The sequence below is a fragment of the Alosa sapidissima genome, chromosome 1 (assembly GCF_018492685.1).
Source record: "Alosa sapidissima isolate fAloSap1 chromosome 1, fAloSap1.pri, whole genome shotgun sequence".
Lineage (NCBI taxonomy): Eukaryota > Metazoa > Chordata > Actinopteri > Clupeiformes > Clupeidae > Alosa > Alosa sapidissima.
Window position 1 is genome coordinate 47,265,143 of NC_055957.1, and position 57,674 is coordinate 47,322,816.

The 57,674-nt window shown below is 38.0% G+C and overlaps 4 protein-coding genes across 7 annotated transcripts in view; 1 reads left to right on the plus strand and 3 right to left on the minus strand.

The window, feature by feature from the left end:
- Positions 1-2,518: 2,518 nt before the first annotated feature.
- LOC121708129 (phospholipid scramblase 2-like) lies at positions 2,519-5,767 on the minus strand. 4 transcript variants are annotated; one of them, XM_042090968.1, is made up of 11 exons: positions 5,679-5,767; positions 5,549-5,598; positions 5,081-5,191; positions 4,870-4,941; positions 4,591-4,730; positions 4,376-4,418; positions 3,836-4,056; positions 3,286-3,447; positions 2,925-3,086; positions 2,686-2,734; positions 2,519-2,596 (listed from the first exon to the last, which is right to left on the minus strand). In XM_042090968.1, exons 3-10 carry the CDS (start codon positions 5,151-5,153, stop codon positions 2,690-2,692), a joined length of 918 nt encoding a protein of 305 aa, XP_041946902.1. In that variant the 5' UTR covers positions 5,154-5,191; positions 5,549-5,598; positions 5,679-5,767; the 3' UTR covers positions 2,519-2,596; positions 2,686-2,689. The 4 variants fall into 4 exon arrangements, 3 of the variants coding, with proteins under 3 accessions (XP_041946902.1, XP_041946901.1, XP_041946903.1); XR_006031625.1 differs by having other exon boundaries at positions 2,519-2,734; positions 3,263-3,447; XM_042090967.1 differs by having other exon boundaries at positions 2,519-2,734.
- Positions 5,768-17,543: 11,776 nt separating this feature from the next.
- LOC121706716 (phospholipid scramblase 1-like) lies at positions 17,544-21,778 on the minus strand. The gene is made up of 7 exons (XM_042088722.1): positions 21,766-21,778; positions 20,760-20,888; positions 20,564-20,612; positions 20,239-20,444; positions 19,329-19,490; positions 18,994-19,116; positions 17,544-17,630 (listed from the first exon to the last, which is right to left on the minus strand). The coding sequence occupies exons 2-7, from the start codon at positions 20,886-20,888 to the stop codon at positions 17,544-17,546; spliced, it is 756 nt and encodes a 251-aa protein (XP_041944656.1). The 5' UTR covers positions 21,766-21,778.
- A 3,679-nt stretch (positions 21,779-25,457) lies between these two features.
- Positions 25,458-40,561, minus strand: LOC121708245 (phospholipid scramblase 2-like). Its single transcript, XM_042090975.1, has 9 exons — positions 40,383-40,561; positions 39,317-39,383; positions 38,959-39,056; positions 36,297-36,345; positions 35,961-36,166; positions 35,459-35,623; positions 26,167-26,298; positions 26,003-26,038; positions 25,458-25,638 (listed from the first exon to the last, which is right to left on the minus strand). Exons 1-9 carry the CDS (start codon positions 40,443-40,445, stop codon positions 25,609-25,611), a joined length of 846 nt encoding a protein of 281 aa, XP_041946909.1. The 5' UTR covers positions 40,446-40,561; the 3' UTR covers positions 25,458-25,608.
- Positions 40,562-50,818: 10,257 nt separating this feature from the next.
- atp6v0b (ATPase H+ transporting V0 subunit b) overlaps positions 50,819-57,674 on the plus strand; it is a 13,587-nt gene continuing 6,731 nt past the window's right edge. Inside the window, exons 1-7 of the mRNA XM_042090998.1 lie at positions 50,819-51,081; positions 51,737-51,785; positions 51,935-52,018; positions 55,063-55,140; positions 55,260-55,329; positions 55,863-55,914; positions 56,007-56,197. Coding sequence (XP_041946932.1) covers positions 51,015-51,081; positions 51,737-51,785; positions 51,935-52,018; positions 55,063-55,140; positions 55,260-55,329; positions 55,863-55,914; positions 56,007-56,197 — 591 coding nt within the window. The 5' untranslated portion in view covers positions 50,819-51,014. The remainder of the gene's footprint in view (positions 51,082-51,736; positions 51,786-51,934; positions 52,019-55,062; positions 55,141-55,259; positions 55,330-55,862; positions 55,915-56,006; positions 56,198-57,674) is intronic.

Sequence of the window (57,674 nt, forward strand, 5' to 3'; positions counted from 1 at the left end):
TGTCATGATCACACGGTACACACATAGCAACACACAACACATAGCAAATCAACTCACTCTCTAATCTGCATGTGTTCATGTGTGCCACATTAATGCCATTTGCAATGCACTACCTTAGCTTGCAAAAGACCCTAAAACATTCTTCGGTCACATGTTGGGCATGCTGTACATGATTATTTGTACTGTAGTTGTATATCACTGAAGTGCCTGCAGCTTTGTCAGAACCCACTAGGCCTACCTGTGCCTACTGTTGTACTTTGACAAGGAAGCCATTCAAGTAGTTGTATTTGTATTTTCTTGATAACATTACGGTAAGTAAAAATGAATAGAAATACATTTGCACAAGCTCACAATTGTACTATTTTCTAGGCTGTGCATTATTTTATTATTGTGGACTGGTGAAATAATAAAACATTTCACCGTCAATGATACAAAAACGTGCAGCCATGGATATTTCTTTTCAACCTGAGAAATGTCCCATCTTAGAGTTCAACAAAGATTGAAATGATAGACCATCTAGACCACTCCCCAGCTCATGAACACAAGGGCTGGCAATGTGATGCAATGTAATTCATAATGTGATAAATGGCATGTACCAATATGTCACATAATGACATCAGAGGTAACCTTTTTTTTTTTTTTTTTTTTTTCAGAAATGAATTTGGAGAAAACAAAAGAAATACAACAATCGAAAAAAAGACATCCAAACACAATTTTATGTCTTCCGTAAGAAATTATCCAGTTGAAACTTATGTTAACCTACTCTCCTAGTGAAAAATAAGTACATGTCTATCTGGCTATATGGATCTCAACCCTTTCTTGTTTTCCTTGTTTGGCTTTCAAATCTATTTCAGTTAATTAACTCCCTGTTCCCTTCAGCATTAAGTATGATTGACCGGTGAGACCCACTGCTAGATGTGTATGATAAAAAAATAATTAATAAATAAAATTATGGTTTTCTTTTATTAGCCAAAGCATGACTGAAATAAAAAACATGGCATATGAAATCAACTCTTCAGGCAGATTGCTTCATACAGTATATCGGAGATTATTCTGAATCCCTATCATAGTATCATGCTCTTGAGCAAACTCAAGTATTCACAATGCATCAATTGTGCCACACCTGTTAAACATAGAGTCCCTTAAGGCGTTGGGACATTTGCATTCCCTTATGGGGTTTTTAGTATTATTCCATTACAATAGTTTTATGTTCCCTCACATTAGGTTTTTTCATAGTATAATACAAACTAATAAACAGGATCTCTCCTTTTTTCACAGTTTCTGATCCAGTTCCTAATCTACACACAACACCAACAACTTGAATTTGCTCATTCAAAGGAAATGATTTCACACTGTGGACCACCATTCATGATTTGAGCTCGTGGCAGGCACATCAGAGAAGAACACCACATCAGCCCTTCATTTTAGTCACTGTATCAATCTCCTGATGGCAACGTAAGCAGATGAGTCTTTCATTATTGATCAAACCAAACATTTCCAGCAGTCTCACCACCACGGCCCTCCACACCCAGCAGTTATCTGGGGGTTCAAAGGAGTGAAGAGGCTCAAAGGGACCTGAGCCAAGCTGCTGTATTTATGTATTTAGGCCAAAAAGACCCATGTCACCATATAGCTCCTGTCCAAACTATCTCTTTGTGGAGACTAATGAGTCGGAAAACAACACTCCATACTTTTTTACAGAGCACACCAGATTGACCATACACACAGCCTGAGTCCTGGTCCAGACGGGTATGCCTTAGGCTGCTGACTCACAAACTATCTTTTTAAAGTGAAGACTTGCACTCTTTATTTATGTGAAAACCAAGATTGGTTCTCTGGCTGAGCAAGGCCACATTTGGCATGATGTCAAACAGAACATGCTGGACTTATTTACAGACTGGGTTGTTTACAGCACTGCATAGTACATTACATAGTTTAAACAAGCAGGTGATGGCCTTCATTTATTGCGCAGCAAGAAGCCCTGCTGAGGACCACAGACCTTACCATAAGCAAAGCAAAGCAAACAAAGCAAAGATGTGTTAAAGCTGATGACCACATATTATATTTAGATCAATGTACAAACCAACCTATATCAAAGTAGCAACACAATACGTTCATTGATCAACCATTGATTAACCTTTAACTATAAACAACCAACAAGTAAGTACTCCATTTTTTGATGTGAAAAATTGTGAGAAGTCTGTCTTGTAGTGTGTTAATTACCTATCATTTGACTTCATGAGGTAGATTTATTTTTGAGTCATGAAACAGGTCTACCAATAAATGATGCTCTCTGAGGTTGAGCTCATGCAATTGAAAGCTCACTGCAGCCATCTAGTGGAGTCATTATATTATAACAACAGCAGCAGATTCACAGAACAGAACAACATATCTTATCACAAAACTTATCTAAAAAAAACAGTCAAAAGATTTTTACCTGTCATCATGATTCCCACATTGTTCAGTGGTTCCAAGATTAGTGTTTCATTTTTTTATCCAACATCATACACATTTCAGATTGTTAGTCTGCTGGCTTCTTTTTATTGTCAGGTTGAAAACACAATGACCGAGACATTCAGAGTAGCTGACTACAAGACTAAACCAAGGAAAGAGGACCTTATAGAAGTGGCAGTATTAGCACATAACGGCATCTCCAATTTGAAAATATCCCCATCACTGACGTACCATTCTAATGATGATCTTGCTGCTTTGAATGTTCAAAAAACATAAAGTCCTGAAAGGCAAAACAGGAAATATTTAAAACTGAAAGCAACAAATGCAAGTAACAAAATATATGCACGCTATGTTCATATGTAATTAATGAAACATACAGTGTGTGTTTGTCCATGTTTGCTTGCTTCGTGTTTGTGAAGACTACCATATATACTCAATGATAAACTGTTTAGGAATGGTCATCTACTTACTATGAGAAAACAAGCTCCCAATATGGTGGCTTTCATTTTCACATCCATATCCATTGGAAACTTCACCCCAAAGTTGTCAGCATCTGTATACATCTCATTCCCAAAGCCAGACCACTGCTTAGAAATATGACCAACGACTGAAGTCTCATCCAGTGATTTGATCTGATTTTTTTTTTTTTTACAAGATAGAAAATTATTAGTATGAACTACTAAGGTGTATAAAACAGCATTGTATTTACTAAGCTATATAGAAACAGCTTCCAATGTGAGTTACAAGAAGTCAACATGATTTGTGTGAGGATATATTGTGTTTCTAAGTGTTTGCTTTCCTCAGTCACCTTGCTGATGAGCAGTGTTTTACCTCAAAGTTCACATCAGAGAAACACTTGCAGTCACAGAAAGGCCCAGTAATTCTCAGCACAGAATTTCTTCGCTCATCCTGAATGGTGAACTTGGGAATATACGGGTGCCAATTCTGTGTGACATATCCAATAGGGTTTCCTGGGGGAGACTGTACTTCCAGCTAAATAACACAACAGTGAAAGCAAGAGATTAATTCCAACAATTCATGTTAATTCATACTTAAAGTGAAAATAAACCGCCAGGCTCAAAACAGCCTTCTTAGGTAGCTGAATTAAGTTAATGTAAGTACTGTAGTGTGATACTATTCTTCACTTGTCACACATTAGTATAGAAACATTGTGTACCTACAGTGGACTGCTGTGCTTTGTACACTGGACAGCTGTGCTTTGTCCTACCCAGAGCAATCATTTACATACATATACATACTTATCTTACTTATCATACGTATCTTGCCGTAAATTTATTTGCTGACTGCAACAATTTTAAACAGCACCACCACCAACAACAACAACAACAACAACAACAACAAAAGCATGGAATCAGCTTACCTCTTGGAGGCAGCAAGGGAAGCAGCAGGCGCTGCATTTGAGAGGCCTTGTCACAGACATGACAGTCTGGCCCATGTTGTCCTGAATGTGGATGGCGAATGATCGCATCGGCCCGCAGCACTGCAGGGTGAGGCAGTCGTTTTCCTCAGCAGCAAAAAACACCTGCTGTCCCAGACTATTCTTCACCAAGTACTTGTTGTTTGTTTCAAAACCCATCATCACTGTAATTATAATGTGCAATTTGTATAACAGCTTGGGAACACCTTAATTTAACCTTGTGCATGGTCCGTTGTAATAAGTAGCATGCAATTCATGTCTACTTTGGAAATACATATCTTGTTTTTACCACACATAGGCCTGCAAATGATTTCAGTCCTGCACCATACTTGATTAATATTTTAGAGACTTGCATAATTGATAAACCTTTACTTGAATTTTGTTTTTGATTTGACAATGTCCCACATGCCATCCTAAAAACACAACTTCAGCCTCATGTTTAGTTCAATGTTTTCGTGTCTACAGTACTTTCAGTAAACATACCTTCCATCAGCTCCATCTGCTGGTGAACAAGAAGCTGGTCAATCTGTGAGATGGAGGAACACAGTACTGCCAATTACATCAGTTGCTTTTTAGTTGTTAGTCAGTGATGGTACAAAGAATGGATGAACTCTTACTTCGTCTTATGGACTAATACCACTGTGGTTGGTGCTGTACAATATGGTGATTTTTAAACATTGTCTAAGCAGCCATCTTACTTGAATGAGATACTCTAACCCTGGTGGGCAGTCTGGTGGTCTCCCAGGAGCAGGCATTGGCATTTCCACTGGCATCTGAGGAGGGTACTGTGGGTGCACTGGAGATGGCATGTGAACTGGCATTTGAAATGGCATATACCCTAAAAGAAAGGCATAAGTATGGCTCATGAATATACATCCACAACAGTTACACAACAGTAAGACTGAGACAGCCAGTTATACATGTGACGGGTCATACTGACAATAACTCTGTCTACAAATGTTGTCACTGGCAACTACCTGGTGGCATTGGGACTTGACCATATGGAGGAGAAGGGTAGACAGCACCAGGTGGAAGGTTGATGGCGTAAGCTAGACAAACAACCATGAAAAAATATATCCTGGACAATTCAGCCAAATGAGCAAAACTATTTGTGGAAAGTGGACTAGCAAAGGTATGGCATGTAATGTTTGACAGTCTATTCAAGTCACTTTTATAGGGGAGGCTCACCTGGGGGCTGAGATGGGAAGGGTGCACTACCTGCAGGCACACCCTGCTGGTCTGGGGTTACAGCAGACTTCATTAAAGATGAATGCAGATGGAAACAGCTGACAGTTGTGCCTGTGTGAATATATCAAAACAGTGCTAATCTGAAACAACTTGGAGCATCAAGGGTTCTGTGCTAAAAACTAGTTATTGAAATGATAACTGCTGAGTAAGTACTGAAAGCAACAGTTTTGTATATCTATCCTGGATTAATAAGAAAAGACAAAAAACAACCTGCACATACACAAGCTGCACAGCCACAGTAGACAGTTTTTATCTAGCGTTGAAGTCTTTAACAATGCTGAGAGAACTAGAACTTCAGATTAATTCATTAAGTATTGTTTTTGAGTGAACGCTAATAACATATCCCTTCTTATTTATGGTTGATAATATCAAAGAATGAACCTGCAAAGAGTCAGGAATGACACTTACTTTAATGATGCTTTTGCTGTCTGCCTCTTAGACCATAGCACTTGGTTCTTCTGCAATGTTACACAAATATCCTATTTTAAACAAGATTATATAATGCAGTATAACAATATAAAACATTCACAAGACTTACAGCCATTGCTGAAATATCTCCCCACGTGCTCTCTATCGAAACATCTGATCATATTTAGAGTCCATTTGTTTTTCAAACGTAAACTCTAGCCCCTAGAATCTAGGACAAGGTTGCCTGGTAGCAAAGTGTAAACATAGGATGCTCTGAGAAACTGATACCTCCAGTCACCTGTTTTTGTAGGCAGCTGACCTCTACTTGGAACTGAAACCCAGCTGTAAGGCCTTCAACCATTGTTTTGAACTAGTATGTCATATGAAACTATAGAAATGATTGGTTGACTAGGCTTATTATTGACCTATGGCTCCCCAGAATGGTGCAGAAAGTTCCGCTGTACATTAAGGTCCTATTCATCTTGTTGGGATTCATTTTTTTAAGGGCCGATCACACCAAGAACGATAACTATAACGATAACAGCAAAAAAATATAATTCTAGCTAATATGAATGACGACGTCCAGACATAAACTACAACGATAACGACATGAAGATCAATATTGTTGGGGATCTCCTTCAGAGCGATTTTGAGAACAATAAAAAGCTGACAGCCAATCAGAATCCATCATTTTTTTAGCCATCACATTCATCAACACATTCAACCTTTATTTTCATTCTCAGGTGTACAATGGCCCTTTATACAGAAAGACACACTAAACATTATACAATAAAATAGTCCATTCTCAGCACTATACCAAAGTTCTTTTAGGCAAGTCCCTCCACTCGGCAGCCATGTTGCAACACTTTTTGGGCACTTATCAGGCATCTATTTCGGGTACAACTACGCGTGTGCAATGCTTCACGAATCACAACACACCAACCTCACTCCAGCTGTGAGATCACAACACATGATTGGCACGATGTATTCACAACACAGAAGGGGCGGAATATGTGTAGATGACTGCCATGTTTGCGTTACAAACTAACCTCATACATTTCTATGAGAGATTCTTTGAGTGCTGTAAAGCTAGAAAGTCTCTGACTTTACTCAATGCCATGCCTTTAAAGGTCCTCAATCCAAGTAAAAGGTTGATGACGCTTAATGTTCTTTCTGTTATACACAGGGAATATATCCAATTCCTTGAGCTATTGGTTGGGGACTTTCCACCATGGCCTTAGTGTAACCAGCTCAAAAAATTGAGAACACATTCTCATTTTTAACGATGACCCCTGCTGCTACTACAGAAAAGATATATATATATACATACACACATACTGTATATATTAACAATAAGTGTATCTATTTTTTAGTTCAATCATTTTTATCATTTTGGAGCAATGATGACCTGGCAGGCATCTGCAAGTGTGTAAATAGCCTAAACACTGTCCACACCTTATGCTAAATGACACATACAGTATGACATACAGTAGATCACTACACAATACTACACAAAAGGACGCAGGATACAACAGCAATGCACACAATTGCTCAAAACAGCACACACCGCAGGCTGTTCTCTTTCAGTTTTTTCAATTTTAAACAAATTCCTTTCATTCCTTCTATTTACTGAATTTCTATGGATCAGTTTTCTCCTCTGATGTTGCATTAATGTATCTCAACAAGATCATCATGCCCAATTATTACTATGAAAATGTTTATGCAGCTCAATATTAGCCTACTTAATTTGTTTCTCTTTCAAAACAACCTTGATGTTCAGAGATGTTCGGACAAATTCACATTAGATATACATTTCAAACCCTCGAGAAACAGGTAGCTAGTAGGCCTAGGCCTAATAGCCTAAGTTCTCTCTGAAACTCTGTCCAGATATTTTTCAATAAGCACACTAATTTGGATTATAGTTTTCAATTTCATGAAACACTACTTAACTATTCTCTACCTAACACACACAAATATATCAGAAAGTAACTTGATTTCCTTTTCCAAAGCTATCAAAAAGCCACTCTTATTCACACCATGCGTCACTCTCTCTCCTCACATAAACAATCATTGCATTGCATGTAAATGCAATGGACTATTATCACTGTTCTTATTATAGTGCATGAAAATGCACTATACTGTTCTTCCAAGTCTTCTTATTACAGTGCATGAAAATGCACTGTACTGTTCTTCCTAGGCTTCTTCTTCTTACGGAATCAATGCAGCTTCAACCGTTTAACGTAGAAACTTCATTCAAACTATGTTACGTAGGTCTTACTTAGGACATCTGGGCAATATATTTCATATTTGTAACTTTTTAAACTATTTATTAAGAACTACTCAATTTCCCCATAGACTTAACATTAGGCTGATTAAAACACAATGGACTAACGCAATTCCAGGGAATTACCAGTGCATGAAAATGCAAAACATATGGTGTGAAATATATTGTTAAAACAGATGATGTGCTAATTGGCAACCAACATGATGAGGTTTTGTCACGGACAGAAGACGACCCAAGAGCGCAAGTTCAAATTCAGAGTCTTTTTATTGAAGGGTTCGGGGGGGGGGGGAAGAGGAGTGAGAGAATTGTGAGGTCTTGGAGGTTCCGGTTCCAGGGGTGCTAGGGGTGCTAGGAGTGCCAGGGGTCCTTTTTCAGGGTCCTGTGGGTTACCTGGGCTCCGGGGGTCACCAAGTTTCCGGGGGGTTCCAGTCCAAGGTGCTGAGTGTGTGTGTGTCCCAGTGATCGAGCGGCGTCTCGGGCTGAGGGTGGTGACGCGTCTGGGCTCGCTCGTCTGGTGGTCGGAGGCCTGGGGGAACACACACACACAACAGCAAGATGAACAGCAGGCAGTAGTACAGACCAGGGCTAGGCACTAAACGTGGTGAGAGACAGAAGGCAGATTCGAGTTACCAGGGGGGCTGAAGATCGGAGAGTAATCGAGAAGATCCGGAAGGCAGGTCGGGATAACCGGGGCAGTAGAACAGGGAGGCAGTCAAGAATGGATCCGAATCACAGGTAGGAGTCAGCGAGTAGATAGGCAGGCAGGTTACTGGTCCAGGCTTGAAGACGATCTGACAGGGCTTGGCTGAAAAACAGGGCTTTATATACTGGGAGAGGTTAGTGGAGAAATGCAGTGCAGCTGGCAGAGTAATTAGAGCAGAGTGGGGTGGAGCCAGGTGGAGCTCGTTAGGCAGAGTAGAGAGAGAGTGAGCAGAGTGGCAGAGAATTGAATTCAATTAAGGTTGTTACCAGGGAGAGAGAATGCTCATGACAGGTTTAATATAGTTCAAATGACTGAACTAGGTAGATGAGGTTTAATATAGTTGGAATGACTGAACTAGGTAGATGAGGTTTAATATAGTTGGAATGACTGAACAGTTAAATAGGTGGATAGTTTAAAAGGTTAAATTATTTGCTAGGTAGACAAAGTTTAATATAGTTGGAATGACTGAACGGTTAAATAGGTGGATAGTGTAAAAGGTTAAATTATTTGCTAGGTAGATGAGGTTTAATATAGTTGGAATGACTGAACTAGGTAGATGAGGTTTAATATAGTTGGACTGACTGAACAGTCAAATAGGTGGATAGTTTAAAAGGTTAGCCTGAGAAACTGATATGGTGCAGGTGGCCTGGCCACCTGGCCTAGGATTCTAATTGCTTAACGGCAGTCTTAATAGAGCCATATTGTATGCTTAAAGCCTGAGACAGAGTATATAGTTTAAAAGTTAAATGTAGATAGTGTAATGGATGTTGATAGACAGAAAGTTGAATGGATGTTGATAGGCAGAGTGTTTAATGGATGTTGATGGATAGTTTAATGGGTGGATGAGTGAATGGTTTGAAGAGGATGAATGGATAGAAAGTTGGATGAAATGTGTCTTATATCCTTGTAGAATGGAGAAACACAGAGAGAGTTGGTCTAGTTCAATAGAAAGCAGTTGATACAGGTGCAATCAGTTGAACTGATTCTTTGATGGGGCCTAGATGAGCAGCTGGAAGATGATACAGGTGCAAATCAAGTTAATTAGTCCATTGTGATGTCATCAGCCCATGTTAAGTCTATGGGGAAATTTTGAGTAGTTTTTAATTAATATTTTAAAAAGTATAAAAGTTACAAAGATGAAAAACGGCGTTAAACGGTTGAAGCTGTATTAACTGCATTAGAAGAAGAAAAATAATAAGAACTAGAAAAGCATTTCCTGAAGGAAATACAGTGCATGAAAATGCAAAAAATATGATGTAAAATATCATACAGAGTAAAAACAAACTATATTGATTGCTAGGTAGATGAGGTTTGATATAGTTGGAATGACTGAACAGTTAAATAGGTGGATAGTTTATATAGTTAAATGATTTGCTTGGTAGATAAGGTTTAATATAGTTGGAATGATTGAACGGTTAAATAGGTGGATAATTTAAATGGTTAAATTATTTAGGTAGATAATTGACGATAACTGACAGTTGGAACGGCTCTAATGTTTGCTAGCAGTTATGCTAACTATGTTATCAAAGATAACCAAGTTACTTAACTTGGTTAACTTAGCTAATGTTTTCATTTTTAGTAGTTATGCTAACTAGCACTATGTTAACCATGTGACTTAGCTAACCTAGCTAATCATTTTTAGTAGGTATGCTAACTATGCTAACTAGCATGCTAACATGTTAAGTATGCTTACCATGTGACTTAACTAACTTAGCTAATCATTTTTAGTAGGTATGCTAACTATTTTAACTAGCATGTTAACATGCTAACTATGTTAACCATGTTACTTAGCTAACCTAGCTAATCATTTTTAAAAGTTATGCTAACTAGCATGCTAACTATGCTAACCATGTTACTTAGATAACTTAGCTAATTATTTTTAGCAGTTTTTTTAAAAATGCTAACTAGCATGTTAACTATGCTAACCATGTTACTTAGCTAACTTAGCTAATTATTTTTAGCAGTTTTGTTAAAAATGCTAACAATGTTAGCAATGCTAACATGCTAACTATGTTAACCATGCTAACTAGCTACAGTGGGTAGGAGTCATAGGGTGTGTTCGAAACGGGTAAAGTTGCTGCCTTTTAAGATATCTAACTGGGGAGCAAGGCAGCAAGTGCGGTTCGAAACCGAAAAAACAAATTCTGCTGCCTTTTAAGATATCTAAGAATTCCCAAATAACGGTCATTTTTGAAGGCAGCATCGATGCACACTTCATGCTCCCTCCTACCCATAATCCCTTGCGGCAACGTCTGAAACAGCTGTGAAAGGTAAACAAACATGGCAGATGACATCGGTAATGGCTGCTGAATCTGTTTAAAATGTCATTTGTGTGATCTTATTTTGCTTAGATTTGCAGATTACAGATTAGAAATAAACAATTTACTATCTGATTATGCCATTGTTGTAACCATTAATAGCGTCTGGTCTGATATATCTGCCGGCCGTAAAACTAATTTATACCGTTAGCCTGCTAGCTTACGTAAGCTAATTTAGTTTAACGTCAGGCCTTTGCTAACGTCATACCGTAGTGTTAACCAAAGATTCTAGAGTGCTACGCTCATTTTTAAAAGATGCATTTAATCCAAAGTCATGTCTAGTGAGACAGCTCTCTATGTAGGGAGGGAGGCAGTAGGCAGCTGTCTCGCTGAACAGTTAAAAGGTTCAGTAGTTTAAAGGGTTAAATTGTTTAACAGTGAAATATTCTAGTGAGGACTTTTATTTTGAAACAGTTTTTGGCAGAGGAAGCAGTTGAACAGGATGTGTAGTCTTAATAGGGCCAGTTTGTATGCTTAAAGCCTGAGACTGGCAGTTGATCCAGGTGGCCCGAACACCTGCCATAGGATTCTAATTGCTTAACGGCCGTATTGTGATGTCATAATCATAATGTTAAGTCAATGGGGAAATTTTGATAGTTTTTAATTAATAGTTTAAAAAGTATAAAAGTTACAAAGCTGAAAAATACATAGCACCCATGTCCTAAGACCTACGTAACATAGTTTGAATGAAGTTTCTACGTTAAACAGTTGAAGCTGCATTAAGTGCGTTAGAAGAAGCATATGAATAAGCATAAGAATAAGAAGCCTAGGAAGAACAGTACAGTGCATTTTCATGCACTGTAATAATAAAATGCCTTGGAATAACAGTACAGTGCATTTTCATGCACTGTAACTAGAAAAGCATTTCCTGAAGGAAATACAGTGCATGAAAATGCAAAAAATATGATGTAAAATATCATACAGAGTAAAAACAAACTATATTGGTTGCTAGGTAGATGAGGTTTAATATAGTTGGAATGACTGAACAGTTAAATAGGTGGATAGTTTATATGGTTAAATGATTTGCTTGGTAGATAAGGTTTGATATAGTTGGAATGATTGAATGGTTAAATAGGTGGATAATTTAAATGGTTAAATTATTTAGGTAGATAATTGACGATAACTGACAGTTGGAATGGCTCTAATGTTTGCTAGCAGTTATGCTAACTATGTTATCAAAGATAATAATGTTAACCAAGTTAGTTAACTTAGCTAATGTTTTCATTTTTAGTAGTTATGCTAACTAGCATGTTAGCAATGCTAACTATGTTAACCATGTGACTTAGCTAACCTAGCTAATCATTTTTAGTAGGTATGCTAACTATGCTAACTAACATGCTAGCATGCTAACTATGCTAACCATTTTACTTATCTAACTTAGCTAATCATTTTTAGTAGTTATGCTAACTATTTTAATTAGCATGCTAACATGCTAACTCTGCTAACCATGTTACTTAGCTAACTTAGCTAATAATTTTTAGCAGTTTTGCTAACTATGCTAACTAGCATGCTAACATGCTAGCATGCTAACTATGCTAACCATGTTACTTAGCTAACTTAGCTAATCATTTTTAGCAGTTATGTTAACTATGTTAACTAACATGCTAGCATGCTAACTATGCTAACCATGTTACTTAGCCAACTTATCTAATCATTTTAGCAGTTTTGCTAATTATGCTAACTAGCATGCTAACATTCTAGCATGCTAACTATGCTAACCATGTTACTTAGCTAACTTAGCTAATCATTTTTAGTAGTTATGCTAACTATGCTAACTAACATGTTAACATGCTAGCATGGTAACTATGCTAACCATGTTACTTAGCTAACTTAGCTAATCGTTTTTAGCAGTTTTGCTAAAAATGTTAACAATGCTAACCAAGCTAACTAGCTACAGTGGGTAGGAGTCATAGTTGATGACAAGTAACAGTTACAATGGCTGAATAGTTAAAAAGTTCAGTAGTTTAAAGGGTTAAATTGTTTAACAGTGAAATATTGTAGTGAGGACTTTTATTTTGAAACAGTTTTTGGCAGAGGAAGCAGTTGAATAGGGTGTGTAGTCTTAATAGGGCCAGTTTGTATGCTTAAAGCCTGAGAATGGCAGTTGGGACAGGTGGCCTGAACACCTGCCATAGGATTCTAATTGCTGTGATGTCATAAAGGGCAATGTTAAGTCAATGGGGAAATTTTGATAGTTTTTAATTAATAGTTTAAAAAGTATAAAAGTTACAAAGCTGAAAAATACATAGCACCCATTTCCTAAGTAAGACCTACGTAACATAGTTTGAAGTTTCTACGTTAAACGGTTGAAGCTGCATTAAAAGCGTTAGAAGAAGAATAAGAATAAGAAGAAGCCTAGGAAGAACAGTACAGTGCATTTTCATGCACTGTAATAATAAAATGCCTTGGAATTACAGTACAGTGCATTTTCATGCACTGTAATAATAAGAAGAAGCCTAGGAAGAACAGTACAGTGCATTTTCATGCACTGTAATAAGAAGAAGCCTAGGAAGAACAGTAGAGTGCATTTTCATGCACTGTAATAAGAAGAAGCCTAGAAAGAACAGTAGAGTGCATTTTCATGCACTGTAAGAAGAAGAAGAAGAAGAAGAAGAAGCCTAGGAAGAACAGTACAGTGCATTTTCATGCACTGTAAAAACCTTGGAAGAACAGTACAGTGCATTTTCATGCACTGTAATAAGAAGCCTAGGAAGAACAGTACAGTGCATTTTCATGCACTGTAACTAGAAAAGCATTTCCTGAAGGAAATACAGTACATGAAAATGCAAAAATATGATGTAAAATATCATACAGAGTAAAAACAAACTATTTTGGTTGCTAGGTATATGAGGTTTGATATAGTTGGAATGACTGAACAGTTAAATAGGTGGATAGTTTAAATGGTTAAATTATTTAGGTATATAGTTAATGATAACTGACAGTTGGAATGGCTCTAATGTTTGTTTCGGTTATCGTCAACTATCTACCTATATAGAGCCTTTAAACTATTTGTCTATCAACACGCATTAAACTATCAGTCGGTCAACTACTTTTAAACTATCTACATTTAACTTTTAAACTTTCAACATTCATTGAAAGTTTAAAATCTGTCTATTAAACTATCTACATTCAACTTTTAAACTGTCTACTTCTAAACTATCAACTTTTATTAAGCTATGCTATGTCTGTCCTAGCTTCATTTTCATGCACTCGTAATTCCCTGGAATTGCATTCTCTAGTTATTATTCTTCTTCTGACCAAATTTGACGTTTAATGACACTAAAACCACTGAACCGTTTGACGTCATTCAAACACTCCTACAAAGGTCTTGTAACGGACAATTGTACAAAGTAATTTTTACATTTGTGAACTTTATACTTTTTGAGATATTTACGATAAAAGAGCAATAAATTCCCATTGACTTAACATTGACCGCCTTGGCGGCAACTTTTAGCATTATGACGTGACCTCCAGCTGAAAGCAATCAACAGTTGAACGTGAGCTACTGCTGGCGCTGGAGCTGTGAATCTTCTGAACGTCTTCGCCTGCTGTGTCTTGGTCACTTTATTTGCTCAAGACAAGGTAAGTGTTCCGGTCGTCAAACATTATTTAACGTTAGCGTGTATGAAATGATGGGTCACAAATAACTAAACTAACATTAGGTAACGTTAACGTTAGTGAAATAGTTGACGTTAGCACCTTACTACGTTGATATGTATTATGTAAGGAAACCCACTGTTAATAAACGTTAATATGTCGTCAACTTTACAGTGACCGATAGCTGTAGGTTTCGATAGCTAACGACAATCAAACGTAGCAGCTAACTGCGCCGGGATTAGTGTGTGCTTCACCTCACTGTGTGTTCACTGTGTGCTGTTTGTGTTTCACTAATTCACCGATTGGGTTAAATGCAGAGACCAAATTTGGCATTATCAAGTTCTGTATATATAATATACACAACTGTGATTTTTACTTCAAGCTTACATTGGTAAGTGTTCATTAGTGTATTCTGAGTATCATTCTGCTGTATTAAAACAAACAATGTTGATCAATATTGAATTGACAATTTATTTTTACTGACTGTCATATACTCTAAGCTAACATCTAACCAAGTAAGTGGTTTTCAAGAATACTGTAAGACTATGTAATCTGAATAATCAACTGTAAGTAATATAATGTTATACACAGCAGCTTTTTTGCATTTACATGCAATGGTAATTCCCTGGAATTGCATTTTTTAGTTACTTTACTGAACACCATCCCATCATATGCCTTTGAATAAATATTCACAACAGTAATAACCCAAAAATAAGTGGCCTATAGGCGGACCTCATGGCACAACGGTAGCGTGTCTGACTCTGGATTGGAAGGGTTGCCTGTTCAAATAACGTCGGGGTCAGTTTTTTATGTCTGTCATTGAATTCCCACGTGTCGGTATAGCCTAACGTTACCATGCAACGGTTTACATTCAATCACAGTCTATCACACAATGCAGTTGTCATACCTAAGAAGTTTACAAATAATTCTAGTAAGAAGTTAAGGTAGCAAATAGCCTAATTATAACAGTCTAAGGCTAGGCCTAGCCTATCTGTTGGACTGCACAGGAACACCGTGATGCTGTGTGCTGTTCAATGTCGATAGGCTACTCACCAGTCGCCTCTAGGCCCACCTAAAGCATTGTTAATTGAGAGATTTTCTTTGTTTTTGTGTAGGCTGTCAAGCGCTTTAAGTAGCCACTGTCCTAGAAAATGCGCTATATAGGCATAGCCTAATCATATGTAACCTATCTGTATGTTTAGGCTATACAATATGTGTTTTACACTGTTAGGAAATGTTGTTAGCCGTTGTTAAGGGTCCATGCTCGTATTCTTTTAAAAAACCTAAACAACAGCGCCACAACTAGCGCAGCTGCCTGCAGATCACAAAATAATTTGTCCCCGATGCAAAATATAATAGGCCTATAAGTGATTGCATAAAGATTGCAGGATAAAGATCCTGCCCAATATTTGAACTACAAGACACTGGCACATTGCTTTTGATAAGCCTATTGCATGATGTATTTTTACAGATTTAATCACATAGATCTCAATACAAATTTCAAGTTGTTGCCTGAAATTGCAATGTGCCTATTTACAAGGGCATTGTTCCCACCTCTTTTGGGGCCTACCATCAAATGTTGGACCTCTATAAAAAGCTGAAACCTGTAGTTTTTGTAGGAAACAGTCAAAATAACTGTGATGTACTCACACAGAGTTACAGAGGCTAGAATATAGTTTTTTCTTTCTGCCGGATTACAAGCATCTCTGAACTGACCACATTTCAGCCCTCTGGGTCACTTGATATCCCTTAGAAACACAACTGAGCCCTAGCACCAGGTCTTGTGAGGCTGTGTGCAAAAGTAGATCAATATAGAATGAAAATATGAGTGCTTTAGACCATTATTTGCCAAGGTATGCTCATCCGTTTTGTAAAATGCCTATGGAAACTCCCCATAGGACTTTTTGTTATCCAAAATGCATACTGGCAGAGGGCAGCCGTGGCCTACTGGTTAGCACTTCGGACCTGTAACCGGAGGGTTGCCGGTTCGAACCCCGACCAGTAGGCACGGCTGAAGTGCCCTTGAGCAAGGCACCCAACCCCTCACTGCTCCCCGAGCGCCGCTGTTGATGCAGGCAGCTCACTGCGCCGGGATTAGTGTGTGCTTCACCTCACTGTGTGTACACTGTGTGCTGTGTGTGTTTCACTAATTCACGGATTGGGATAAAAGCAGAGACCAAATTTCCCTCACGGGATCAAAAGAGTATATATACTTATACTGACACTCAAATGCTTACTGCACATGAACCCCTTTGTGTAGAAGCCTAATCCTGGTCTCAAATGAAAGGTAACACTTTGAGGTTTCCTGTGGACTATTTAGATTGTATGTCGGGTGTTCTGATATAGACTGACTACACAAAATATCAAATAATAACAAAAAAGTCTCTATTTTTGCATTTACTTTGTTGGTTCAATGAGTGTGTATAAGATAAACTATACATCTGTACAACTAATATTGGATAATACAACATGAAGATTCAGTTTCTATGGATTCTTGTGAATATTTCAGTACCCAATATGTTGCATCTACTTATGGTGCTGCAGCTACACTGCAGCCAGAAGTCAGGGTAGCACCAAAAGCGGAGGAGGGGGAGGGGGGCATTTTGGATCAAATTTAATTGAGACATAATAAAATTAATCTGAAAATGTAAAGCACTATACAGATTGTACATGAAAAAAGTTGTCATTTTTTGATTCCCAAGAGCCAAAGCTTTGAAATGGTGTATAACATTACTATGCTACATAGCAATATGGTGCATACAATTGATTTAGAATGTTGGGGGGAGGGGGGGTAACCGTCCTGCCAGCGGGATATGAGGATTAAAATTAATATTGTTTTGTAGAAACATGATAACTTAAATACATTTGCAAGCTATTTATTGTATACCCAGACCGTTACAGAATAATATAATAATCATTTAACAGTTGCCATAACATTAAACATCTGTATCATCTTATCTTAAAAAGGATAAAAGAAAGGAAAAGGATATGAAAGCTTTGAAAGAATTTCAGATCTGGAAACAAACAAGGAGTGGCTTTTGAATAGATTAGAAGATATATTTAATAACCTTTAAGTGGATGGAAAATCTATTATTATGACTTTACATCTGTAGATGTAAGTTTACATCTCTGTTCTGAATAACCTATGCCGCTTTCTGCTTCTCCAAGAAATACAATGTCCTGCAAAGTAAAGGTTTTAATGTTACATTTAAATGAATTCAACAATACAGTCAAACCTTTATATGTAACAGTTGAAAGTTGTCGTTTTCTTGTGCTGACTCAGGGCCGTATCACTATAGACATTGGATGGACGTGCCCCCCATTTATATTACCTTGTCTACTCTCTTATATGTCCATATTTATTTTATGCTGGTCTCTAGACTTTATTCTTGCACTGTTGCACTGTTGGACTTACTCATTTGCACCATCACCATGACACTCATTCTCACAGAGCACCTTACCTTACTATGCACAGAGAATCATCAGGCTCAGTCCCTGCCTCAGTCATTGCAAGCACCTCATGCTTAATCGCCCCTAAGCACACTGTGGATACTGTTTTAGACTTTTTTTAGATTCTGATTTAGATTTAGTGTTATTTAGTATAAATTGTATTTTAGTATATTCTTTATCTTCTACTGTCCCTATTGCTTAGGTGTGTTTTTTTTATGTTATATACTTTCATTACTTTTTCTGCTGTTAGTGCATGTTGTGTGTGATGTCTGTATGCTACTGAGACCTTGAATTTCCCCTTGGGGATCAATAAAGTATCTATCTATCTACTGTATCTATCTACAATGCACTGGTGGTGATAGCCAGTTAATGTGAATCGCGGACATTAACCAAAGAAAGGAATTTGCATTTCCATTCACCAAATAAAGGCTGTAGTGTTTCAACATGTTGGCACAAAACGTAATTTCTGTCAGAAACCAGCCTATAATGGGGTAACATGAGGTGAGTCAGACAGAAATCTTACTAGCCTATTCCTGAATCCTGTCCCTTTCAAACTACCTTCAAATTGTGTGATTAGCCGTCAGCATAATAAAATCAAAATCAAATACAAAATCTTATTAGGCTATAGGTCCAAACGTCTAAGCCTTAGTTTAAATAAATCATCAGGTGTAAGTACTGTAATTAGTCTAAGAGCCATTGCATTAGTGTAATATAGAAGTTAACAAAGATACTCTTGTTTGTAATTTCTTTTAAATATACATTTTGGAGACAAATTGAGTCATCACATCACTCTGTGAAATTGCTTCTTCTCCACCCCCCCAAAAAATCTTCCAGCGGTTGGAGCATGCCCCCAGACCCCCATCTTTACTGCCTTACAGTACCCCCCATATCTTCACTGCCTTACAGTAACCCCCATATCTTTACTGCCATACAGTAACTAATGACTTGTGATTGTTTCATGGCAGGAAATGTATCAAAATTATATTTGATGGTCCCCCAGACCCACCACAGATTTGGTCCCCCCAATGTTGATATCATGACTACGGCTTTGTAGGCTACTGACAAACACATATTTTCATTAAATGTTATTTACAATGAAAACACAGGCTCCTAGTATGATCGCCTTCAGTTTGGCAATTTGACACTGCAGCTCATATTGATTTTTGTTTTCGACAAGGGATATGGTCCCTATGATGGTTCCATCCAGTGATGTGATCTGTTGGAATATAAAAGTGAAGATCTGTATGTATGATATTTATTTGTTTGATTAATATATTCATATGTAAATATTTAATTGCTCAAATAATGCCTGAATATATGATCTGAATTGTGCCATGTTAAAATATTGTTGAACTAGCTTGACTTGAACAAGGTTAAATACAGAATCATGTCTACACTGTGGCCTAGGCTACATGTATCCTGGATTACCAAGAGTTGGAACCTGCCACAGCATTGCATGGGCAGACCTGACTCTCCAGCTATCTTCAGCAGTGGCTTTCCTCTCTCATTTTGAATAGTCAGGTTGGGCCGGGTGGCAGAAGTGCTTATGATATATCCTATAGGAATTCCTGGAGCCCACTGGACTTCCACCTAGAACATACAAAATGCAGTAAATATATATTTGTAGTACTCTTTAAGAAAAGCAAATTCAGTTAAACATCGGAACTCTGTGTTATTCATTACTGGGTAACCACAAGCTTCTGGCAAGCTGAACTGATGGGAGTGTTCATTGTGTGAAAAGTATCACCATTTTTGTGTGAAAAGGGATTTTAAGTGAGTACTTAAAGCAACACTAAAGAACTTTCCCTCTGTCGCACGCACACTATTTATTTATCCAGCACCGGCTTTGCAAATAACGATGTCCGCAGACAAGGTAGAATATTTTGCATGACTTATAAAAGTATGATGTATTGCGACATCAGATGCAAGTCAAATTTGTTCTTATGTCTCATTCCATCGAAACTACAGATCCGCTACCCAATCTGGCAAATTTACATAGTGCAGTTATAGCCGATAGCGAAGCGAATGCAGAATTGATGTTCACCCTGTTACGAGTTGATGAACCACTGAAACGATTTTGGAAACATTATTTTAAGGTATAAGAGAACTTTGGTGTTGCTTTAAAAACACAAACAAATCAACCAGTCCAATATAACTGTCTGTAATGTGTGACTCAGGCAGAGCTAATCCCAGTCAATTAACATGTCACTTTGAGAGCACAAAGTGGGCGATGGTGTGACTTGATGTTCGTCGCTGAGCTCAAATATCAACAACCTTTTGCTATAAATGTGCCATCCTTTAAATAGCTAGCGTACAAATAATAAAACAACTCCCATACCTCAACTGTCCCACAGTTACAGACATTTGGTTTTATCTGAGTGATGACTTCACGGCCAGTGATTTCTGTGACATGCAGTGTGAAGGAACGTCCAGAGGTACAGTAGTACTGAAGACAGCAGTCTTCCTCCTCTAGCACTCTGAACATCTTCCGTCCAGTACAATCCTTCACCACATATATGTAGATGATGGCACCACCACAGCACTAAGAAGTAAAAGTCCATTGAATGTATGGCGAGAAAGCAATGCAGTCTCATAAATGTTGTCTTCATTGTATGAGTGCAGTTGTGTAATGAAATCAAGAAATTGTACAGTGTGTGTCCTACCTGTAAATCCATTGTCTTCAGAATTTTTTTGAACCACCAGATAAGTAATCTGAAAATTAAATAGCCCAAAATTCATAGCATAGCCCATCTTAAAAAGATTCAGAAAATACAAAAACAAAATAAATGGCATTTGTACGTTGAGAATTGAAAATTGAGTTTAAATGCAATAAACTACCTGTATCAAAGAACAACTTACCTGATTAAGTGACAGCACACCAGGTGGACAATGAGACGTTCTTATATCCATCAACACAGTGCCTTCATTTGAAGCTTCAAGACCATTGTTATCATTATCATCTTGGCTGTGAACATCAAGTGGGGCCATCTGTGAATGCATGTTCAAATTATGAATAGGGAATAAAAAATAAAAAAAACAACTCACTAAAACACATTTACAAACAAGGGGTTTTGTGTGTAGTCTGTCCAACCTTAAAGCAGCACTATGCAAGTTTTAATAATTATTACACGGCTCTTCATAATGCTGAAGAATGCTCCTTTCACTTGAATGGGCATTCCCAACGTTCGGTGGTCTGCTAATTCTCAATAACAGACCGTTGCTAAGTATAACAGACCGCGGTCAAGGAAAATGGGTTTTGTGCTTCTATTTCACATCTTTCATATTGTAACAGGGTAATACTTTGGAAGGGCCAAGGGGCCAATCACAGTAGCCTGACTACGCCACCCTGAGGCCTAGTGCATCAGGGAATCTTTAAGAGATCGTACCTCTAAACCGAGACCGCTCTTTCAGGTTCGTAATTACACCATGGAGACATGATTCCAGGAAAACAAAGGATTTATTAATACACAAACGGGTGGGGATCTGAGGGTGGCAACTATGGACGTCCACACAAATATTTTACATGCAAGCATTAAGAAAAGCTCACCTATTACACAGCAAAGGCACACTGCAAAGCGATAAGCAATATACAAAACCACACCACACGTATGCTCAGAGTAGCCCCCCTCAGAGCCACCTCCCTACTAAATAAACATAAAAGTTACAAACAGAAGGACAAGACAGGCAACACAAAAACCAAACATAAAATAACCAAAGCAAAACCAAGACAAGACAGCAGCACGACCCATGTTCCCCATCAGCATGACTGTGCTGCCTAAAAGAACAGAACACAGAAGATTAAACAAAGAACACACCACAATATACATAACATAAAACCACAAATGTCTATGGGGAGACAGCATGCCTGACGGTAGCAGACAGGGCCTACACCAGTGGAGTCTACATTGCTACTGGCTGCTGCCCCTCTTAAGTAGCACTCCACTGGTGCCAGATTGATCAAATGCCTATGCCCCGCCCCCTTCATTAGCACTTCCAGGTGCTATGGGGAAATAGCAGGCAGAGAAGGTCTACCTGCTACAATCTCACTACGCAAGGACTGAAACTTCATTCAAAAGTGAAAGCGGACGGTTGATCAACTGTGTTCTAAAGAATGTTTGATTCAAGTTCAGCGTGTGCTGTTGCAAACTATTTGTTTCTCAGCAAAAGCCACGATGAAGCGGCCTAGGCTATGTAGGCTAAAGAGTCACATCGTGGAGAGTTTATTGTTTCGGTTTGGCAAGTAGCCGTGTAATAAGCGGGATAATGTATAGAACACCAGTCATTATTGGGAAAATAAGTCCCGACAGTGCGCATCGGGGTCTTGTTCCACCCTGAAGGGACTTATTTTCCCAATAATGACCGGCGTTCTATACATTATCCCGTACATAATACATTTTATTTGTTACATAGCGCCTTTCAAAGCACCCAAGGTCGCTTTTTTTGGTCTTAAGTTACCTTATAGTCACTCCTAAAAGCTCGTAAACATGCTAAATGGTGTCTTTGGTCAATATTGCATGGCAATGAGTAATGCCGTGCTGTGAAAAGTTTTCGGAACACAGAGCTGCATAAAGCACTCCTGGGGTGGCTGGTGAGGACGACACAGTCTATCTGTCCTTTACATGACCGTACTACACCATTGATGAATTTAAAGAAGATACCAAAACAAGCTGCCTGATAAAAAGCACACCTCAAAAATTGGCAATTTGTTGCTTTTAGTGGCACATCCAGGGTTGCTGTACTATCTCACACATTAGAGTGTATATGTCAGGTTAACCAACTTTTCAGATAAATGAAGGGAAGTGAGGCAAGTAAGCATTATTGATCTTAAAATGTGATGAAGAGGATATGGGTACTATCTTGCTTCATGTCCCTTCATTTGTCAAAAATGTTTTTTAACCTGACATATACACTTTAAAAACACAAGAAAATAAAACTGAAATAAAAATAAAAGTACTGTTGCTGCTGTTTCATACTGAATTAAACAATGATGAAATAGCAACGTTGCAGTCACATGGATTGAGGATTCTGCTTCGGTATAGCCCTCAGAAAGTATCTCAAGGCTTGCCATCATCCTGGGATCTTCTGCTATTGTTCCAGCTGCAGCAAGACCACTATATCAAAACTGCTGTTTTTCTTTGAGATCGGACCACCTTTTTATTGTGTTGTCATCTAATTCTAAACCCACATCCTGTGACCTGGGTATTCTATTCAAAGACCAGATATGTTTTTTTCAACTATGAATATCATCCAATATGGTAAGGACATGTGTAAGCTGGCACCGCCACTGAGTCTTGATGAAAATCAACATAATAGGCTGGATCTGTAATGGATTCTATCTCCCATTGACAACAGGTCTCCCAGGGGACTGCATGAGATTCTTATAAATCTTTGGTAACTTGTAAAAAAAAGTAAAGTCTAGGCTTGTTGGGCAGCAGAAAACCATACTCTTCTTTTGAAATCCATTTGTGATGTACAGCTTTGTCCAAGATGTTAATAATATAATCTAATGGGTTAACAGTAAAAGGAGAATCAGGGTGCTGTGGCGCGGCTACTATTCCACATGTGGGTCCACATGCCCACAGGGGCCCGGGTTTGAGTCTGGGTCTCTCCGCATGACCCGGGTCATTTCCGCATTCCCACCTTGCTCGCTTCCTGTCACTCACTTCTATCAAATTAAAGTCATGAAAGCCCCACCACGGCTCCACCCTTAATGACCAGGTTATCATTGTTTTGCAGCCATTGAATAGCCTGGCTTTCACCAGTCAAATTTGATTGGACTAATCTCTTCTTCTCCTCAAAGAGCATATCCACATCATGTGTCACTTTCTTAGTAAAAGCAGTCAGACAAGGATTGTTGTTCAGAGTGGAAAAGTAAATTTTGGTCTAAATAGACTGTCTTGCTCAGTAACATTTGGTTCAGTCATTTCTGTGTTTGTTCTTCTAGAGTTGTTATAATGGCCATAATAATTCAGGTAAAGATTATGATTGAACATGAATAAAGGTCCTTTCTGGTTTAAAAATAATCTGTGTTATAAGTAGGGGCAAAGGACAGGCCCTTTGACAGCACTGATAGACAATCCTCAGATACCTGATATACTGATCAGCGTCTCGGTGAAATATGTATAATTTCTTATAAACATTCAACTGTTTCCAGTCACTGTGACATTTTGTTGCGGTCTGTTCACTCATATTCTCATTTTCAATTCTTTGTATGATCAGCATAGTGAATGCTATATTCACCATCAACTACATTAGTGTGGCACTTTTTGTTTACAGCTGTGCCAGTTTCAGTATATCTGTGCTATTTGTTTAGCCACCACAGCATGCATGGCCATATCCAGAAGGCCCACTGTGCTTATTTGCACTCTTTTGGGCTGGGGTGGGTGGTTAGAGAGGTGAGGTTGACCCCATTTTGGTGTGATGAGTGTAGAGCACTGCACAACAAAAAACTTTGGTATAGTAAAACTTGGTATAATCTATATTGAACTTGTTGAAGCTCTTGATTTCCAGAGTCACAAGGTCTTTCATCTTAACACTCTTCATCATGTTTTTCCACTGGCAGTCATTTATAAAGATATACACTGTTAGGAAGTGACATCAATGCAATGTGTGGGTGGATGCTTACAGTTTTTTACAGCTGCTTAAACACATTTTTAAAGCTCTGTTTTTTTTTATAGATTTAAATTGAAGTCGTTGTTGAAGAGGTAGTTTACTAAAATTGTTTTGTACTAACAATTCTAAATTCTGTCAAATCACAGTTTGACAGTGACCATGACTATACCCAATTTGATTGGTTGATCATCTTTTTTTCTCATGTTGCTTAGTGATGATGATTCCAACTCGGGCTGGATGCCACTTGAAGACAATGGGAGTGTAATACTGTGTTTCATTCACTACATAACATTTATTGGGGCACTGTTTCACACAAAATAAAAAAGGAATGATAGAGATGACAAGTATAAGTATAGTATATATATACTCTTTTGATCCCGTGAGGGAAATTTCCCAATCCGTGAATTAGTGAAACACACTCAGCACACAGTGAACACACAGTGAGGTGAAGCACACACTAATCCCGGTGCAGTGAGCTGCCTGCAACAACAGTGGCGCTCGGGGAGCAGTGAGGGGTTAGGTGCCTATTTTTTTTAGGAAAATAAAATATTGTATTTAATCATTTTACGGTTTTGTTCATTCTTCTGTGCCTTGCAGCCGTGCCTACTGGTCGGGGTTCGACCCGGCAACCCTCCGGTTTAAAGTCCGAAGTGTTAACCAGTAGGCCACGGCAGCGCAGCACAGGAGAATGAACAAAACCATAAAACGATTAAATACAATATTTTATTTTTCAAAAAAAAAATCAAATGTTTTATTTAATTTACAATAACACTGATTGGCAGATGAGATAGGGGAAGCCTGGAAACGCCACTGTTCACTGTTCACATCCTGTGTCACACAGGATTTACATAAAGATAAATTTACACTGCAGACATTGTCAAATTGCTTTTGATATTGCATGATGTATTTTTACAGATCTGTAGAAACAAATTCATGATAGCTTGCCAAAGTACATAATGTAAGTTATTTATTGTATCCCCCTCCCAGAACTTTACAGAAGAATATAATAATCATTTAACAAATGCAATAACATTAACGATCTTTATCATGTTATATTTAAGGAGGAGATCCAGGTGCCAAGTAAGGAAATAATCCATCAAATGAAAAGTTTGGCAACAGACCAAATCTGCAAAAAAACAATGAGTGACTTTTGAATAGATTATAGAAGATGTATTGATCTTTAAGTGGATGGAAAACCTATCCCTTACATTCCCTTTAGGTTTACATCTTTGTTCTGAATATAGCCTCACTATGCCACCTTTGCAATAACATTAAGCATCTTTATCATTTTATCTTAAAAGGAGGCAATTAATCACATTAAAACATGAAAGCTTTGAAAGAATTCCAGATTGGCAAACAAACAAGGAGTGGCTTTTGAATAGATTATATAGAAGATATACTATTTAATAACCTTTAAGCGGATGGAAAGCCTATTCATTATTATTACTTTAAGTTTACATCTCTGTTCTGAATAGCCTAGGCCTACTCACCATGCCGCTTTCTGCTTCTCCAAGAAATACAATGTCCTGCAAAGTAAAGGTTTTAATGTTACATTTAAATGAATTCTCAACAACACAGTCAAACCATGTAACAGTTGAAAGTTGTCATTTTCTTGCGCTGACTAAAATATATAATTTAATTCAATGTTATTTACAATGAAAACACAGGCTCCTAGTATGATAGCCTTCAGTTTGGCATCCATGTCCTGTGGAAACTGCAGCTCATATTTAGTCTTGTCTTCGACAAGGGATATGGTCCCTATGATGGTTCCATCCAGTGATGTGATCTGTTGGAATATAAAATGGAACACGTTGTATAATATTGATATTCAAAATATTTTTTTTGGTAAAACTTTATAGTAAGGTGATAATAATAAGGTAATAAGGTGCCATAATAAATAGCAAACTAGTCATTACCTAACCCTTTGTTAATATTTGTAAATTGTTACTAAAATATCTATTTGGCACAAGTTAATAGTTTTTTCATCATTAATTAAAAATGAGTTGTTTGCATAAAATCTGTATGTTAATGTTTAACTAATGTTTAGCTAATATTGTATTAATATTTGTTAACTATAATAACTAATTATAACTAATTTAACTAATAATAGTTAACTAAATGTCTTTTTTGCACTAATTAACAGTTATTTCTTACATCATTTAAATGTTAAATGTTTATTTATAAACTATTTGTAAATATAAAAGTTAATGACATATTATTATTTAACTAATTGTTATTAAACTGTGCTTTTGCCTATCCCAATATGAACCACTCCTCATAGGACCCTCACAATAAAGTTGGTTAAGCTTAATTAATATATAATACATAACTATCAGATGAATGGCGGTCATACTGCATACTTAATGATATGGGGTACAGATACTTGACTGTATACCACAGTATGTGGTATATGGATCCTCTTACAAGAAGCCATACACAGCACAATGAACGTGCTTGGCGAACTGTTAAGGAGCAGGTCTGGAGACAAAGGAGCAACCGGACACCACCTAAATGTGGTTGAGTGGCATGAATGGATTGCAAAAAAGTACCACAGTGGGTACGATTTTGCATGACATAGCAGAGATCTCTGAAACACATACACAGTCTGTCAGGCACACCAGGCAACATTTTTAGGTTAATTTAACAGCTTCTTAGACACTGATGATTAAGTGGCTAATTACTGGGTAAATGGAGCGTCTCTCAGCCATCTCTAAAAACATTGCCTTGTGTGTCTTTAAGAAACCTATTAAATCTTGATTTCAAGTCATAACCTCAAAATGTTAAACGAAAAATGGATGACTTAAAAAGTCAATGCAAATGAATTCTGTATGCAAAGATTAGCTCGCTCTCTCCCTCCCTCACTTTCTTGTGCTCTGTCTCTCTGTTCTCTCATTCTGTCTTTCTCACTTTTTCTCACACTCTGGTTAATCCCCTCTCTCTTTCTCTGTTTATTTGATATACCATTTTATACATTCTGTTGTCATTCTAGTCTACAATCTTTTTTGATCAGTTTAACCATCAGTAATCAGTGTTCCAGGAGACCATCAGGTTAACCATCAGTGGTCAGTGTTCCAGTAGAAAACAAAAAGCTATTGGAGAGCTCTTTGAGAGTTCTTTGAGAGTTCTTTGACTTTATAAAATAAGTATTTTCATCCCCCTTCCCAACAGTGTGTGCTGAGATCATACATTTCCAGTGTGAGAGACCCACTGTAAAATATTTGCTATTGTTAATAAATGTTATAAGAAATATTTGTAAATAATTAATAATTACTGTTCCAACTTTATTATAAGGGTCCCCCATACTAATAGTTATATATTACTAATAATTAAGATTAACCAACTTTATTATAAGGGGCCCCACGCTGATAGATATATTACTAATATATTAATTAAGCTTAACCAACTTTATTGTGAGGGTCCTATGAGGAGTGGTTCATATTGGGATAGGCAGAAGCACAGTTTAATAACAATTAGTTAAATAATAATATGTCATTAACTTTTATATTAACATATAGTTTGTAAATAAACATTTAACATTTAAATCATGTAAGAAATAACTGTTAATTAGTGCCAAAAACATATTTAGCTATTAACAAATATTAATACAATATTAGTTAATAGATTGTTTTCTATTTGTTAAAACATTAACATACAGATTTTATGCAAACAACAAATATTTAATTAATGATGAAAAAACTTTTAACTTGTGCCAAATAGATATTTTAGTAATAATCAACAAATATTAACAAAGGGTTAGGTAATGACTAGTTTGCCATTTATTATGGCACTTAAAGGAGAATTCCGGTGTGATTTTGACCTAAAGTGTGTTGAAACATGATACCGAGTGTAAACGTATGTCTCATAGCTCACTTCAGCTTGTCCCCTGCACTCAGAAATCTGGCGCTAGTTAGCCAATGCTACCAACAGTGTTTCGTATTGCGGTGCCTCGGGCATCGGCCTAGCCATGCAAATAAATCACTGTTTTACACCATTTACGAGGCTCAAAGTAGCTCCATACTTCATTGGTAGACTTCCGAGGGCCTTGACATTTAAAACGAGACATGGAGAACTTTGGAAAAGCAATGGTAGTTTATTTACAAGACGATTTATACAGACAGTTCCTTAAAGGAACACGCCACCCAATGTCAGTAGTAATATATGTTCTTACCTTAACTTTCACGAGTTGAGTCATACCTCTCCCGTGTCGGTACGTGCACTCAAACGCTCTGGTGCGCGGCGCGAATGTGTTAGCATGTTGCTATGCTAGCGGGCTCAGACGCAGCCAGACGTAGAAGTAATCAAAAACATCTACGTTTTCCCGACTTAAATACAGTTGCACGAGTAGTTGATAAAAATGTCTACGGTCACACAACATGAAACGTGGCGATTTTCCAAGCGAATACACAGGAGAACTACAATGTGTGGCGCAATAGCACTTGGGAGTACTTTGACCTAGCGTAGTAATATTAATTAACACCTAATTGTAGATCCTATCCACTACAGAGTTTAGAACAGGGTATATACAGCAATCCTTAAGTTAAATTTACTACTTTTTAATACCTTTTTTACTACCTTCAGATTTAAAAAAAAACATTACGACACTGAATTGCAAGTGTTAATCAGCGACCTTTCTATTATTTACACAGATTTTGACATATATAACATACAAAAAGGAATAGATTTAGAGACTCACTGATGTTGATAACATATTGCACATATTTATTTCACTAAGTAAATAAAAATAAAACAAACTACATAAAATGTGCGATGGAGAGAATGGATAGTTCCAGCACACTGGCTGGCATTCACTGCAAGTAGATGCATTACAAACTGGCATCTTATGAACTGCTGATTCACAAACTGGCACCCACTACATGAACTGGTGAACTATTGTTTGCACGTGTGCTATAGGCCTAATATGAACTTGTGGGCAAATTTGATGATGTAGCCTACCCAGTTTTGTTTTTACCACACGTGAATGACTTTGCGATGTCAGAGTCGGGAAACATTTCTTTAAACAGCTCCGAAATTCCTTCATTGGAGTTCAATGAGTGGTGTTTAACTGCAGTGTTCAGACACCACAGAGCCTCCGCGCGCAGTATTGGTGTGGTGCCCATGGCCACCCGGAGGTCAGACGTTGCTGGAGCCGTAGCATTGGCCAGTAGGCCTACCGTGGCACTAATTTGTGGTGGTGGAGGTGCAGCTGCACAGACAGCTGAGAGTGGTAGAATTAACTGCTCTCTCCGAGCCCGCATTCCATTTTTATGTTTAGTGGATTGCATATGCGACCGAAGTGCGTTAGCTCCCATCCAATTGACATTGATGTTTTTTTTACACACCACAACAATAAGCCTGCCTGTTATTCCCTACTACAGGCCTGAGCCAGTCCTTAAACACTGGGTTGTTCACCCAGCTATCAGAACACTTGCATTTGCCCATGAAGACGACGATGGTTGTCCAGTCGTTGAAGATATGCCTTGAAGCAAGTCTAAAATAAAACGTAAGCCAGCCACTTCTGTTGAGCGTGCAGTGTTCTGAGATGATGCCGAACGACCACTGAATATGACGTCAGCATCAAACATAAGTTGAGACGAAAGATCTTTGATTATGTGCCCAAATATGCTAAAGCCCACATTTAAACGAACACGAACTTAAGCAGATAGAATTTCAATCAGAATAGGACAATAGACCTGATATTCTGAAAAATAATACCTAATTTGGAAAAAATAATACCTCTGAGACCACATTTAACACTTTTAATGGCCTTAAATTTGACGATTTTGATTTATCACTTTTTAATACTTTTTAAAACCCCGTGGACACCCTGTAGAATCATGCTTGATCGACCCCTCAGCCTCCCCCTCCCCTCTGAGCGAGAGAGAGGCACACTCACTAGAGATGCGCTGATGGGCTATTATTTCAACCATAAGGGGTAGGGGAGGCTGAGGGGTCGATCAAGCATGGATTCTAAACTCTGTGGTGGATAGGATCTACAATTAGGTGTTAATTAATATTACTACGCTAGGTCAAAGTACTCCCAAGTGCTATTGCGCCACACATTGTAGTTCTCCTGTGTATTCTTCAATTTCCCCTGGGGATCAATAAAGTATCTATCTATCTATCTATCTATCTCTATCTCTATTCGCTTGGAAAATCGCTACGTTTCATGTTGTGTGACCGTAGACATTTTTATCAACTACTCGTGCAACTGTATTTAAGTCGGGAAAACGTGGATGTTTTTGATTACTTCTACGTCTGGCTACGTCTGAGCCCGCTAGCATTGCAACATGCTAACACATTCGCGCCACGCACCAGAGCGTTTGAGTGCATGTACCGACACGGGAGAGGTATGACTCAGCTCGTGAAAGTTAAGGTAAGAACATATATTACTACTGACATTGGGTGGTGTGTTCCTTTAAGGAATTTTACCGTTCAACGCCATCTTGAATTTAGTCACGATAAGTCGAGTGACGAGTACGAACGAACAGGTATGATAAGGGATCAGATTCCAAAAATAATTCAGTGGAAATGCAATTTCCACTGAATTATTTTTGGAATCTGATCCCTTATCATACCTGTAATTTTTCACTAAATTCAAGATGGCGTCGAACGGTAAAATTTCTTAAGGTAGGGGAGAGCCGGGACAGTTGAAACACTTTTTAATTAAACGTAATTTACAAAGCGATTGTACCACACTGAAAGCTAATATTTGGTCACTAGTAACCTACATCTGTCCTCCGTCAAATACAGATGCATTTTCAGCTTTGAACAAAACCGTTCAGGAATTATTACAACAAAAGTTGGATGTGCGTAATGTTTCATTCGTCCCTCCTGGTTGGGACAGTTGAAACAACATAAGGGGACGAATGAAACATACAGCCATATAAACGTCCAACAACTTCGAAATTTTACTACATATCATGAATGGTACTCCCAAAAGGTTTTATTTTAGATACAGTAGATTGTTGCAAGGCTATACGTCTTTGTGCATGTCTGTTAACAACTCATTGCCATCATCGTGAAGCATGTATGAAGCGTTTTTTGAAATATCATGCCCTGTGGATGATTCTGCCATGTTTACAGCTAGAACAGTAAGCTTTCCCATTTATATCATGTTTATATTGTTGAAAATGTCGTTTCACTAGGTTTTTACGTGGGTTAGGCCACTGCACATCCAAATAAGTAGGCTTAACGACCCACTGGCCGTCAGTCTCCATAGGATAACATGGGAAAACTCAACCCTCTACCTGGTGTGCCCAAATGTATTTTCATCTTCCTAAAACTGTTTTTCTATGTCTTACCTCCATAAATGATTGTTTAAACACAGATATTTGTGCATTTAATTAAAATACATGGAGTTACAGCCTGGTCGGGATGATTGAAACACGTGTTTCAATCGTCCCGACACAGACGTATGTCACTATAGCTTGTTTTGCTTTCCATGTAAACAAGCATGCGATATGAAAGTCTGGGATTGTGGAGAACACTAAATCGTCTACTGAATAAGCATTAAGTCACACCTTTACATGAAAAACACTCATTGATAATCGAAAAAAATGTAACCGCTAATTAAGTTTAGTTTTGCGCATCAAAACTCGTTTATCGCCAGTAACTCCACTGTAAAAAGTTTAACGTAAAATTTACAGCAACTTGCTGGCAGCAAATAACCAGCAAGTTGCTGTATTTCACTCTACAGTACACCTACTGTATATGAAATCACAGTACCTATGCCTGATACTGTAAATGCAAACTACAGTAGTACTACCAGTGCTGTAATGTATACAGTATTGAATTGTCTACTGTATTTTTAATCACAGTACTTATGGATCATACTGTAACTAAGTACAGTAGTAATACCAGTGCTGTAATATTATATACAGTAATTTTGGGAAATTCATATCCTGCTTTATCTACAGCCAGGATAAATTTGGCTAGGCCTAGGTATGGTTTAGCTACACAAACTTGCATAAATAACCATTGACAACTTGTTATCAGTTTGAAAAGCAAGTACATTTATTCACTTTTTTCCGTTTAGAAATTCTCGTGTGCTGCATCCCAACGTTAGACCAACGGTTGCAGTCAGCCTGATCCACCACCAGTAGCAGAGTGAAGCAGCACCTAGCAGAAATAGAAGAAAAAAAGATAAACAGTGTTAGATAACAATGATGTTTGCTTGCAGCAATAGCCATTCGCGCTGTTTGTCCGAACAACGGTTAATGATAGTCAGATGTGACTTAAAGTTAACTTATATCAATATTGTTAAAGTTAGCCTATTAAACTCACAAAACCGTACATGATTATGAGTCAAGTCAAGTCAAGTTTATTTATATAGCACATTTCATACACAGAGGTCATTCAATGTGCTTTACATAAACAAAACCAAACGATAATAACAAATAAAAGCATAGAAGGGCAATATAGTCAAAGAATAGTTAAAAGGTAAAGATCATAATAAAAAGAAAACATAAAACACAAGGTAAAATCATTTAAAAATAAAGAATAATTAGTAAGCAAAAACAAAGGCAAAAGTAGTAAAAAAAGTAATAAAAGACAAAGTAGAATAATTATCGAAGCAGATTCAGAATTTGTAACTCGGCACAGTTAGCAGAAAGCGTCTGAGAACAGTTTGGTCTTAAGTCTAGATTTAAAACTGGCTACAGTTGGGGCCTTTTTAATGTCATCCGAAAGTTGGTTCCACAGCTGAGCCGCATAGCAGCTAAAAGCTGCTTCACCATGTTTAGTTCTAACTGTAGGTTTTACTAGCAGGTTTTTCACCTGGGACCTGAGAGGACGAGAAGGTGTGTACTGCTGAAGCATGTCTGACAAGTATTTAGGTCCTGCTCCATTTACTGATTTATAAACAAGCAATAGTGCTTTAAAGTCAATTCTGTGACTTACTGGAAGCCAGTGCAAGGACTTAAGAATTGGAGTAATGTGGTCAGTTCTTTTAGTTTTTGTTAGAGTCCTAGCTGCTGCATTTTGTATCACCTGAAGCTGTTTAATAGTCTTTTTAGGAAGGCCTGTGAACAGTCCATTGCAGTAATCAACCCTGCTGGAGATAAATGCATGAATGAGTTTTTCTAAGTCATGTTTTGACATCAGCCCTCTGAGTTTGACAATATTTTTGAGGTGGTAAAAAGCTGATTTAGTTATCGCTTTCATGTGGCTGTTGAAATTTAGATCACTGTCAATTAATACACCAAGGTTTTTAACAGTATCCTTTGCCTTCAACCCTTTTGTGTCAAGGAGAGTGGCAACCCTAAGTCTTTCCTCATTTTTACCAAATATAATTACTTCAGTTTTTTCTTTGTTCAGCTGAAGAAAATTTTGAGACATCCGGGTGTTGATTTGTTCTGTTATGAGGAGTTAACGTTACATAAGTTAGCTGGTAGCAGCTAAACCTCCACGTTAACGTTAACCAGCAGCACATCATCTTCAGCCTAACATTGTGACAGTAACATACTAGGCCTAGCACTACTAGCGAATGTTTTATATAAATTATATGAATATAATAAACTGTAACTTACTTAGAACTAAGGTAGGCCTAATATAAATGAGACTGCCATAACGTTAACATAACATAAAACATTAACGTTAATGCCACCGTCATAGCAACAGCAACTATGATAGCTAGCCTAACTTTAGCTTCTACTTACTTAGTTGATCCAACAAGCATGGATGAGTTTGTAAGTTAGACAGTACAACGTACATAGACTGTACACATGCCCGAATTTAATGTAGTACAATTTCACAATGAAACATTAACGTTACATAAATAAATGCTTGCTTACCATTAAGGTGGAGCTGCGAACTTGACAGAGTGCCGAACACCGTTGGTCTGACTGACTGAACTGTTGCTCAAAAATGATCTCCCGCCGAACAGTTCAAACGTCGTCGCGCGGTGCACGTTTAAATTACCCCGTCAAAATTTCCCAGTAAACCATAAATCCATGACTTTTCAATATCTTTTCAAAATGATGATTTGGATGGAAAATCAACATAATATCAATGTCACCTTGCTATCGGGGAGCTTAACTTTGTATTTATGTGCAAAAAGAAAACAGAAAACCCCAACTGATTTTCCGCCATGTTTTTTCAAAATTTTCAAAAAGCTGACAAGTGAGGGAGGAGTCAGATTTATTATTGTGTTATGATTCGCAGCAAATTTTTTATTACTGTAGTTTGACCATTTTTGACTATAATTCATAGCGAAACCACAGCAACATACTGTATTCACAAATACAGTACACATTTTTCTCAAAAACAGCAGTGATGCTGTGAAAATCACAGAATCTTGTTACAGTGTCCGTGATAAAATGACATAGCAGGAAGATATTTGGCTGATAAAAGGAGGTTAACATGCTCTGTTTTGACCGAAGGACGTCGGTCTATCATCATTACACTCGGAGAAAACTGGATTGTTTCATTCGTCCCGTGTCTCAATCGTCCCGGCTCTCCCCTACTGTCTGTATAAATCGTCTTGTAAATAAACTACCAGTGCTTTTTCAAAGTTCTCCATGTCTCGTTTTAAATGTCAAGGCCTTCGGAAGTCTACCAATGAAGTATGGAGCTACTTTGAGCCTCGTAAATGGTGTAAAACAGTGATTTATTTGCATGGCTAGGCCGATGCCCGAGGCACCGCAACGAAACACTGTTGGTAGCATTGGCTAACTAGCGCCAGATTTTTGAGTGCAGGGGACAAGCCGAGGTGAGCTATGAGACATACGTTCACACTCGGTATCATGTTTCAACACACATTAGGTCAATATCACACTGGAATTCTCCTTTAAGTGTTTAACATATTAATATAAAAAATGGGTATGTCAATTGTTCAAATAATGCCTGAATATGATCTGAATTGTACCACGTTGAAAGATTGTTGAATTTGACTTGAACAAGCATCTAAATGCAGCAGGATATAGTGGGCTACATATACCCTGGATTACCTTAAGATGGAATCTGCCGCCACAGCATCGGATGGGCAGACATGAGTCTATAGCCATCATTAGCAGTGGCTTTCTTCTCTCATTTTGGATAGTTAGTTTAGGCCGGGAGGCAGAAGTGCTTATGATATATCCTATAGGAATGCCTGGAGCACACTGGATTTCCACCTAGAACATACAAAATGGAGTAAAAATATATTTCTGGTACTCTTTAAGAAAAGTGAACTCGGTTACTCTGTGTTATTCATTACTGAATTCATTACTGGGTAACCACATGCTTCTGGCAAGCTGAACTGATGTGTTCATTGTGTGAAAAAAGATAGTGTGTACACACTTAAAACACACAAACAACAAATTATATCAACACAAATAAGCCAACTAATTGAAGGTACAGCCCAATATGGTGGTGTGTTTTGATGTTCGTCGTCGAGCTCAAATGTCAACAATCTTTCGCTATAATTGTGCCATCCTTTAAATAATACAAATAATAAAACAACTCTGATACCTCAACTGTCCCACAGTTACAGACATTTGGTTTTATCAGAGTGATGACTTCACGGTCAGTGATGTCTGTGACATGCAGTGTGAAGGAACGTCTAGAGGTACAGTAGTACTGAAGACAGCAGTCTTCATCTTCAGTCACTCTGAACATCTTCTGTCCAGTACGATCCTTTACCACATATGTGTAGATGATGGCGCCACCAAAACACTCTAGGAAATAAAAGCCCAAGTTGATATGGCGAGAAAGCAATGCAGTCTTCATATAAAGGTTGTCTTCATTGTATGATTATTGTGCAGTTGAGTAATATTATTTGTTGAAATTGTACAGTGTGTGTCCTACCTGTAAATCCATTGTCTTTAGATTCTTTTTGAACCACCAGATAAGGGATCTGAAAAGTATATGAAATTCAAAGCATATTTGAAAAAGAATCAGAAAATTAAAACAAAGAGGTAGGCCTATTTGTAATTTATTGTACAACCCCAACACAGAAAAAGTTGGGACGTTGTGTAAAATGCAAATAAAAACAGAATGTGATAATCGGCAAATATCGTAAAACCATATATAGCTGCAAAAGGGACACAAACAACATATCAAATGTTGAAAATGACTTTCATGGAAAACATATGTTCATTTTGAATCTGATTCCAGCAACACGTCTTAAAAAAAGTTGGGATGGGGGCAGCAAAATGCTGGAGAAGTTGTATCAAGGGTATCAAGGGGGGTAACAAAGTATCTTTATTATCCCCAAGGGGCAATTTGTTATGCAGCCAGAGAGAACACATTCATAAATAATCACCAACACTGCCCTACAAAAGCTAAGAGCAGTATCTGCACTTTTTCAAAAAAATGTTTTTTTACACAAATAAGAAGTACATGGTCTGCTCTTCAATCTGTTAAAATTTCATATGGCTGCCTAATAAATTTCATAGCTAAATTTACATTTTTACTTTGCAGAAAAGTACAGTGAAACCAAGGCAGAGTGCAGTATCTGCCCTTACTGCCTTGATTTCACTGGCCATTACTGCATTCTGCCTTTGTTTCACTTGCCCTTACTCTAATAGGGTGTGTGTGTGTGTGTGTGTGTGTGTGTGTGTGTGTGCACAGGGACAGACTGGGACTAAAAAAAGGCCCTGGACTTTCTTCTAAAAAGGCACACTACCATTCACACTCACACACACATTAGGTGTCTATCATGATACAGTCTCACAATATTAAATGCCAGTGAAAGTATCATATTCAAAATAGTCAGTCAGATTTTACAAAAAGTAATTAACATATACTTTGACAAATATAAGCAGCAGTGTGCAAAGGTGTCAAAGGTTAGGTTTTGGTGTGCAGCAATGCAATATTGCTTGACATGAATGTCTACAAGAATACCCGATTGATTTTGTTCCATTTTTACATACATGTTTATAAATGACAGAGTTGCCATTGTTAAGGCATCAAGCAGCATATCTTCACTAAAAATGTAGACTACGTTTACACGAAGCAGGGTATTTTCCTAAACGAATATCTGGCCATCTACGTTTGCAAATAAAACTGCATTTACACGAGACAAAACTGTGTTTACACGAACCCGTGTACATACAGTACATGCTGTCATGAGCACGCCAAACCACAGTGGCAGTCTAACGATAAGCTCAAGCTCACATTAACCAATCAGAATCCTGAAAAGTTGCCCGAGCCACCGGAAACGGAAGTGTACTCTCTTCTTCAGATAGCAGCGGTAAAGCAAGTTGTTGTCGATACGACAAAAAGGGTCTGCACCAACATAAACGCGATGGCTATTCTGAGCGCATCCATGATCACCTCAGCCCCAAAATGTGAAGTTGCACGTGAGAACATGTAAATGTAAACTTTGGGCGCACATTTGGTGTACTTCTGTCGCATACTGTGACGTTGGCTGCCCAAAACTCCGTTTACCACAGTTTACAACCAAACGCATAAACGAAGTTTTCCAAAAAAATCACTTTGGCCAGAGTTTTTTTGGATAACCGTTTTACGGGGCGAATTCTCCATTTGCGTCTAAATGAAAGGCTCAAACGTAGGGAAATGTCTTCGTTTATAAAAATACACATGCTCGTGTAAACGGGGTCGTAGTAAGTACCTCCTCAATTAATATAAAAGTGATTATAATCACTTGCTTCACTTACTGCAAAATGTTATTGTATGGCCATGTAAGTATAAGCAGTAATGAAAAGGCAAAAGCCTAAATGTCAAAAAACAAAATGTTTAATATTCACCTCACTTTGATCTATCTAATGATACCCCTTGTTGTTGAATATAATTTGATGCTTATACTCAGTTTGGCATTTTTGCAGATACTGCTCTTTGGCTTTGTAGGGCAGAACAGTGGACATTTATACAGCATAAAAAATATAATATAACATGAAAACATAAAAAAAGAGTTCTTGTATCTATTTGTCTTATATCTCTTGGACACAAATCTATGGCCAGACGGAAGCAAAGTAAACTCAGGGGTGACTGGGATCATCCAGGATTGACCAGGCTTTTTAAAGGCTCTGTTTTTATGCAGGGAAGGAATGTTAACTAAGCAATTGTTTAATGATAAAGACAACAATAGGAGGAATATTTCAACTGGCACCATGATTGTGTATACCGGTAATAAAAGAGAATCACAGAGAGGCAGACCATCTCTCATCTTAAGTCCAAAGAAAAAAAAAACAGAGAACATCAGCTGAGCAGCCACAAGCCACACAAGAGGAGGCAGCGAGCTGCAGGTTCGCAACCCCTGCTCTAGTCCTACTTCGGGTTCGCTAACTTCAACATGTCATATTTCTGGCATCAAATTCAAAATGAACATATATTTTCCATGAAACAGTCAAATTTGTCATTTCGATATGTTGTCTATGTCCTTTTTTGCAACTAAACATGGGTTGTAGATTATCACATTCTGTTTTTATCTGCATTTTACACAATGTCACTTTTCTGTGTTGGGGTTGCAAATGCATTAAACTATACCTGCATGAAATTAACTTACCTGATTAAGTGACAGCAGTCCAGGTGGACAATGAGAGGCTCTTTTAGAGGCATCCAACACAGTGCCTTCATTTGAAGCTTGAAGGGTCTGTACGGCTTCTTAAAATACATGGGAAACATCAATCATAACAGAGAATGTCCTCGATATTATGGCAATAACAGTGGATATTTTGTCAACTAATACTATCTACAACTACTCCTGTGGTATCATGAGCTTGTCTGTCGGCATCAAGTTGGCCCATGGATACAGAGCCTTCATTTGAAATTCCACTAGGAGGGGAGTACGACTTGGCCTGTGTATCTTTACATTATGGGAGACATAGTCAATCATTAGAATGCCATTTATGATTTAAACATACCCTCTGCCACTGCTTCTGGGCCATTGTTATCATTGTCATGTTGGCTGTGAACATCAAGTGGGGCCATCTGTGAATGCATGTTCAAATTATAATATATAGAAAAATAACTGACTAAAACACATTTAAAATATGGCAAGGGGGAAGATGACTTTGCTTTGTATGTAGTCTGTCCAACCGTAAAAAAGCACTATAGTATGCCCGTTTTGGTCTAAAGATAGCAACGGGGACGTACTGGGACTACATACACAGGTTGTTATATTCAACTAATTTTAAGCAAGTCTATTGGGAGTTTGATCTCATCACATAAGCTACAACATCAAAGGTCACACCTGTTAAACTCACCGTAACATGACATTTACTGAGAGTAGGGAAAAATCTTATAGCCTAAACAAAGCAACACTGTCAGACAGGCCTATGTTTTACCTCTAGTCTATAGGAAAGGCAGGGGTACTGTAGCTCACTGCAAATAACTCCTTATAACATGTAAATTAGCTGGTTAGGCTATATTCTTTATGGGGACTTTTCATTTGAAAAGGGGCTCTTGTGAGACGTACAGTATGTAGGCCTAGTGTATGTCTACTAATGCTTGATAGCAGAATCCAGAAAGGCTACAGAGCTCTTGTAAAGAAAGTTCATAGGCCTATATGCAATGTTTATTTACTAAGCAGTTAAGGACCTGTATTGAGGCCCAAGCTCTGTTTTGCCAATGTTTTATGAATACCCTTTGTTGAATGGAAAAAAATAAATGGTAATGCCTAGATGTGCAAAGTTTAGTTTAATTTTAACATACGGAACACAGAGCTGCATAAAGCACTCCTGGGGTGGCTGGTGAGGACGACACAGTCTATCTGTCCTTCACATGACCGTACTACACCATTGATGAATTAAAAGATGATACCAAAACAAGCTGCCTGATAAAAAGCACACCTTAAAAATGTGGCACATCCACATTTGCTATACTATGTTTCACCCATTAAAAGCTCAAGATAATAATAAAACTGAAAGCATATGTTGCTGCTGATTCATATTGAATTAAATGATGATGAAATAGCAAAGTTGCAGTCACCTGGATTAAGGGTTCTGCTTCGGTGTAGCCCTCAGAAAGTATCTCAAGGCTTGCCATTGCCATCCTGGGATCTTCTGCTATTGTTCCAGCTGCAGCAAGACACACTATATCTGAACTCCTGTTTTTCAAAGTGTCAAAGGGATCCTTTTTAGACGGACCTGCAGAGCAAATTCAAATGTCCTAACAGGGTCATCTGGGAATGTGGAATAGTGTAGTAGGCCAAATGTTGGTTACATTAACCAGCGATACAATAAACCACAACTCAAACATAGTGAGGACCACAACCTTCACATGAGCATGGGAATAAAAGGAGACTAGATGTGTTGGGCCACAATGGTAAAAGTTAACATTAGATGGCCAACATTTGATCCACTATACTCATATTCAGACAAGAAATTAATTTCTTTTGCATTTCTGCATTTCAATCAATTAAGGCATTGGCCAATATTCCTCACCCTCTTCATGACCAGTGTTTGTAGACATCCATTCTGACCAGATATGTTTTTTCAACTCATATTCGCATATTCATCCCATAGGGTTACGCTGAAGAATCATCTGACGTTAGTATCCAACATAACAATCTGTGTTAAGACAGGCCCTTTGACAGCACTGATAGACAATCCTCAGATACCTGATATATTGATCAGCATCTCGGTGAAATATGTTTCATTTCTTATTTCAATTTCTTATAAACATTCAACTGTTTCCAGTCACATACTGTGGCATTTTGTTGCGGTCTGTTCACTCATGTTCTCATTTTCAATTCTTTGTATGATCAGCATAGTGAATGCTATATTCACCATCAACTACATTAGTGTGGCAACTTTTGTTTACAGCTGTGCCAGTTTCAGTATATCTGTGCTATTTGTTTAGCCACCACAGCATGCATGGCCATATCCAGAAGGCCCACTGTGCTTATTTGCACTCTTTTGGGCTTGGGTGGGTGGTTAGAGAGGTGAGGTTGACCCCATTTTGGTGTGATGAGTGTACAGCACCGCACAACAAAAAGCTTGTGGTATAGTGGTCTATATTGAACTTGTTGGTCCTTGTTAGTCCTTCATCTTAACAGTCTTTGGGCCCTATTTTTCCAACCTGGTGCATGGCAGAAAACGGATTATCATCCCAGCGCAACGTTAAATTCTTTTCTTGCATGTCTCTTTTTTTGAGCAACGCGCCAACGGGTGTGACAATTAACAACCTAAGGAGGGGTCTAGCGCGTTGTCTAAAAATCGCTATCGTACATTACCTAAAACACATTAGGCTACTGACCAAGAGAAACCTGGTCAGAAGTCCATGGCGAGTTGTTTATATGTTATGCTTCTTTTATCCACGAACGTGCACCAGTGCACATCCCTGCAATTGCAAAACATTACAAATTACACGATTACAATGGGAAACTTAGAATTAGAATAAAGATATTACAAAATACAGTTATCCCCCATCATTTGCAAATTGGTAATGACGGAGAGGCAAATATAAAGCACAGCTAAAGACGCACTGTCACAAGATGTAAGCAACTCCTCTGCTCGATAAATGTTTTTTTATTCAGTAATTCGAACAAGTGTTCCAGGCTATGTTTTTGACGGTAACCCATTGTCAGTCAATAGGGAAAACTATTTTACTGTTGACTGACACCACGGTGAAGTTAGACGAGTGCAAATGTGTGTAAACTGCTCTGCTAAGTTTTAGTATAGCATGGTTTAGTGGAATAACTGTTCCATACATTTCACGTGAAGATTATTTCAAATGCGCCTGTTTAAAATTGCCTATAGATATATCGGCCTATAGATGGTGGTGTTGAGTGAAGGGTTGCTGGTAGAGGATGCTCTTTCTCGCAAACAAAGTAATGAAATATGTTTGGCAGGGCACCTTTAAATTACGTTCTGGGAAAGTTCTCTAAAGGTATTGTTTTGTGTAACCTTCAGAGAACGTTCCCAGAATGTCCCTTTTACAGTTGTTTTTGTGCAACTGTCAGGTAACTGATATGAAACGTTTTTTCATATGTCCTATTAACATGCCTGGCATAGCGCCACCAATTGGCAAGAGAAGGAATGTGTTTTTTCAATTCTGTTGGATATCACAATCAGATTAATCAGATTAGGTGTGTATAACATCCAAACACCCAATACTCCTGTCTGGCGTAGCGCCACCAGCTGGCCAAAGTCAGAATAGAATTTGGAATTTATAAAAAAAATATTAGTTAATATAAATCTGATGATATCCATATGTCCAAACTGTCAACCTGGTCTAGCGCCACCAGCTGACCAAACAGGAAGTGTGCTTGACATTGACAACACAAAAATATCGGATATTAGTATTATGATAATATTCACATGCCTAATTAATGTGTGTGGTATAGCGCCACCAACTGGCAATAGAAGGAGTTTTTCCATTTATTTTGGTTATTGATATTAAATTCATTAGATTAATTCAGTTTAGGTGCACGTCAACTTACTAGTCTTACTAGGATTTCACCTTGAAGAAGTTGCTGGTATGAACTTTTACAGTCTGCCAAGGGAACTTAACTCACCGTCTGCCACCGCCTGCCAACTTTCACACCTCTGCCATCTAGCTGCAGGCCTACGTTCCGCCACTGGACTGTCCAGGAGCAACGTACGGGAATATCTTGCAAGCGACTTTTTAATCACCATGCCGGAGAGAAGAGAGAGCCGCCCACCGCCACGGCCACCGCCCCCTCATCTGCTGGCTGATCTACTCACCGGGGCCGAAAGGGGACCTGTGGACTAAACTGCTGGCGAAGCACTATCACCTGCCTGTGGACTTATTGAGTGTTTTTGTTTGTCTTTATCTTTGTCTGCATGAGCGCTGAGTCTGTTTATTTTATGTCTGGTCTTGTTCTGTAAGCCTACTGTCTTTGTAAAGACAGGCTTGCTTTACTGTCTCTGTCTATTTGTCTGTCTGTTTATTTGTGTATGTCTTGGTGTGATGTCACAGGTACGCTGGCGATTATGCCGCTCTGTCTGGCACCTGTTTTTGTTTGTTTATGTTTGTTTGTTTATGTCTTGATGCCACGGGTATGCTGGCAACTACGCTGCTCCGTCCAGCATTGTTTGTCTTTATGTGTCAATGTCTTTTGTGTGGAGCGCTTTGGATTGTACTATGTACATGTTAAATGCGCTTTATAAATAAAAATGACTTGACTTGACTAGTGTCCTGGAACACACACACACACACACACACACACACACAGATACACAGATACATACACAGATACACAGGCTGACACAAAAAAAACGTTCTAATTGATGTCACTAGTCAAAAAACAACTGACACAAAGAGGCACATCATTGCAGCCTACATATTTGGTGAAGTGCCACCTAGTGAGTATCATCATCACAGTGTAAAATGTCACACCCAACAGGAAGTGAGTAAGTGTTTCCAATGTATAAAACTTGCAAAAACAAATTGCACATACATCAGATATGTGCAATGACATTCACACCACACGTGAGTGCATTGTTGGTTTCCGAAATGGCACTGGTCGCAGAGCCACACGTGCGCAGGCCTGTCATGGCCGCTTGCGGCTATATTTATATCTTTTTTTTGGAGATGCAAAATGTATCTATGGTGTTGTGCATTCCTTCAAGAGATATATGCAACACTGTGTTTTCCATTTTTTGAATGTGTAATATGACTTCTCAGTAGTGTTTTCATTTTGACTGCTCTTTGAATGTTCTGAAGGCATTGCTTGGTTTTGAGCACAGGTAAAACTGTGCCAGAGCTTTTGTGAATAGAGAATAGAATTTTAGATTGGAGTTTTGTATTTACAGTTTTGATAAAAGAGTGGAAGGCTTCAAAAAATGTGTTTTAGCAATTATGTATGAACCACTGTATTAAAAAATGCATGAGAGCTTGCAAACGGTACATATGTGAGTTGTTTATTTAATAATTCTCTCAAAACCTTGCAATAATCATTTTACAATTGTTAGTACAATGAACAGTCTTTAACATATCTTACATTTAAAATAACATCAGAACCTTATCATCTTGAAATATTTTGGGTTAAGGAGGAGATCCGGCTGGTGCCAAATAAGGAAACAATCAGTCATGATATGCAACATATTTCTCAAGATTTTATCAGATCTGCAAAACAAGAGTTGAATTTGCACAGATTATAGATGCTGCATTTAATCTTGAATTCTGATGGAAAACATATCCCTCACATTTCTCTAAGTTTCCATCTTTCTGCTGAATATACTCACCATGCCGGTTTTTAATCTTCCAAAAAGTATCGTGTCCTGCAAAGTAAAGGATTTTATTTGGTTAAATGAATTTTTGAAACACATTCATGTAACACCTTAAAGATTTAATTGTGTTTACTTAAAGGGATATTATAAATATTATTTACAATGAAACATCATAAATATTATTTACAATGAAAACACAGGTTCCCAGTATGACCGCCTTCAGCCTGACATCCATGTCCAGTGGAAACTGCAGATCATATTCTAGTTTACTTCCAAAAGTGGATATGTGTCCTATGATGGTTCCATCCAGTGATGTGATCTGTTGGAATATAAAAATAAAAATATTTTCCTCTTCTTTGTCCTGTTTATGTTATGCATTTGAGAGTGTAGCCAACACCACGCAGATAAATGATCAGTAAGTACTACTCTTATAGGGCTCTTAATAAATTATCTGTATGCACCCATATCTTGTAAGTCTATATATGGGGAAGGATTGTGAATAGATAGTCTATAGATGACGGGGAAAGTAAGCTGGGCCAGGCGAGGGGCAGACATTAAGGGGCAAAATAAAGTTGGGGGCAATAAATAAGGATCACAACCGGTAATTGCATTTATTAGTTGGTGTTTAGTAATTGTGTGTGTGAGGCACTGGTGAATGTGTGGCATTTTGATAAGTTGCGTTTGAAAAGGGAAATCAAGTTCCTAACTGTTATATTTGTAAGTGCTGAGAATTAGTTTATGGTTCCGCAGATTTGGTGTATGGGGTTTGAGTGACAGGTTTCAGAAATTGTGTGACATGCAAGAATTTTGTTTGTAAAAATGTCCATATTACCGGTAATTTTGTTAATATTAATATTACGTGTACAAAATAATACCTCTGGATATGACCTGAATTGTGCTATGTTGAAAGATTGTTGAATTAACTTGACTTGACTTAACTTGAACTAGGCCTAGCTAAATACAGCAGCATTTCTGTAGTAGACCATACACCCTGGATTACCTGGAAATGGATCCTGCCACAGCATCACATTTTCACACATGTCTCTCTAGCTATCTTCAGGACTGGCTTTCTCCTCTTATTTTGAATGGTCAGTAGGGGACAGATGCCAGAAGTGTTCCATATGGCATATCCTATAGGGATGCCTGGAACACATCGAACTATCAGCTACAACATGAAAAAAAAACAGAACAAATATACGTATGAAAATACATTACACATCCTTCCATCCATCCATCACAGATGCTTCTGGCAAGCTGAACTGATGGGAATATTCATTGTACAAAAAATTATAGTGTGTACACAAAGAATATAACAATGGCCTATCCACAGATAATAATGTAGTATTTCAATGCAATGCATGACCAACACATACTGTATGAAACAAGGTAAACCATCTTCAACCAACCATCTTCCTATGTATGAAAACTTGCGGCGTTGTCAGTTAATTCACTCAGTTCATTCATCTCTGCATGTCTTTTCAATTAATATTAATGCAAGTTGTTAAGTTGTCTCAGTGCCTCTGCTGTACAGTGTTTTAACCACCACGGCTCAACCCCTCTCAGCTTTTTTAATGACCAGGTTATCATTGTTGCGCAACCATTGAATAGCCTGGCTCTCAGTCACATTTGATTGTACTGATCTCATCCTCTCCTCAAAGAGCATCCACATCATCCCTCACTTTCTTTCAATCAGACAAGGATTGTTGTTCAAGGGGGGAAACCCTGGGGTGGGTGGTTATGGAGGTGAGGTTGACCCCATTTTAGTGTGATGAGTGTACACCACAAAGCAAAAACTTGTTGGTATTGTAGCCTATATTGAACTTACTGAAGCTCTTGATTGTCAGAGAGACAAGGTCCTTCATCTTTACACTCTTTATCATGTTAATCCACTAGCAGTCATTTTTATTGATAGGCCTACACTATTAGGAAGTGACATCAGTGTAATGTGAGTGCATGCTTACAGTTTATTGTCGAAATTGTTAAAAACACAAAGTGTAAGGACTTTTAGGAATAAACATTGCCAAACACTAACCTGAAGAATTTGTTTTTTGTTGATGACGCATGTGCTGTTTTGCCCTTTTCTGTAGGCCTAGTCTGCCATCCATCCATCCATCTGCCATGAACATGTTTTACCAGTCTGCTGTTAGTACCATTTTTCTTTGCAGCCATCTGCTGGGGCACCAGTATCAGGGCAAATGACACCAAAAAACTCAACAAGTTGATTAAAAGAGCTGGCTCTGTAATTGGAAGTACACTTGAACCCCTAGAGTTAGTTGTTGAGAGAAGGATGTTGCAAAAGCTCCTTAACATTATGGACAACACCTCACATCCACTGAATGAACTACTGGTCAAACAACAGAGTGTTTTCAGCTGAAGGTTGCTCCAACTGCGCTGTAGCAAGGAGCGTTATAGAAAATCATTCCTGCCCACTGCCATAACTATTTACAACAACTCCCCTTTGTGCCGTGAGAGAATATCTTATGCCGAGTTAACAACCTCTTTAACAGAGACTATATCCAATTGTATTTATTTTTTAACTTGTATGTATGTTTATGTGTGATATATGTTTATATTATTTATTGCTGCTGTAACACCATAATTTCCCTCTGGGGATGAATAAAGTAATCTATCTATCTATCTATCTATCTATCTATCTATCCACTCAGGGTTACTTTCCAGGTCATCACGCAGATCAGCCTGGTGCAATGAAAATAGTTTTAGATTGAGAACGTATTAGGATCCAGAACTTGTATGAAATACTGTCATATGATGGTTCGTACATCTGTCATTAAGCATGTCTTGATTGGTTAGCCCTGCCTTGAGCATCTTGACAGTGCATCTTGATTGTAGCCTTTGGCCATATTGTGTTGGCTTCCAGTTCACGTGAACTCCATGTCCTTGTTTAGCCTATCAGGATTGCTGCATCCATTTACACTTAATGCAGCTGGAAAACAAACTTGCAAACCTCTTTTCTTCAGAGAGCTGCAACAGAAATTATGTGTTAACATATTCATGAAATAGTGCACTGTCTGCAACTTAGCTTTAATAATGTGAATAACCAGCATTTTAAAATAAACTCCACACTATATTCACCTTCCTTCGCTTGTGTAATGATAAGATGTTTGCATCAATAATTCAATTAAACTCAATCCAACAGGTTTCTACTGCACAAACTAGAGAATGTCACAGATTTTCTCCAGAATTCGGTGTTGCACCTGCCCCTACCCAGTGAAACAGCGACCTCATGTGGCATTTTTGTAAAATTAGTCAAGTACATCCATTGTCTGCTATGGCCTAAAAGCCTTTGCAGAACTGGACTATTAGTTGCGTAGCCCTTTTTCAATCATCATCTCATCTCACACTTTTTCTCACAGTTTCTTATAGTTTTAATTGGAATGGAATAAGACCTAAACCTGCATATTTTTGTGCTATTTTTGTGAAAAACAAATGCCTGAATCTCTTAGTGTAGACCCACGCCATTTTCATATGGCAATTTACATTTCAAGACACAAAAAGACGCATATAGAGGGAGAGCAGCTTCACAGAAGAGAACTTCTGACGGCAAGTTCTCTTCAAAGTTGGTAAACCACCCTTCTTATCTAATTCGAGGGTGCTGATTCTGAATATTTTGTTTACCAAACTCAATTCTGAGTTCTAAGCCACATAATCAGCATTTTAACATAAAATGGCGATTATTTTAGCTTATTTTCCCCTAAATTGGGTTGATTTCAAAAGTAATCACTAAAACCAAATAAAAATGTTCTCTAAATACATGTTTGTAAATACATGATTAAAGAAGCCATACTGTAGTTTATTAATGTATTTAATGGGAACATGATTACAGTTAACATGTAATAAACTCGAAAATTCTAATAAAAACACAACCATATTTTTATTGCTAACATAGGGAGTCACTCGTGGTGTTTCATGCATTTCATCACAATAACAAACTGCACAGATAACCTTCAACTCAGAATATATCCTACAGTACATATGAACGTAGATAGCGGGAATAAGCCGAATGCAGAACTGCATCTACTGTCAGCAACAACCGACAAGTAAAAAACATTTTACTTCTAGTAACACTGGATTTGGTATGTGTGCTTGCCTCCATACTAGAGCTTGATAATGTGCTCTTCTAATGTGCCATTGAGCAGCATCACTTGTTGGTGGTAGAGCCTCCGATCCACGACATCTAGAAAACAGAGTGGCTCTGGCATAGTGTTATCACAATACCAAAATTATGACTTCGATACAATACCTGCCATAAATATCTTGATACTCGATACTGAAACGATATCCAAATCATTTGTGTTGAATTTGGTGCACTTTTGGTCAATTCTTCAAACTTCTAAACTTCCTACTTAATTGTGTGTGATTAAGTCCTTTATTGTTTGTTATAGCTCATTTATATTGTGTGATGTTTTGGCAATAAATTACCTTTAAATAGCCAAAGTAGGCTAGATCAAGGTCAGTGTTCAAATTACTGCATGCAAATCCCTTAATGCTATGCAGAAGAGCCTAATCTTTAGGCCATCTGATGTAGGCTACCCTAGGCCTTCCTGTGTTTATGGGATCTCTTTGACAGTTGCAAAGGGAAAAAAGTGAAGATAGTCTTCTTTGCTCCCAGTGTAATTTAATAAGTATGTTTCAACCACTCTTTGGGTCTTAATCAGATAGGCCTACACCTTTATTACATTACATTTGGCTGACACATTTTTAACCAAAGCGACTAACAACATAGTTAGGTAACAGTGAAGTTTTAAAGCAATTCTCTTAACAATTTTGGGACAATTTTAAAACGGTAGAGTACAGTAAGAATAAGTGCATCAGTGTGCTGTTTTTAAACAGTTGAGTGTCAGTTCAAGATGGTAAGTGCTAGCATCAGCAAGATTCGTTGTAAGTGGTGCTATGAGAGGAAATGTTCTCTAAAGAGCTGGGTCTTCAAAAGATTTTTGAAAATGGAGAGGGATGATCCTGCCCTTGTAGGAATTGGCAGTGTGTTCCACCAACGAGGAACAACAGATAAGAAAAGTTTGGATTGGCCTGAGCGTATCTGTTGCAATATCTGTGTGCATTCCTACATTAGGTTTATTTCTTTGATAGTCAACATCATTTGCTACCACATAACAAATACCAAATAACAATACAAAAGTTTCTTACAAACTTTCCTGCATACTTCTTAAATGTGCTGCAGTCAGATGGGTGTCCTAAAGACATAACTACTGTAGATCTTGAGCATCTATTACCAGTGTTGAATGAGCAGTTTTTGCAGTGATCACTACTGGACATTCCACATTGCTAGACAGCACTTGAGTGAGGATAGACTTATTTCCACTTCACAAATAACCATCGCTATCTGCAATAGCTACAGTACAGGGACATTAATCAGTTCATAGCTGAGGATTAGGTCCACTTCCCTTTCAGCATTATATGCCGTAATGATGCACTGGAGAATGTTTCTTTTTGTTGCACTATAAAGGATATCTTGTCTAAATTTGTTGCAAATAATGCAATCTCCATAGCACTCTTCAGCAACCCTCAAACAGGCACACTCTTCCATTTTTTTGCATGGCTGGAATTTGAATGATAGGAAAGAGCACCAGTGATGTTTTAACTAGGCAAGCACAGTCGCCTTTACAGTAAAAGAAAAATACAGTGTAAATCCTCTGTAAAGACTGACAACTGTTCATAATAGTTAGTGACAAAATACTTTCTACAGAAAAATGAGCAGTCACCTACTATTCTATCAATTTATTATCAAGGAATCTATTTTGCTTCTAAACGTCATACTGAATTTTAGTTATTATTTCAATTTATATTTTAATTTTAGCTTATTTTCATTTGCTACTTGAGGGTCATTGGGGTAACTCCTGTCCTGTCCTACAACATATCTGATACATAAAGAGTATATTAGTGCCTCATTTTTTGCAATTCCTATGATATCTGATGGCAAAACCAAAAAGTATGTGAATTATGCTAATTAGCAAGCTTAAAACTCAAAATTGAGTTTGGGAAACAAAATATTTGAATTCAGCACCCTCAAATTGTATGAAATAGACCCTTTACAGACTTTTCCTCAAATTTGCCAACAGGACTTTTTCTGAACGTTTCTTAGCTATCTGCTCTCCCTCTAATAGTGCTCGATCTTTGGCGCAACACTACCTCTGCAATGAGGAAGTAGAATTACGTATTATTTGACAGTCACATGCACAAGTAAGTACATCACATGATCAGCTGATGACTTCCCCTCTCTCTTGATGGGTATAGGATTTTCATCCTTCGCTCTTCCCATTCACAAGACTGAAGGATCGATATCCTTCTACCCTTTATTCATTAGCTAGTATTTGTAGAATAATTAGATTGTACATACGATCTTGTATCTAATAAGTCAGCTAAAGTGGCGCTTTTATTGGACTGCATTATGAACGGACACGCTATTCTCTACACCGGGGTCACTTTGGCCTTCTGGAGTACAATTCTCATCGTAGGTAAGTAAACGTTAGTCATTAGCAGTCGGACGTTTTCTTACCAAACACATTTCCCGGTGAAAATGGTAAGTAGCTCGATGTAATCTTGTAGACCAAAAATCACCTACAATGCAGCTGTTTTATCGTGATAGGTATGAAGCCACCTTGCTAACCTGTACACAGTTAGCTTAGAGCGTTAGCTAGCTAGCTAACGAGATAGCTAACGTTAGAGATGTCTCGTAACGAATGACTACAGTCAACATTTAGATTATTTACCAAGGTAATTAATAGCTTGACATGAATTGTGTTTCTTTTGATGTCTATCGGTGTAATTGGCCATTGTTGCTAACTGTTTTGTAAAATGCTATCAGATGAGGTCGAGCTTTATCAACGCAAAACAAATTGTGAAACACGGATTTGGCATATGGATGACCACTTACTTTAACTACATACGGACAGTTAGCTATCGATAGCTTGTTTATTAAAATGTACCGCTAGACCATAGGTTCCCATGGTCCGGTGAACTTCCACACACACCCTCAACAAAACGTTGTCATTTTCTTGCCACATACTTGCTAGCAGCTATTTGTGGAAGGCGAAACATTCAACCTGAAAAAATGTTCTGCTCCTTTATTTCTGGCCAGCTTTGTAAACGTGTATGTTTGTTTCCCCTCAGGAATATGTTACACAATATTTGACCTGGGATTTCGCTTTGATGTTGCATGGTAAGTTTTTAGTAGCTTGTATAAGTTGCATAGTAGAACGTTATAGTGGAATTCCTAAACTGTGACATCTAAATTGTGTTCGTTTATCTCATGCTCAGGGCAATTTCTTATAGAACTAAAATATTTGGTCTCATTTTGTCTCTTTGTAGGTTTTTGACAGAAACCTCTCCGTTTATGTGGGCAAGCCTTGGGATTGGCTTGGCCATATCTCTCTCTGTCGTTGGGGCAGCCTGGTAAGAATATCCCACTTCCCTTTTCTAAAATATTTTTAGGGAAGCAATAAGTTCCTGGTGAACCTGAAATGTGGAAATAATGAAAAATCATTGGTCTCTCTTTTTATATTCAGTTTTGACAATGTCACAGGCACTGCTACGGCTTATTCCCAGATATCAAAATCAAATTTGCAGATATTTGACCACTGGTGGACATCTGGTCCACTGTTGGACCACCATCACTTTTAATTTAACTTGTTGTGAATATTAAGAAAATACATGAAATGTTATTAAAATAATAGGTGGAAGTATAACTGAATAAATGAAAAAGAGTTTGGACCACAAGTGGCAAAATATCGTGGCATTTGTGGTCCCGTCCGCCTTTTGCAATCTGGGTTGCCACTGCTTGCAATTCCAATCCAATATACATTTTGTCAGTTTATCCAAACTACTCCACAGTCCACACAGTTCTCAAGCTGTTCTCTAAACATCTTTTTTGTACAATACTGGCTCTGTTATGGGAAATGAACATAGTGTACAGCTTTTTTAAAAGTGCATTATTGCAACATTAAAGGTGCAGTCAGTGATCGTGTGCAATTTCAAGCCCATAACATTTTGTAACATTCAGCAAACATCTTACGATCTGCTCTCACGATGAGCTGCCCACCTCATGAGTACTCTTTAAAAAAATAAAATAAACGGTCGCTGTAGGCAGCACAGGCTCCAAAAACAAAAAAATTTTTGGTAGCCTGTCCCCCAAAGAAAAACTAAACGAAACACTGTGTGGAGTTTCTCTGGGAATACTAGGGGTGAGCTACCTCTCTGGTGTATTTTGTTTGGTCCTTGGTTAAAATAAAATGTATGTTGTTTTGAACAAAATTGTCTGCTAAGAAATTGAAATATAAACATAATAGGGCTGGGATAAACGATTATTTTTCAAAACGATTAATCTAGCGATTATTTTTTCGATGCATCGATTAATCTAACGATTCATTTTTTCAGTCCGATTCGATTTCGATTCGATTATTGATTATCTCCCCATTAATTCACTAATAGCAACTTATACATGTTTATTTACATATCTGAATGAAAAAACATGAATTCTTTAACATTGCAATATACTGTATGTGTATTGCTCTTAAGATTCCAAAATAAAAGACTACAGTATAGCCTACAAGTGCAAAGTAATGCATTCTTAGTCAGAGGTAGCATTCAATAAAGTTCAGTAGTGTATGTCTAATTGAGTGGCTGTCATTTTAAGATGTTTGTGTGGGAATCCTTGCAATTAACATTAACACAGTTAAAAGGCTGCTGATGTGTGGATGCAATTCATAACGTAGTTAGTTCAAATAACGGTTTGTACTTCTCCTTTGGACAAGCACTTTTCCAATTACATCGGGATTTTGCAAACATTCAGAGTCAATAAAATGAGCCCTGCATGAGTAACAAATACAAGCAGCTGCAAGTAAGCATGCTAAACTTGACATCCAAACAGTATTCTAACGTTAGCTTTGAGATACTGCTTGGTTGCATACTGTAACTTAACTTAGTTTAGTCTCCTCAATGTACTATGTTGTGATAAGACCTTAGCAGAGTTTACTTTAACTTTAATGCAGCAGTTTTGAACAAATTTGCGCAGCATGGTCACGATGCTAAGCGGATTTAATAGCAATTTAGCCCACTGTGTTCTATGCAGTGCTTCTATGTGGCAACAACAAGCCTTCAACAATCGTGAATATTTTGTTAAATGCACATGCAGAGGAGGAGCAGCGGGCTCGTTACGAGAGAGAGCGGGCGAGGAAAGTCTGTGTGAGTAAAAAGTGAAGCTCAATGAAATTATTTTATCTTATCTTTATTTAAATTGTAGGCCTACAACATAGAACATCAATGTGTGGTGGCCGGTTTTGATTTCGTGGTGCCCAGGCACAGATTAGTCAACGTATGGAAAACACTGAAGGTGTAAAATTAAAAATATTTAGCAGCACACGTTATGCTTGATGAATCGACGCTCATATTTTGCGTCGACGTCATCGATTACGTCGACGCGTTGTCCCAGCCCTAAAACGTAAACATAAATAAATGCGACGTCATGCGCAATCGCTGACGTCACCTTTTTAAGTTTTAGTCAAGTCTTTGAAATGTGTTTAATGTTTTATAGTATGCATGATTGCATCAATGCTTAATTTTGTTTATGGTTTGGCTTTCCTCTACTTATGGCCGAAATCATGTGACAAAACTAGAGGTGTGACCAAATATTGATACGGCAATATTTTGTATACCTTCTTTTTCTCAGCAGTATCAACACGCTGGCCCCCAAGTGTTGATATTTTTACTGAGATATATTAAATTCTACAATTCATATTACTAAACGAACTCATCCGCCACTTTAACTTACCAGTCATTACTAGTCACTTTCATGTGAGGGGGCGCTTATCAAGTGAATGAGAGTAATCCTGTCCAGTTATTTTTATTTTTATAAGCGGCACTTAGACTAAGCTAGAACTCTGCATATTGTACAGTGTTTCAATTCGGTTGTGAAATGCATTGAGAAATACATAATTTCATATTTTTTCCTTTTTCCTCTTCCTCCATTCACATTGACATCATGACATATTGTAGATTAATCTTTTGCAATGTATTGAGTATTGCAGAACTGCTGTATTGTGACATCATCGTTATTAAATGCAAAGTGTCATGACTATATCAACTCCTAAGTTACTCACTGACACCCAGACCATGACAATGAGTAATCAACAGCTTTTGGTCTGAGAAAACCTGACACAGTAGTGCGAACATATGCATTGGGCTTTACATTTTTGACTAGCCCGAGTAATCACCTTTCACCCTATGAGGAACACAAGGACCACTTAAAATATTAATGTTTGAAAATGTGTCTGCAAAACATTGCCATGTACCTATACACACATTTATATTTATGTAAGCAACCAGGTGGCCAGTCATACCATAATATCTATTGTTGTTGACTGAGTACGGCAGAGTATGTCACCACATGCTAGCTGGGCATGAAGATGACACGTGTGACTTAATTATACATGTTCTTGCAGGGGCATTTACATTACTGGATCCAGCATCATTGGTGGTGGTGTTAAGGCCCCTAGAATAAAAACCAAGAATCTTGTCAGGTATGATCACTCTATTTTGTCTTTTGATTTCCCCTTTAACTCTACTATTTCTTGGCGTTTTATTGTAAGTTTTGTGCTAATGTTGAAACTTGTGAATAACTTGTAATAATTTTCCACAGCATCATTTTCTGTGAAGCTGTTGCCATTTATGGAATTATTATGGCTATTGTCATTAGCAACATGGCAGAGGTGAGTTTTATGAAGAGATCTGTTCCTAAATCAACTTGCAAAGTTTCTTACTCAGTTTTGAACTCCATAGTGCTTGGAGTTGTGAGTATGTGGAGTTTTGTGGTGCTTTTCCTTGTGTCTTAAAACAACCTGTAATGTTGGCTGCTTCCCTAATACAGTACATACAGATGTAAACAGCTCAGTGACTAATCTTTTTAAGAAGTTGGGAGACTGTGGTTAAACAAGTGGCTGGGCAACATTTACAGGCGTTTTAATACATTTTTAGACTGTATTTGCAATTTCACCACCCAAAAAAATGTCAAGTGGCACAACCAAAAGTTTCTTAAAAATATAGTAAATAAATAAAGTAAATTATGTGTACTTTATTTATTCACATTTTAATACATTATTTGAAAATGTGCTAGAAAATGTACTATATAAATAAAATGCTTGCTTACTTACAATTGATCAACAATTTTGTCTCATTTGATGAAAAACAATGAGGTGAAGTCCATGTTATGTCTGGAGCTATTTCTACATTCTTCTCTTTGCAGAACTTCAGTGGCACCACACCAGAGACCATTGGAGCAAGGAACTACCAAGCAGGTAGAGAAATGTACCTGGTTGGAGAAAGGAAGATGCTTTTGAAAAGAAATGTGCAGCCTTAACTGATGATGATGCTGTGTATTTTTTAACAGGTTACTCAATGTTTGGTGCTGGTCTTACTGTCGGTTTCTCAAACCTCTTCTGTGGCATCTGTGTTGGCATCGTTGGAAGCGGGGCTGCCTTGGCAGATGCTCAGAATGGCAGTCTCTTTGTCAAAATCCTCATTGTGGAAATCTTCGGCAGTGCCATCGGTCTTTTTGGAGTCATTGTGGCCATCTTGCAGGTACTTTCTAGGGAGAAAATGGTTGTGCTCTTTATCATGATTCTAATCTCACTTGCTTAGATTTCATCACTGAAATGATAGATAGATACTTTATTGATCCTCAAGGGGAAATTCAAGAATGTAGCGGTTGCATGAGCTTAAATTCCAAAGTTATTGCTGTCTTATTTTATGGACCCTTAGCCTGGGTTTTCCCATGCTGCCTTGCGCGGGCGATTTAATTCACGCTGCTAGGCAGCCTGGATACCATGGAGCAAATTTTCGCCTCAGTTAGGGGGCCAATCACAGAACGGAGGGAGGGCAGTAAGACGATGACGACACACCGTAGCGTTATGAGCCACGTACAGACGCATTTGATAGACATTCGTAGCGCCCAATAAACGGCTCTGGGCATTCGTAAACCACGTTTCAAATACGAGAAAATGAATGCCTAGTTCCCAGACCCCGTCTCATTTGAGATGAGGGTATGACGTTAGCCAGGCTAATGGACCCTCAGAATGCTGCAGAAAGTTCCATTGAATTGAAGGGCCATCCTATCAGGGAAGCTACACCGGGCGCTAGGGTGCATCAAATTTGAATGGGAAATTTTAATTTCAAAATATCAATTTGGCTGGCATTGCATTTTGTTCCAATTAACATAAAAATGACTTGCACAGTTTTGAGTAATTCCATTGAGATTTAGGGGTGCCACCTAACACATGAACTTTGGCGAAATTTCGAAAAATGTGCAATTTTTAGTCTAATTGCCAAAAGTTGACCTGGAAATGTTGAGTACAGTGAACTTTTATACAGTAACATGTTCTATAGGGTTATCAAAGTAAAAGTTGTTTGTTTGCCCTTTGGGCAACTTGGGCATTTCTCAGAATTCAACTTTCAAGATTCTCCATTCACTGTCCTAAAGACAAAATGAATTGAGGTCGATGGGACATGTTCACGTGGCCTTACCCTGAATTCTGTGCAGCAGTGATGGATGTCGGACACACATATAAAATTTAATTGACTTTATTGTTAAACACAAAGGGCGATACTGACAAACTTAAAAGAACAAACCCTCTCTAGTGGCTAACTCACTGACTAACAGGGCCTAATGGTAAGAGCTGACACTAACTAAACTAAACTTAACTGCTCAGTCTGTGCCAGAGTCTCTGCTCCACTGAGCAACATCACCAGGGAGAAATAGAGAGGGAATGGAACCTGGTCTCTGAACCTAGCCAGTGTGTCTCCCCCCAGATATGTCTCCCCCACCCGTCACCCAAGAGTAACCGTCCTATTCAAGGATTAGCTTGGGTTTGCAGCGGCAAAGGTTTGGCTGTTGGTTGCAGTCATGTTCAACTCACACACACACACACACACACACACACACACACACACACACATAGACACAGACAGACACACACACACACACAGAGAGACATACACACAAAGACAAAGACACACACACACACACACACACACAAAGACACACACACAGAAAGCGCTT

Coding starts and splice junctions, on each gene's coding strand:
- LOC121708129 (XM_042090968.1), bottom strand. CDS start 5,153: ATGAAGTCTGCTGTAACCCCAGACCAGCAGGGTGTGCCTGCAGGTAGT. Junction 4,942..5,080: donor CTTCCCATCTCAGCCCCCAG/GTGAGCCTCCCC, acceptor TTGTTTGTCTAG/CTTACGCCATCAACCTTCCA. Junction 3,448..3,835: donor TCCCTTGCTGCCTCCAAGAG/GTAAGCTGATTC, acceptor TGTGTTATTTAG/CTGGAAGTACAGTCTCCCCC.
- LOC121706716 (XM_042088722.1), bottom strand. CDS start 20,888: ATGGCCCCACTTGATGTTCACAGCCAAGATGATAATGATAACAATGGT. Junction 20,445..20,563: donor TGAAGACAATGGATTTACAG/GTAGGACACACA, acceptor CTTTTACTTCTT/AGTGCTGTGGTGGTGCCATC. Junction 17,631..18,993: donor TAGGAGCCTGTGTTTTCATT/GTAAATAACATT, acceptor TTTACTTTGCAG/GACATTGTATTTCTTGGAGA.
- LOC121708245 (XM_042090975.1), bottom strand. CDS start 40,445: ATGGCAATGGCAAGCCTTGAGATACTTTCTGAGGGCTACACCGAAGCA. Junction 36,346..38,958: donor GACTGCTGTCACTTAATCAG/GTAAGTTAATTT, acceptor TATACTTTTCAG/ATCCCTTATCTGGTGGTTCA. Junction 26,299..35,458: donor GCGGCAGATTCCATCTTAAG/GTAATCCAGGGT, acceptor ATATTCCAACAG/ATCACATCACTGGATGGAAC.